Here is a 72089-nt window from a genome sequence, read left to right as displayed (position 1 = left end):
GTCAAATTTAAAGATGAATAGTGCATATTTCTTTTACAAAATGCAAGGTTCCAAGTTCGCTAACCTTTCTGTGATAAGTAACTATAAGTAGACTGTTACCTAGTAGAAAATTAACATATACACACTTAACTCATTTACTCTGTACCAACAAAACAGAGACAGTTTTCATAATTAGTGAGAAAATTCCTTTCTTTTTTTAAAAAGGAGTTTTTTTGTTTTTTTGTTTTTGGCCATGCTGTGAGGCATGTGGGATCTTAGTTCCCTGACCAGGGATTGAACCCGAACCCCCTGCAGTGGAAGTGCGGAGCCTTAACCACTGGACTGCCAGGGAAGGCCTCAAAAAGGAGTATTTTAAAAACAAATAGTGGGAAATGTTTCTACTGTCATATGGTATTGCATAAAATGATGTGTTTGTTACCTAAGAAATGCTTATTTTGGCATGTAAGAACTTTGAAAATTTAAAAAAATCCATTTAAAAATCTTCCAACTTAGTTTCTGTGTGTTTGAATACATTTGTGATTAGTTTGCAACAACTGGAAATTTATTAGGTGAATTTCACCAAAAACTGTAAAATTTTTGGGTGGCATTGAAAAATGAGCATCATGATTTAGTAAGAGCAAACAAATGATGGCACTTCTTCCATTTGGGAAGTACATATGTTTATGAGAAATCTTTTTCACTTATAAAAACCACGTATTTAAAAAAACAGCTTATAAACCTACCTAAGGAGACAAAAGACCTGTATGCAGAAAATTATAAGACACTGATGAAAGAAATTAAAGATGATACAAATAGATGGAGAGATATACCATGTTCTTGGATTGGAAGAATCAACACTGTGAAAATGACTCTACTACCCAAAGCAATCTATAGATTCAATGCAATCCCTATCAAACTACCACTGGCATTTTTCACAGAACTAGAACAAAAAATTTCACTATTTGTATGGAAACACAAAAGACCCCGAATAGCCAAAGCAATCTTGAGAAAGCAAAACGGAGCTGGAGGAATCAGGCTCCCTGACTTCAGACTACACTACAAAGCTACAGTAATCAACACAGTATGGTACTGGCACAAAAACAGAAATATAGATCAATGGAACAGGATAGAAAGCCCAGAGATAAACCCATGCACTTATGGTCACCTTATCTTTGATAAAGGAGACAAGAATATACAGTGGAAAAAAAAAAAAAAAAGAATATACAGTGGAGAAAAGACAACCTCTTCAATAAATGGTGCTGGGAAAACTGGACAGGTACATGTAAAAGTATGAAATTAGAACACTCCCTAACACCATACACAAAAAATAAACTCAAAATGGATTAAAGACCTGAATGTAAGGCCAGACACTATCAAACTCTTAGAGGAAAAAATAGGCAGAACACTCTTATGACATAAATCACAGCAAGATCCTTTTTGACCCACCTCCTAGAGAAATGGAAATAAAAACACAAATAAACAAATGGGACCTAATGGAACTTAAAAGCTTTTGCACAGCAAAGGAAACCATAAACAAGATGAAAAGACAACCCTCAGAATGGGAGAAAAGATTTGCAAATGAAGCAACTGACAAAGGATTCATCTCCAAAATTTATAAGCAGCTCATGCAGCTCAATATCAAAAACATAAACAACCCAATCCAAAAATGGGCAGAAGACCTAAATATACATTTCTCCAAAGAAGATGTACAGATTGCCAACAAACACATGAAAGAATGCTCAACATCATTAATCATTAGAGAAATGCAAATCAAAACTACAATGAGATATCATCTCACACCAGTCAGAATGGCCGTCATCAAAAAATCTACAAACAATAAATGCTGGAGAGGGTGTGGGGAAAAGGGAATCCTCTTGCACTATGATGGGAATATAAATTGATACAGCCCCTATGGAGAACAGTATGGAGGTTCCTTAAAAAACTAAAAATAGAACTACCATACGACCCAGCAATCCCACTACTGGGCATATACCCTGAGAAAACCATAATTCAAAAAGAGTCATGTACCACAAATGTTCATTGCAGCTCTATTTACAATAGCCAGGACATGGAAGCAACCTAAGTATCCATCAACAGATGAATAGATAAAGAAGATGTGGCACATATATACAGTGGACTATTACTCAGCCATAAAAAGAAACGAAATTGAGTTATTTGTAGTGAGGTAGATGGACCTAGAGCCTGTCATACAGAGTGAAGTAAGTCAGAAAGAGAAAAACAAATACCGTATGCTAACACATATATGGAATCTAAGAAAAAAAAAATGGTCATGAAGAACCTAGGGGTAAGATGGGAATAAAGACACAGACCTACTAGAGAATGGACTTGAGGATATGGGGAGGAGGAAGGGTAAGCTGTGACAAAGTGAGAGAGTGGCATGGACATATATACACTACCAAACGTAAAATAGATAGCTAGTGGGAAGCAGCCGCATAGCACAGGGAGATCAGCTGGGTGCTTTCTGACCACCTAGAGGGGTGGGATGGGGAGGGTGGGAGGGAGGGAGATGCAAGAGGGAAGAGATATGGGGACATATGTATATGTATAACCGATTTACTTTGTTATAAAGCAGAAACTAACACACCATTGTAAAGCAATTATACTCCAATAAAGATATTAAAAAAAAAAAATTACAGGGAGAAAAGACAGGAAGGAAATGCATCAAATGTTAACAGTGTTATCTATAATAAATATTTATAAGAATTAAAAAAAGAAATAAATAAAAGAAATAACTTATAAGCAGGCTTTAAAATCCTGTCATCAGGTGTTAAACTAAAATTTGTGAAACAATTGAAGTGTATTATTATATTAATAACTTAATTAATATTATGTTTTTAGTGAGAATCATATTTTATAAAAATACAAATGACCAATAAAATACTTTAAAATATTGTGTGCTTCATTGTCTTATTCTAAAAATTTTTCAATTTTTGTGTTTTAGATGTATATTATTTAGATAATATAGTACATGTATATAATTTAAAAATAAGTGCATATTGGCTATTTGAGGTTCATGCTTGAACATTTTTTACTGTTGCACTGTGCTATCCAAATAGTTTGAGAACCAACATTCTAGAACCTCAAGGATAGTCTGTGGTATCTTCCATGCATATTATTATGTGGAAAATAATGTATTTCTTTTTTTTTTTAACACCTTTATTAGAGTATAATTGCTTTACAATGGTGTGTTAGTTTCTGCTTTATAACAAAGTGAATCAGCTATACATATACATATATCCCCATATCTCCTCCCACTTGCATCTCCCTCCCACCCTCCCTATCCCACCCTTCTAGGTGGTCACAAAGCACCGAGCTGATCTCCCTGTACTATGTGGCTGCTTCCCACTAGCTATCTATTTTACATTTGGTAGTGTATGTATGTCCATGCCACTCTCTCACTTTGTCACAGCTTACCCTTCCTCCTCCCCATGTCCTCAAGTCCATTCTCTAGTAGGTCTGTGTCTTTATTCCCATCTTACCCCTAGGTTCTTCATGACCATTTTTTTTTTCTTAGATTCCATATATGTGTTAGCATACGGTATTTGTTTTTCTGTTTCTGACTTACTTCACTCTGTATGACAAGCTCTAGGTCCATCTGCCTCACTACAAATAACTCAATTTCGTTTCTTTTTATGGCTGAGTAATATTCCATTGTATATATGTGCCACATCTTCTTTATCCATTCATCTTTGGATGGACACTTAGGTTGCTTCCTTGTCTTGGCTTTTGTAAACAGAGCTGCAATGAACGTTGTGGGACATGACTCTTTTTGAATTATGGTTTTCTCAGGATATATGCCCAGTAGTGGGATTGCTGGGTCGTATGGTAGTTCAATCTTTAGTTTTTTAAGGAACTTCCATACTGTTCTCCATAGTGGCTGTATCAATTTACATTCCCACCAACACTGCAAGAGGGTTGACTTTTTGCCACACTCGCACCAGCATTTATTGTAGGCAGATTTTTTGATGATGGCCATTCTGACTGGTGTGAGGTGATACCTCAATGTAGTTTTGATTTGCATTTCTCTAATGATTAGTGATGTTGAGCATCCTTTCATGTGTTTGTTGGCAATCTGTATATCTTCTTTGGAGAAATGTGTATTTAAGTCTTCTGCCCATTTTTGGATTGGGTTGTTTTTTTTTGATATTGAGCTGCATGAGCTGCTTGTAAAGTTTGGAGATGAATCCTTTGTCAGTTGCTTCATTTGCAAATATTTTCTCCCATTCTGAGGGTTGTCTTTTCGTCTTGTTTATGGTTTCCTTTGCTGTGCAAAAGCTTTTAAGTTTCATTAGTTCCCATTTGTTTATTTGTGTTTTTATTTCCATTTCTTTAAGAGGTGGGTCAAAAAGGATCTTGCTGTGATTTATGTCATAGAGTGTTCTGCCTATTTTTTCCTCTCAGAGTTTGATAGTGTCTGGCCTTACATTTAGGTCTTTAATCCACTTTGAGTTTATTTTTGTGTATGGTATTAGGGAGTGTCCTAATTTCATTCTTTTACATGTACCTGTCCAGTTTTCCCAGCACCACTTATTGAAGAGGCTGTCTTTTCTCCACTGTATATTCTTGCCTCCTTTATCAAAGATAAGGTGACCATATGTATGTGGATTTATCTCTGGGCTTTCTATCCTGTTCCATTGATCTATATTTCTCTTTTTGTGCTACTACCATACTGTGTTGATTACTGTAGCTTTGTAGTATACTCTGAAGTCTGGAAGCCTGATTCCTCCAGCTCCATTTTTCTTTCTCAAGATTGCTTTGGCTGTTCGGGGTCTTTTGTGTTTCCATGCAAATTGTGAAATTTTTGTTCTAGTTCTGTGAAAAATGCCAGTGGTAGTTTGATAGGGATTGCATTGAATCTATAGGTTGCTTTGGGTAGTATAGTCATTTTCACAATGTTGATTCTTCTAATCCAAGAACGTGGTATATCTCTCCATCTATTTGTATCATCTTTAATTTCTTTCATCAGTGTCTTATAATTTTCTGCATACAGGTCTTCTGTCTCCTTAGGTAGGTTTATTCCTAGGTATTTTATTCTTTTTGTTGCAGTGGTAAATGGGAGTGTTTCCTTAATTTCTCTTTTAGGTTTTTCATCATTAGTGTATAGGAATGCAAGAGATTTCTGTGCACTAACTTTGTATCCTGCTACTTTACCAAATTCATTGATTAGCTCTAGTAGTTTTCTGGTAGCATCTTTAGGATTCTCTATGTATAGTATCATGTTATCTGCAAACAGTGACAGCTTTACTTCTTCTTTTCTGATTTGGATTCCTTTTATTTGTTTTTCTTCTCTGATTTCTGTGGCTAAAACTTCTAAAACTATGTTGAATAATAGTGGTGAGAGTGGACAACCTTGTCTTCTTCCTCATCTTAGAGGAAATGGTTTGTTTTTTCACCATTGAGAAGAATGTTGGCTGTGGGTTTGTCATATATGGCCTTTATTATGTTGAGATAAGTTCCCTCTATGCCTACTATCTAGAGGGTTTTTATCATAAATGAGTGTTGAATTTTGTCAAAAGCATTTCTGCATCTATTGAGATGATCATATGGTTTTTCTCTTTCACTTTGTTAATATGGTGTATCACATTGATTGATTTGCGTATATTGAAGAATCCTTGCATTCCTGGGATAAACCCCACTTGATCATGGTGTATGTTCCTTTTAATGTGCTGTTGGACTCTGTTGAGGATTTTTGCGTCTGTGTTCATCAGTGATATTGGCCTGTGGTTTTCTTTCTTTGTGACATCTTTGTCTGGTTTTGGTTTCAGGGTGATGGTGGCCTCGTAGAATGAGTTTTGGAGTGTTCCTCCCTCTGCTGTATTTTGGAAGAGTTTGAGAAGGATAGGTGTTAACTCTTCTCTAAATATTTGATAGAATTCACCTGTGAAGCCATCTGGTCCTGGGCTTTTGTTTGTTGGAAGATTTTTAATCACAGTTTCAATTCCAGTGCTTTTGATTGGTCTCTTTATATTTTCTATTTCTTCCTGGTTCAGTCTTGGAAGGTTGTGCTTTTCTAAGAATTTGTCCATTTCTTCCAGGTTGTCCATTTTATTGGCATAGAGGTGCTTGTAGTAATCTCTCATGATCCTTTGTATTTCTGCAGTGTCAGTTGTTACTTCTCCTTTTTCATGTCTAATTCTGTTGACTTGAGCCTTCTCCCTTTTTTTTTTTTTTTTGATGAGTCTCGCTAATGGTTTATCAATTTCGTTTATCTACTCAAAGAACCCCCTTTTAGTTTTATTGATCTTTGCTATCGTTTCCTTCATTTCTTTTTCATTTATTTCTGACCTGATCTTTATGATTTCTTTCCTTCTGCTAACTTTGGGGGTTTTTTGATCTTCTTTCTCTAATTGCTTTAGGTGTAAGGTTAGGTTTTTTATTTGACATATTTCTTGTTTCTTGAGGTAGGATTGTATTGCTATAAATTTCCCTCTTAGAATGGCTTTTGCTGCATCCCATAAGTTTTGGGTCGTCGTGTTTTCATTTTCATTTCTTTCTAGGTATTTTTTGATTTCCTCTTTGATTTCTTCAGTGATCTCTTGATTATTTAGTAGTGTATTGTTTAGCCTCCATGTGTTTGTATTTTTTACAGATTTTTCTCCTGTAATTGATATCTAGTCTCATAGCATTGTGGTTGGAAAAGATACTTGATATGATTTCAGTTTTCTTAAATTTACCAAGGCTTGATTTATGACCCAAGATATGATCTGTCCTGGAGAATGTGCCATGAGCACTTGAGAACAATGTGTATTCTGTTGTATTTGGATGGAATGTCCTATAAATATCAGTTAAGTCCATCTTGTTTAATGTATCATTTAAAGCTTGTGTTTCCTTATTTATTTTCATTTTGGATGATCTGTCCATTGGTGAAAGTGGGGTGTTAAAGTCCCCTACTATGATTGTGTTACTGTCGATTTCCCCTTTTATGGCTGTAAGTATTTGCCTTATGTATTGAGGTGCGCCTATGTTGGGTGCATAAATATTTACAATGGTTATATCTTATTCTTGGATCGATCCCTTGATCATTATGTAGTGTCCTTCTTTGTCTCTTGTAATAGTCTTTATTTTAAAGTCTATTTTGTCTGTTATGAGAATTGCTACTCCAGCTTTCTTTTGATTTCCATTTGCATGGAATATCTTTTTGCATCCCCTCACTTTCAGTCTGTATGTGTCCCGAGGTCTGAAGTGGGTCTCTTGTAGACAGCATATATACATGTCTTGTTTTTGTATCCATTCAGCCAGTCTATGTTTTTTGGTGGGAGCATTTAAACCATTTACATTTAAGGTAATTATCGATATGTATGTTCCTATTACCATTTTCTTAATTGTTTTGGGTTTGTTATTGTAGGTCTTTTCCTTCTCTTGTGTTTCCTCCCTAGAGAAGTTCCTTTAGCATTTGTTGTCAAGCTGGTTTGGTGATGCTGAAATCTCTTAGCTTTTGCTTTTCTGTAAAGGTTTTAATTTTTCCGTGAATCTGAGTGAGATCCTTGCTGGCTAGAGTAATCTTGGTTGTAGGGTTTTCCCTTTCATCACTTTAAATATGCCCTGCCACTCCCTTCTGGCTTGCAGAGTTTCTGTTGAAAGATCAGCTGTTAACCTTATGGGGATTCCCTGGTATGTTTTTTGTTGTTTTTCCCTTGCTGCTTTTAATATTTTTTCTTTGTATTTAATTTTTGATAGTTTGATTAATATGTGTCTTGCCGTGTTTCTCCTTGGATTTATCCTGTATGAGACTCTCTGCGCTTCCTGGACTTGATTGACTATTTCCTTTCCCATATTAGGGAAGTTTTCAACTATAATCTCTTCAGATATTTTCTCAGTCCCTTTCTTTCTCTGTTCTTCTTCTGGGACCCCTATAAATCGAATGTTCGTGTGTTTAATGTTGTCCCAGAGGTCTCTGAGACTGTTCTCAATTCTTTTCATTCTTTTTTCTTTATTGTGCTCTGCGGTAGTTATTTCCACTGTTTTATCTTCCAGGTCACTTATCCGTTTTTCTGCCTCAGTTATTGTGCTATTGATTCCTTCTAGAGAATTTTTAATATCATTTATTGTGTTGTTCATCGTTGTTTGTTTGCTCTTTAGTTCTTCTAGGTCCTTTTTAAACATTTCTTGTATTTTCTCCATTCTATTTCCAAGATTTTAGATCATCTTTACTATCATTACTCTGAATTCTTTTTCAGGTAGATTGCCTATTTCCTCTTCATTTGTTTCATCTGGTGGATTTTTACTTTGCTCCTTCGTCTGCTGTTTGTTTCTCTGTCTTCTTATTTTGCTTAACTTACGTGTTTGGGGGTCTCCTCTTCACAGGCTGCAAGTTCGTAGTTTCCTTTGTTTTTGGTGTCTAGTCCCAGTGGACAAGGTTGGTTCAATGGGTTGTGTAGGCTTCCTTGTGGAGAGGACTAGTGCCTGTGTTCTGGTGGATGAGGCTGGATCTTGTCTTTCTGGTCGGCAGGACAGCATCTGGTGGTGTGTTTTGGGCTGTCTGTGACCTTATTATGATGTTAGGCAGCCTCTCTGCTAATGGGTGTGGTTGCGTTCCTCTCTTGCTAGTTGTTTGGCACAGGGTGTCCAGCCCTGTAGCTTGTTGGTCGTTGAGTGGAGCTGGATCTTAGTGTTGAGTTGGTGATCTCTGGGAGACCTTTTGCCATTTGGTATTACATGGAACCGGGAGGTCTCTGGTGGACGAATGTCCTGAACTGGGCTCTCCCAGTTCAGAGGCACAGGCCTTACACCTGGCCGGAGCACCAAGACCCTGTCAGCCAGATGGCTCAGAAGAAAAGGGAGAAAAAAAGAAAGAAAGAAAGAAAAAAATAAAGTCATTAAAATGAAAAAATAAAAAAAAATTAATTAAAAAGTTAAAAAAGTTAAAAGGTAAGAAAAAAAAGAAAGAAAGAAAGGAAGAAGAGAGCAGCCAATCCAAAAAAGAACAAATTCACCAATGATAACAAGCGCTAAAAACTATACTAAAAAAAACCCAAACAGACAGACAGAACCCTAGGACAAATGGTAAAAGCGAAGCTATACAGGCAAAATCACACAAAGAAGCAGTCACATACACACTCACAAAAAGAGGAAAAGGGAAAAAAAAATCTATACATTAAAAGAAGAAAAATGGAAGAGAGCAACCAAATCAATAAACAAATCTACCAATGGTAATAAACTCTAAATACAAAACTAAGAGAAACATAAAACCAGAAACAAATTAGATGCAGAAAGCAACCCCCAAGTGTACAGTTGCTCCCAAAGTGCACAGCCTGAATTTTTGGATGATTCGTTGTCTATTTAGGTATTCAGAGATGCAGGGTACATCAAGTTGGTTGTGAAGATTTAATCTGCCGTTCCTGAGGCTGCTGGGAGAGCTTTCCCTTTCTCTACTTTGTTCGCAGTGCTCCTGGGGTTCAGCTTTGGATTTGGCCCTGTCTCTGCGTGTAGGTCGCCTGAGGACGTCTCTTCCCCCCACCCCCAGACAGGACGGGGTTAAAGGAGCTGCTGATTAGGTGGCTCTGGCTCACTCAGGCCGGGGGGAGGGAGGGGTACGGAATGCCGGGTGAACCTAAGGCGGCAGAGGCCGGCGTGTTGTTGCAACAGCCTGAGGTGCGCCATGTGTTCTCCCAGGAAGTTGTCCCTGGATCACGGGACCCTGGCAGTGGCGGGCTGCACAGGCTCCTGGGAGGGGAGGTGTGGATAGTGACCTGTGCTTGCTCACAGGCTTCTTGGTGGCTGCAGCCACAGCCTTAGTGTTTCATGACCGTCTCTGGGGTCCGCGCTGATAGCCGCTGCTCGCGCCTGTCTCTGGAGCTTGTTTAGGCGGTGCTCTGAATCCCCTCTCCTTGTGCACCCCGTAACAATGGTCTCTTGCCTCTTAGGCAGTTCCAGACTTTTTCCCAGACTCCCTCCCGGCTAGCTGTGGCGCACTAGCCCCTTCAGGCTGTGTTCACACAGCCAACCCCAGTCCTCTCCCTGGGATCCGACCTCCGAAGCCTGAGCCTCAGCTCCCAGCCCCTGCCCGCCCCGGCGGGTGAGCAGACAAGCCTCTCAGGCTGGTGAGTGCTGGTCGGCACCGATCCTCTGTGCTGGAATCTCTCTGCTTTGCCCTCCGCACCCCTGTTGCTGTGCTCTCCTCTGTGGCTCCAAAGCTTCTCCCTGCCACCCCCCGTGTCCACCAGTGAAGGGGCTTCCTAGTGTGTGGAAACTTTTCCTCCTTCACAGCTCCCTCCCCAAGGTGCAGGTCCCGTCCCTATTCTTTTTTCTGTGTTTTTTCTTTTTTCTTTTGCCCTACCCAGGTACATGGTGAGTTTCTTGTGTTTTGGGAAGTCTGAGTTCTTCTGCCAGCGTTCAGTAGGTGTTCTGTAGGAGTTGTTCCACATGTAGATGTATTTTTGATGTATTTGTGGGGAGGAAGGTGATCTCCACGTGTTACTCCTCCGCCATCCTGAAGGTCTCCCAGTAATGTATTTCTGATTGTTGGTTGACGAAAACTCTACAGAGCAGGAACATATTTTTAGGCCTTTCATATATAAAAGACTGGGGTTCTGAGTTAGATTTATCTTTTGGCAGATCACTTGGATTTGATAATTTTAGCATCTATTCTAAAATAACATAGATATGCATATATGGCACCTTATGAGAATTCTATTTAGCATACACTACAAGGGATAGCACATTTCCAAATGGGTCAGCTACTACTTCTATAGTCTAGAATTGATGTTTTGTTTTCTATCTTGAAAATAGACCAAGTGTCGATGAAAACCTGGCAAAACGGACTTTTTAATTCTATTTTTTTTTCTCTTTTTTTTTAGCCTGATGCTGGGTAGGGGTTTGGGGGGAGGGAAGCATTATCAGGGGAAGCTAAACCTCATCCAGCAGAGTTTTCTGGTCATTTTAACCCTTGGGAAGGGAACCCAGTTTTATTTCCCATTCTTGTACTCCGGGAGAGCAGAAAGGGAGCATTTCAGTATAAGTACTTTTCACCCATGCGTTGCATGACAAGTACATCACTTAACACTGGCACATACTTGTAGGTAAAAGTATACTTCAGTAAGTGTAATGAAACCTTGCTGAACTGTGCTGAAGCAATTTAGACCATTTATTCCACTTCACTACTGAAGAATTTCACTATAAGCAACTTTACAAAGAGGGAGAATATAGAAAAACACACTCTGTGGCAAGCACTTTAGATGGCTTATATAATGTCAAAATGCAAGTCTTCTTTCAATTTATCAGGAATTTTCCCTTGATATTATAGATGTTATTAAATTGAAAACCACAAATGCTAAACTAATTTGGGTAAAATATATGTTATCTTCATAGCAGAAGGTGTAACATAAATTTAAAAAATACCCTTAGAAAATACTTCCCATTCATACTTTATTACTTCTGTGGTTTTCTGTAATGTATTTAAACAGCTGTTGCAGTTTGCCCTATACATATTTTAAAATGTAGTCACCCACACTGTTATTTTATCAACTAGATGGTTTAGATTAGTATTAGTTATTTACAACCTCTTCCTACCTGGTCCTTTTTTAGGCTAAGGAGAGAATCCCAGGAGCATGTTTATTATTTGTTTTGTGGAGGGGCTAATGGGTGAATATATAAATTGGATAAATTTCTTTAAATAAGAAAAGAACAGAGACACTAAAGGGGGATTGGAGTTTGAGGAGAAAAAAGAAGGAGTTTCAGGTGATAGGAAAAGGGAGGATAATCTGAGGGATTTCAAAGAAAGATAAAAGGGATCAGGGGTAGGAGGGAAAGAGTTTTAAAGATTTGTTGTGTCATCTATTATGTAACTCCTTTCTCAGCCACCCCAGAAAACCTCTAGTAAAATTCAGTTGTTGGTCCATGCTTTTGGAGTGTTTATGTTTGTTTACGATTTTGGATGTATGTGTGAGGCTGGCTTTAAAGTGTCAGTGGCTATGAAAAGAGCGGAAACCTTTTAGAATTTTGGGTAAAATAAGCAGTAGTATACTAAGAAGTAGAATACAGTTTGCTTGGGTAGGAAGGAATATTTTATCATTTATTTAGAATCATTTAGAATTTTCTGTGCCGGGTGATAATAAAAAGCAGATTTTTTTTTTCACTCTTATTTTGTTTTTGAATTTGCTACGAACGTGTCTCCTGATTACAGGCATCCAGGCAGACTGCTCCTCCCACCCTCCTACCTTGGTCTGTCGTTAGAAATAAGCAAAAACTCTAATTTAAAATGAGGCAAATGTTGTAGGAATTTCAATCAGTAGCTTACCACTCTTTTTTTTTTTCAGATGTTCTGTACCAACTCAGAGGACGCGTCAGGAACCTAAGTGACCAATACGCTTTGAAGTCCCTGGTGAGTTTGGTCCTAATTTGTAGCCATTCTATTGTACTTGTAGATCGGAGGCAGTTCCCAAAATAGGGAATGTGGAGAACGATGTTCCTGTCTTCCTGATAGCTGAAATTCCTTTGTATGTCGATTTTTTAGCACACGTAAAGGGGTCAGAATAGATTCTTGGGTTTGTTTTTTAGTTTTTGTCCTTTCTTTCTCATTTCCCTCCTGTTTTTCTTTCTCTTATTTTATGTCTACCTGTTCTCTTTCTGGCTCTGTTTTCCATACATAAAATAGTGGATCATCAGTGACCAGTGAAGTTATGAAGGGATATAGTTAGAGCACCCACTGGTAACTTTTCTGGTTTCTTCATCGCTGGTCAAACTCAAGTTTAATGAGTTTCAATTACCAGTTTTCTTTTGTTGGGGCAATCAAAAGGAAGAGCCAGGGAAAAAGAACATGAGGGAAAATGAGTAAGCAAAGATACTACCATGGAGATAATGAGGGTAAGACCATAAAAGTTACATTAGTCATTTGTTTCCAATCCACTGCCCTCTCTTTCACCATGTCTGTACTTGCAGAATATTTATAATTTATTATAAATTATAATTTATAAATGTATTTATTTATTATAAATTTATAATTTATTATAATATTTAGAAATCTTAGTTGCTTGCTTTTTTTGATGTAAACTTAGATTTCCTCTCACAGTAAATAACTGTGTTGAATTGTTAAAGTTGGAGTTTTGTTGCTAGTTGTGTTGCTTCAGCTATATTGTAAGGAGGCGAAAAAAGCTGGTGACAGCAAACACAGATTCCTCTCATGGTCTCTTAGGTCACTTGTGCCTTGTTTCCTTTTCTCCTTCTACTTTCACTTACTGCTGAAGGGTTCTGGTCATTTGTGGTGTACCCTTGCTCTTCTGATAGGATCTCACTGAACTCCACCTATGGGTGGTGTCCTGTGGGTGTGGGTGGTAGCCTGAAGCTTGTGCCTGGGCTGCCAAGACATGGAACAGTCACCTTCCGTCTTAATGCCAAACTTTCGCAGTGTTATTTTTGACCATGTGTAAACAACTGAACTATAGCTAAAACAGGGGTCATCAAACTTTTTCTGTAAAGGGCCAGATAGTAAATATTTTAGGCTTGCAGGTATCTAGTGGGAAAAAAAATGTGCAACCTAAAAGTTGAGAATTATGTTTTATTCAGTGGACATACTGAGGACTTAAGCCTGGGAGACAGCCTCTCAGCTAGTTCTGAGGGACTGTTCCGAAGAGGTAAGGGAGGAGCCAGGATATACAGGAGTTTTTGCAAAAACAAAACAAAGCAAGACAAAACAGGTAGTCAGAACATCAAAAGATTGCTGTTAATCTTTTGAAAAAAATTTGAAGAAAAACAGACACCACAAGATAGTGAATTTAGCATTTTTCTATGCCTGGGAAGATGCAAGAGTCTGGGCTCATTGAAATCCTTCCTTTGATATGTACCTTAACTATTTAGGACCTGTATCCTGCTTTTATTTACCCTGAATCCCCTCAGGGTGCACGGTTGGGGGTGGCTGCAGTGGCTGAGGGCTTGATGGCTGCAACATCCTTTGTTTACTGATATGGCAGGTGACATTCTTCCTCAACACAGGCAATATAGTCTCTGTCTATTTAACTTTGCTGTTGCAGTGCAAAAGAAGCCATAGATAATGATAAACAAATGGGTGTGGCTACATTCCAATAAAATTTAATTATGGACACTGAAGTTTGAGTTTCCCAAACTTTTACATGTCATGAAATATATTCTTCCTTTGATTTTTTTCAACCATTTACAAATGTAAAAACCATTCTTAATTTGTAGGCTGTACCAAAACAGGGAGCAGGCTAGATTTGGCCTGCAGACTGTAATTTGCTGGATGTGAACTAGAACATTATTCTTTGCCATGTTATTCTGCACCACAAATTTAGTGGTTTAAAACAAAAACTGTTTATTTATTTAGCTTGACATTTGTTGGTCGGCAATTTGGATGGGCTCCACTGGGTGGTTCTTGACTAGTTTCATGTATGTGTCTGTGGTCAGCTGTTGGTCATATAGTTGGCTCTGTTTCTAGGGGTTACTGGCTACTGGCTGGGGTAATCAAGGCGATTGAAGGTCATGTATCTTTCATCAGCTAGCAGGCTAGCCTATGCTTGTTCACATGGTGGTTCTAAGAGAAGCCAAAATAGCCAAGCCCCTATGTCTGAGTACTTTTCGAGGTTCTGTGCTGTCCATTTTGCTACTGTCTCATTGGCTAAAACAAGTCACATGGCCAAGTCCAGCGTGTGGGAGAGGACTAACTAACTAAGGTATGGATACAGGCAAGTGTGAACAGTTAGAGTCTTACTGCCATAACCTACCATAGAAGGCCCCTGTCATGATGATTTATATCCCTTCCATAGGCAAAATACATCTCCTCCCTCCTAAAACCCCCTAAATTTCATCTAGTCACAACATCAGGCTCAAAGTCCAGGATCTCTTGATATATAATGATGTCCGAAGTAAGTTTTTGGATGCAGCTCTTCTTTATCTCGTTGCACTACAAAGATAAGTTACAACATACAGTGTTAAGTTAAGAACATGATAACTACAATAGGGAGAACCATTTGAAAGGGGAAGAGGGGGGGACATATAGCAGCCACTGGTCCATAGAAATTCTGAAATCCTGCCAGGCGTGTGCTGCCAGATCCCGCCAGATCCCCTGTACTCCAGGATCAGGAAATTTTCCCTGATTAGGCTGAGCCTCAGCTTCCTGGGAGTGTTTCTCTGGTCTGTTGTTTTTTTTACAGCTCTCTGGGAGTGGTACCCTCGTCCGTTGTTCTTCACAGTTCTTTACTCTGACCTCTGAGATGTCATACCTTATTTATAAAAAATGGATTGTGTGTGCAGCTGAATATCGTCCTCAGCCTTCTTCATTCTTATGGAGTTTGAGGGGCCCAGATGCTCTTTTTAGTTTGAGCTGACGTGGTCTCTTTCAACCCAGGATTGCTGTGCTTTTATCAGTGTAATTGACTTCAACATTTTGAGAGCTTCCTATGAATCTGATTCAGGTCTAGAAGCCACATTCACAATTCTTATAGATACAGTTTTCGTTCTTACTTGGGTGTGTCAAGCTGCTGGGGAAGCACCCTGAAGAATTTTGAAAGTCATTGTTGTTTTTTTTTTTGATCTGAGAGTATCTACTATAAATGTCCTTAAAAATTTTAGAGTTCTTAACAAAGGACTTACAGTCACACTTTGATTTGATCTTTATCCTGAAGCTATTTATTACTCTGACAATTTTTTACTGACTGGGGAGATTGAAGATAAAGAACAGTTAACTCTTTGCCCAGCATGTCCTGGCCCCTCTATAGTCTCCCTAAGTTCTGCTTCCAAAAAGAATTTTCTTGAGCTCATCTCTCCTGTCCAGTACCTTACCATAGGCAGCTAAAAGAAGCCAATTGACAAGTTTAGCTTTTTGTGAGGTGATCTCCCTAGCCAAATCCAGAAGTTTATGAGCTACTACGGGCAAAGTTTTTATTAATTATTTCACAACTACGTAACTTAGGTCACTGTTTTTCTAGCCTGCTATAGCGGTTTCCTTATCACTTTCATAGCCTCTGCTAACTGCGCTCACCACTTTTCCAGTCGGCATAGTTTCTTTGCAGCTTTTCCAGCCTCCACTAGCCACCTATTCCAAAGCTAATGACACATGTTTTGGGCTTTTGTTACAGAAGCACCGTACTTCTTTGTACTAATTTCTTTATGAGTTCTTGTTGCAGCAAAACAAAGCATTCCAAAACTTAGTGGCTTAAAACAATCATTTGTGTCACTCAAGTGTTCACTCACTTAGTGGCTTAAAACCATCATTTGTGACACGTGTACTGGAAAATCTGAGCGGGCTCAGCAGGGCAGAACTTGGCTGGTCTTGGTTGGACTCACTCATACATCTGCAGTCATTGACAGTTAGAGAAGAGGCTTGACTTCAGGTGTTGGCTGGCTGCTGAGGGGCAACAGGGAGACTGGGCCACGTGTCTCTCATTATCAAGCTGGCTAGCCTGGGCTTGTTCAAGCGGTGGTGATGGCAGCGGTTCCAAGATCAGCCAGAGAGGGCCAGCCCCAATGTGCAAGCAATTTTTAAGTCTCTGCTGTGTCACATTTACTGCTGTCACATTGGTTAAAGCAAATCACATGGCCAAGTCCAGACCAAAGTGAGTGTGGAATTACCCGAGGGCTTACACTGAAGGAAGGGATGAGTACAGAAAGGTGTGAACAAATTCGGGGCTATTATGGCAACAATCTGCTAGTCTTATGCGAAACAGAACAGACTACAATCTGACACGTAGAAAGCCTGCCAAGTTTCTATGCTAGCAAAAGAGCTGCCAACGTGCTAAAAGGTCACTAAGTTTGCTGAAATCGCAAGTTTTGGGTGACTAGTTATGCAGCTCGTTGATACAGACGTGGAAAATTCAAGTTATGGCTCCAAATTTGGTAAATGATACTTGCTGAATATCAGGACTATATAGATTTCTCTGCTTTTGGAGCTTGAGCTATCAAAAATGCAAGGGGATAGAAAGAAAAATGCTTCTGAGGGTAGACAGCGTGAAAAATAACAAAAATTAATACTCTCTAACATTTACAGGGTGTTGGTCACGTGCCAGATACTGTGCTAGTAGCTTTCATGGATTATGTCATTATCTCTTTTAACAACAGAAAAATTAACATTGAGAATTTGAAAAGAACTTTTTTTTTTTTTTTTAGATCTAGGGAGCATGACCTCCTCTCAGTATAATGAGAAAGCTTTTACATTATGGTGCTAAGGATTAGGGGATCTCTTTTCAAACATCACTGGTTGGAGGTTGGAGTTTATAGAAAAGTGTAGGGGTCTACACTTTACTTTGGGGTCTACTGGTCATTTGTTCCATTTCCTAATTGCATGAGTATTACTGTTTGGGGCAGTTTCCATCTTTATAATGAATCCAGCTGAAACTGAAGTCCTTTCCTTTTGCCTTTATCAAGTAAAACATTCTAGTATAATAATTGGCTCTTGGGAAGAGAGCATATTGCGATTCTCTTTGCATATTTCTCATCCATTCTTTATTGACCCCAAAATGCGAAAGAAGAAAATAAGAGAGATTTTCCCGGAATGAAATATTTGCTTTTCATGATTAACATAATTTATAAGGATTCACAGAAAAGTTAGCAAAGAAGTGACAAGGAGTTAGACTTGAGTAGAAGAGTAAAGAAGTAGAATTATTAAAGGTGTTTTTCTTCAGAAACTTAGGTCAAAGTGAAGATTAGGATGGAGGAAGCGGACCAGGAATATATCAACGGATCAAGAATATAGCAATATATCAACGGCTTCCCTTTAAATGGATAGAAACTGACATACACACACGCAATTGGAATTGAGAGATGGATGGGTGGGGGTAAAAGAAGATTCTGTAAAGACATAAAACTGATAACCAAACTTTATTTTTGTATTTAAAAAGCAGTACTTTCTCCATGAGAGAAAAAGTTTTTTAAAAAAAAAATTAGGCTGAGTTATAAGCAAGAAAAAAAATTTGAAAAGTGTCTCAAGTGTTCAAGTTTGTGACTCTAAAGTACAATCTATAACTGGCTAACTATGGCAAAAGTAAAAGAAATTTCAGCAGTTAAGAAGGTACCTTACTTTAGACTCATAGACATATATACCAGACTGAACAAATGGAAAATTCTTAAACCCTTGCAGAAAAACAAGCACGTTGACAATATAGTTCAATGTTGAAGGAAGGTAATAAGTCCACTCGATTGTGGAATGCTTAATTTTTTTAAACCTTGATTTCCTCCTTTTTTTTTTTTAAAGAATATTGATGCTTTTGTCATTGTGATATGACTTGCGAAATTCTTATTAGTTTTACTTTTTAATTTTGAAAAATTTCAAACCTTCAGAAAAATTATAGAAACTTTACTGAATTCTAGAATACCCGTGTACATTTCACCTAGATTTATCAATATTTTCTCACATTTTATCTCTTTATGAATATGCATAATTATCATCTATCTATATGTATCTACCTAATCATGCTGAATTATTTGAGAGTAAGTTGAAGATGTCATGACTCTTCACCCCTAAATACTTGAAGCATATATGTCCTTACAGCCTCATGTATTCATTTCATTTAATACAGCTTAATTATAAAATTCAGGAAATTTAACATTAATACAGCACAAATTACCTAATATACAGTCCATATTCAGATTTTTCCAATAGTTCTAATAGAACTATTTTTAGAGAAAAACAAACAAATAGAACAAAATACCCTTTTTCCCTTCTCGGCATCAATCCAGAATTACATATTGCGCTTAGTTATTGTGTCTCTTTAGTCTCTTTTAATCTGGACCAGCCCATCAACCCTTTTGTTTTTTTCATGACATTTTGAAAATAACAGGCCAGTTATTTTGTATAACATCCCTGAATTTGTGTTTGATTGTTTCCTCATGATTAGATTCAAGTTGTGCATTCCTGTCAGGTGTACTGTCTACATGGTGTTGTCCTTCTCAAGGATATGACCTCATGTCACACAATGTCAGTTTATCTCATTATTGGTGATGCTAACTTTACTACTTTCATTAGGAGGTGTCTGCAACTGTCTCTACTTAAAGATGCCATTCCCTTTGCTAACTAACATGTAAACCAAGAGGAGATACTTAGGTCCTATTCCCCAACTAACTTTTGCCCAGAGGCTGTAACGTTTACTGATAATTTTTGCTTAAATCAGTTATTACTATGTTAGTTACCAAATATTTTATTTTTACCAATTTTGATCAAGCAGAAATTTTTACCAGTGATTTTTTTAAAAAAAGAGTGTGAAACAGGTTATCATAGGGATTAATACGTCTGTAGACAACCAGAAGGGCCCAGTATTACTACAAGTAATTAATCTGGAAAGGCAAAAAAAAAGAATAACTCCATTGAAGAACGAAGCTATTGCAACAAATACTCTGAATTTTTCGTTAAGCAGCAGAATGGTAGTAAGCTAGGTCTATGAAGTATAATGCGTGCATCAACCATTTCCCCCTGCATAATCTTAAACTGCTTTGCATTTATTCACAATCATGCACAGTAATAATCAGGAAAATGTTTGGACTATACAAAAAAAAAGAGCTTGGCACCAAGTATAATAGAACAGAAATATGAAAACAAGGGAACCAGGTAAGGCATTTAAGATTGGAAGATGTTTACATAAAATTTCTAAAGCGATTGATAAATGATACTACTTATATTACTAGTTTTTCTTTCTCTATTTCTGGCTAATTTTATTAATAAACTGTAGCTTTAGATTAGTCTCAGTTGCATCTAGTGAATTCAAAAAAGAATGACTCTGCAATCAAGTATCATGTCTTGCTGAATAAAATGTGTATTTTGTGCAACCTGAGACTGAAGGCTTTCTCAGCTTCTTGGAGTTTTAAATTAGACAGCCCCCACTTCTTGCAGACACAGTTGCTTATTTGTCAGTTTGAGTTTGATTTATCTCAAGCAGGAGCTAAAACTGTATTAAAATCTTCTGTTAAGCATGTAAAATTCCACCTATATACAGTCAGTAAGCTAAACATCTCTAATAAAAGACAGCTGTGTTCTCATTGGAAGCAAAAATAAGATAGTAAGAGATTTGTTTCTGTGAAGGAGGATATGAAAAGTATTAGAAACCAAGTGTCTTCTCTTTATAAAGTGGCGCTGATATAGAAGGCAGTAAAAATATTTTTCATGATTTTTTTAAAGTACACATAAAATAACCAGTGAATCCGTGTATTCAGCTGTTGATCAGTTTAGTGATGGGCTGAAAAATTAGTGAATTAATGAGTGTCCTCTGCTTTATTCATTATTTCACTATATTTTTTTCCTTTCTGATTGCATCTCTGTGAGAATAAGCCCAGAATATAAAGTTATATAACATTGATGGTTTTATAATTATTGTTTCCATATAATTTCAGAGATTATTTTTGGCTTCTTGACATTTTTGTTTTGCTCATTTATTTGTACATGTTAAAATTTAAAAATTCTATTAGATAAATTAAAAATGTTATGAGTATGGATTTTTAGCCTTAAAAATATGCAACCAAAGAGAATGGCCCATTCACCCTAGAGTTGATTAGCTATCTGATTAAGTATCTTGTAAATTTTTGTCCATATGTATAGCATAATGTACATGAAAGGAAACAAAGGTTAAAACTGATGACTTCATGTTAAGAAACTTAAGCCGAAATTAAGGCAATGTGGTTTGATTACAGCTTAGTCTTTAGAATTCTGTTTTGGTTCACCTGATTATGGTGGTGTACTGAAATTCTAGGATTCATTCATTTATTCATCTTGAACATTTATTTAGTGCTGACACATAGAAATTGTTTAATAAACAGTCATTATAATGCTTTTAATGCATTATACACATCGCACACATCCACACGTGCATTTTGCTGACATGGATTCCTCACAGATTGCATATATTATAAAAACAAAATTTAAATTTCAATATGGTTTTATGTTTATTTCATACATTTAATAAATATTTGAGGGCCGTCCATCAGCCAGGCACTGTACCAGTCTCCAGCAATACATCTCTGGGTAAGATATATGGACCCTCAGCCTTCAGGGAGCTTATATTTCTGTAGGAAAGACAGAAAAGAAATAAGTACACAGGTAAACAACATAATTAAATATTTTCATGAACCATGAAGGAAAAGTGCCCAGAGTAACTGGTCTTGGCAATTAAGTGTGTGCCTATGTGTGTGTGCATGCCCCTGTGTGTTTGTGTGTATGTATATGTATGGATGTGTTCTGTGTGTGCATGTGTATGTAGTTGACCCCTGAACAATGAGGAGGTTAGGGGCACTGACCTCTGCCACAGTCAGAAATCTGCATATAACTTTTGACTACCCCAGATCTTAACTACTAATAGCCTACTGTTGACCAGAAGCCTTACCTGTAACATAAACTGTTAACACACATTTTGTATGTTACATGTATTATATACTGTATTCTTATAATAAAGTATGCTAGGGAAAATAAAATGTTATTACAAAAATCATAAAAGAATACATTTATAGTACTGTACTGTATTTATTGATAACAATAAGTTTATATCATCTGTTTAAGAAGATGAATATTCTGTCATTACCTATGTCAATGCTGTCTTATAAGATAAAAAACACTGTAGATGTTATACATATTACTAATACTAGACATCAAAAAATGGTAATGTAAAAAAGAAATTCATACTTATTTACAGGTATAGCGTTATTCACGCATTGATAACGAAGAAGCAGCAATATGATTGCTAGTATAATCGATACAACTTCTTCACAGTAGCCTAGCCTATACATTAATGAATGAATTGAATACAGTTTTTATGGGATACATTATTACCATGTTCATAGTACATTTTTGGAAACATTGTTACATTTTTCAAAAAACCACTTACCTGTGATGATAGGCTGACATGCAGTTTCTCTGATTAGAAGAGAGAGAGGCATACTGTATGGTAATGTAATTCTTTGAAAGTTATAAAACAGTGTTAGAAAACTAACATGTTAATTTTATATTAAACATCACTCACCTTATGCCTATGTCAAGTTAGGCTATCCACTTCAATACAAGTCTTGCACATGATGTTCTACATGATGAATACTTAGGCAATGATGATGATGGCACAAAAATGTCTCATACAGTTCTTGCTGTACAGTTACTAGATTTTCACACGAAGACACACACGTACCTAACAGATACATTTATTAACTGTATGGCATGATAATTATTTACTCTTCATGAAGTGGAAGTGGATCATTTTAAATGTTTTCATCCTCATCATCTTCATGTTGAGTAGGCTGAGGAGGAGGAGAGAGAGGAGGGGCTGGTCTTGCTGTCTCAGGGGTGGCAGAGGCAGAAGAGGTGGAGGAGGTGGAAGGGGAGGAAGGAGAGGCAGGTACACTTGGTGTAACTTTATAGAAATACACTGTAATTTCTGCCTGACTTTTTTGCTTTTTCATTTCTCTAAAAATGTTTCTATATGGTACCAGTCCTTCTTCTACCATTTGCTTTAGTTTCAGTGCCTGTATCATGGAAGGGTCCATGTCATAAAAAGAAGTCAAAAGCAGTCTTGGATAATTGGAACTCTTCCAATTATTGTCTAACATCAGTCTTTTTCTGGCACTGCTTCTTCTACGACTTCTTCTTCATCCTCTGATATTGGTTCAGAAGCACTCATCTCCATCAAGTCATCTTCTGTTAATTCTTCTGGTGTGTTGTCTATAAGCTGTTGAATTTCTTCAAGATCCATACCTTGAAATCCTTGAAACAGGTTATGGCCACCTGTTTTGCCATAACCACAATCTCTTTCATGATTTCCTTGATAGGCTCTGTTGTAAATCTTGTGCTGTCATGCATAACCTCTGAACACAGTTTTCTCAAGCAGGAATTTATTATTTTGGGCTTGATGGCTTTCATAGCTCTTTCTATTAACAAAGATGGCATCTTCAATGGTGTAATCCTTCCAGCCTTTTACGATGTTCTCTCTATCAGGGTTTTCTGCCACAGCATTGAAAAGCCTTTCCCTAGAATACCATGTGTAATGAGTCTTAAAACTCCTTATGACCCCCTGATCTACAGGCTGAAATAAAGATGTGTTTGGGGGCAAGTAGACCACTTTGATGCCTTTGGTGTTGAACTCATGGGGTTCTGGGTGACCCAGGGCATTGTCCAATATCAAAAGAACTTGAAAAGGCAATCCCTTACTGGTAAGATAGTTCCTGTCTTTAGGGACAAAGCATCAATGCAACCAATCCAGAAAAAGGGTTCGCACTGTCCAGGCTTTGTTGTACAACCAGAAGTCTGGCAGCTGGTGTTTATCTTTTCCCTTCAAGGCTCGGAGATTAGTAGCTTTACAGATAAAGGTAGACCTGATCACAAACGTGACTGCATTTACACAAAATAGTAGAGTTAGCCTATCCCTTATGCCTTAAATCCTGGTGCTTGCTTCTCTTCGTTACTAATAAATGTCCTTTGTGGCATTTTTTTTCCAGAATAGGGCACTTTGGTCTGCATTAAAAACCTGTTCAGGCAGATAGCCTTTCTCCTCAGTGATTTTCTTAATGGCATCTGGAAACTCGTCTACTGCCTCTTGGTCTGCAGAAGCTGCTTATCCTGTTATCTTGACATTTTTTAAGCCAAACCTCTTTATAAAACTATCAAACCATCCTTTGTTGGCATTAAATTCTCCAGCTTTAGATCCTTCACCTTCATTTTGCTTTAAGTCGTCATATAATGATTTTGCTTTTCTAGAAACATATTAGTGTATATAGGTATGCCTTTCTTATAGCAATCCTGCACCTGCATGTCTGCATTTTCAGTACAAGATTAGAAGGTATTTTTGCCAAAAGTGCAAGGTTTTTCATGGCTGCTGGCATAGCTGCAGTGATGGCTTCACAAGTTTCCTTTTTTTTTTTTTTTTTTTTTTTTAAAAAAAAAAGGGCTTCCCTGGTGGCTCAGTGGTTAAGAATCCGCCTGCCAATGCAGGGGACACAGGTGCGAGCCCTGGTCCGGGAAGATCCCACATGCCACGGAGCAACTAAGCCCGTGCACCACAACTTCTGAGCCTGCGCTCCAGAGCCCACGAGCCACAACTCCTGAAGCCCGGGTGCCTAGAGCCCGTGCTCTGCAACAAGAGAAGCCACTGCAATGAGAAGCCCGCTCACCGCAACTAGAGAAAGCCTGTGCACAGCAACAAAGACCCAATGCAGCCAAAAATAAATAAATAACATAAATAAATTTTTAAAAAACACAAAAACAACAGTGGTCCTTACACTGGATTCATTTATCTTGAAATGGCAGGCAGCCGCAGCTGCCGAGCTCACTCTACAGTACATATCAAGCAACTCAACTCTTTCTTGTAACATCATGACTTCCCTGCTTCTTGGGAGTACTTCCAGCATCACTAGTGGTGTGTCATATGGGTCCCATGGTGTTATCCAGGGCTTATGGTATTGGACTAAATAAAAAACAAGCAAGAACCATGAGAGATCACTTTTTACTGTGATCGCTTTTTACTTTTTACTGTGGTAGGCAATTTACTGGAGAGACAAACTGCTCAGATGGAGAGGATTAGTGTCACATGGCATTTTAAGTGGATTTTTAATAATGATTTTAATAATGACTTTATGTTTGTTTACATTTCTCTCAACTGCATATGGCGCCATGTACGGTCTGTAAGTGTTTGTGTGCGTAAGTTTGATAAATTTTAGCTTTTTATAATAGATTTGTATATGTTTTATGTTAGTAAATGATAGACTAGTATCTATCTGTATATTTTATACATTCATGACATACCTTTTTCTTAATTTTTTGATATTTCTAGGCCATGTGCTTTGTCTGTGAGTTTTTTCAAATTGTCACAAATCTCCAAACGTTTTTCTAATATATTTATTAAAAAAATTTGTGTGTAAGTAGACTCGTGAAATTCAAACCTGTGTTGTTCAGGGGTCATCTGTTATTTACGTATGTGATACTGTGGATTGGGTAGTCAGAGAAGTCCTCTCTGGAGGGCATCATATAGACCTGAAGAATGAGAAGAAATCAGTCACGTAAAAGGGTGTGGAATGTTGTTCCAGAGGCAATCTTTAGGATTTAATATGATTTTATGATAGTTTTATGATTTTTAAGTTTGGAAATAATCAAATAACTCGTCTAGTCCTCCTGAGGCCCCAGAAGTTCAAGTTACTTACCCAGTGTTGCACTAGCCAAGACTGGAATGCAGAGGTGGCTGCTACTCTGTAAAACAGAGTCAATTAAATACGTAAAGACATAAAAGCAGAAAATTATCATGTGCGGTATTAAGGGAATGGAGTCGGAAGCTTAGAAAAAGCAGATCTCGTGCATCTTCACATTTTCCATTTCATCTAAACTCAGTGAAGAGTTTAAAATTGAATATAGGTAAGTTGGCTAAAAAACTATAATTCTGAGTCATCAGCAGCATATCTGAAAGGAACAACACAGACAAGCCTGGCAGCTCCTATTTTTCAGATTAGAAATTAACTGCTATGTTGTCAGGATGAAATGGTATGTTTTATTATTGAAAAGGCAGCTCTGTTAGCTTCTTTGGGCCACAAGGGCCCATTTATTTAATTACTTCTTCCAGGACACTAAGTGGATCCCTAGTGACCAGGCCAAATTATAGCACCTTAAAAGGTGAGCAACACATTCACTTTGATGGATAGTAGGTTTTCTTTACTTTCCTTCCATTTATTCATTTTTTTTTCACTAAATATATAAATAATGGAGGAATCCAGTTCCTTTTCACCTCTGTTGAAAATAGCTTAGGGCCAGAGCATTTTTGATTCACTGTTAATAAAGTAATACGATATAGAAATGAAAAGTAAGACAAATTTTCTAAATGAGGAACACAAGACTTGCTTTAGATTCCTTTAAAAAAATTCTTCAACAGACTTTATTTTTTTAAAAATAAATTTATTTATTTATTTATTTTTGGCTGCGTTCAGCCTTCCTTGCTGCGCACACGCTTTGTCTAATTGCGGCGAGCGGAGGCTACTCTTTGTTGCGGTGTGCGGACTTATTGTAATGGCTTCTCTTGTTGTGGAGCACGGGCTGTAGGTGCGTGGGCTTCAGTAGTTGCGGCACGTGGGCTCAGTAATTGTGGCTCGTGGGCTCTAGAGCACAGGCTCAGTAGTTGTGGCACACAGGCTCAGTAGTTGTGGCACATGAGCTTAGTTGCTCCCTGGCATATGGGATCTTCCTGGACCAGGGCTTGAACCCGTGTACCCTGCGTTGGCAGGCGGACTCCCAACCACTGTGCCACCAGGGAAGTCCCCCAGACTTTATTTTATAGAGCAGTTTTAGGTTCATGGCAAAATCGAGAGGAAGGTACAGAGATTTCCCATATACCCCCTCCACAACCTCCCCCCAGCCTCTCCTACTATGAACACCGCCCCCCCCCACCACCAGCCCCAGAGTAGTTCATTTGTTGAAATTGATGAACCAACATTGACACATCATTATTACTCTAAGTCCATACTTTACATTATGGTTCATTCTTGGTGTTGTACATTCTATGGGTTTTGGCAAATGTATAATGACATGTACCCACCATTATCATATACTGAATAGTTTCTTTCACTGCCCTAAAAATCCTCTGCACTCTGCCTGTTCATCCCTCCCTCCTCCATAATCTTTGACAGCTACTGATCTTTTTACTGTCTCCATGATTTTGCTTTATCCAGAATGTCATGTAGTTGGGATTGTACAGTAGGTAGTCTTTTCAGATTGGCTTTATTTACTTAGCAATATACATTTAAGGTTCCTCCATCTCTTTTCATGCCTTTGATAGATCATTTCTTTTTAGTGCTGAATTATATTCCATTGTCTTGGTGTAAGATTCCTTTTTTAGAGCTCTAAATTTAACAGAGATTTTGAATGAGAAAATTTAAAATCAGAGAAGGAAAAATAAGTTATAATTATATTTAAAAATTATTTTACAACAAAGCATGAAAACATAGATGGATTCTTATAATTAAGCATGCAAGAACATAAATATAAGTATTGTTTTATAGAATGTCTTCCCTCTGTTAACAAAGTTGAGATTTTAATGCTAAAATCTCAATAGAGTCAATAGGAAAAAATAAAAATTAAGACATCTAATAATGTAAATGTAGGTCATGGGTAAATATCATAGTAGAACAAAATCTGTATCTTAAAGATATTTAATTGGACCAGCAGATAGCCAGCCTTTCAAGCAAATTTTCTTTCAGATTCTTTGAGTGTGGGTCATATTTAAGCTTTGCTAGCCTAGCATTGAGCATCTCTTACTAATGGGTTATGACTTTATCCTTTAATTTTTAATTCTTAGTTTCACATGCTATAAAGGGACAATTCTAACCCTTTTAAATGAATTTTCATTGGTACTCAATTTAGTTGTTTGGGATAAAAATATACAGTATCTCACAGCTTCTTTCTCAAGATAAATTAAATCTTTTCAAACATTACTAATTTTCAGAACCTTCCTATACGGTAGGTGGGAGATATTTATCACAATTCCTATTGGATGAATTGAAAAGCGTATGCACAAGCTGTGAGTCAAGCTCTTCGAGATTAATTCATAAATCAGTAGGGATAAGTGAGAACAGAAATTCTATGTTTTGTGTGTATTTTTAAAATTTTTATTGGTGTATAGTTGATTTACAATGTTGTGTTAGTTTCTGCGGTACAGCAAAGTGAATTAGTTATACATATACATATATCCAAGAAATTCTATGTTTTGATTCTTGGGATCTGGTGTTTTGCCTTCTAAACTTTGCCTTGTTGATGCTAGCTATGTAGCAAATTGGCATGATTTGTATTTCATTAAATCATAATATATGACAACCTAGGAAGCCCTTTAAATTCTATTTGATTTTCTTTCTACTAGCACTGCTCCCCAATGGTGGAATGGAGGTGATTCAGTATGTTGCTGCTTATGATGGAGAGGTCTGATTTTAGAGACAGGAGCTCAGGCTGAAATCATGGCTTTGAAACTTATTAAGAGTGTGCTCTTGGGAAAGTACTTAAACTGTCTAAAGATGTAAAAAACAAAGTGAGAAAGAGAGATATATCTACATAATATAATACCTACATCATAGAGTTCTTACGGAGATAAAACCAAATATTGATTATAAAGTACCTGTAGAGTACAGTGCCTAACACACTGAAAATGCCCAGTGAAGATCAATTCTTATTAAAACCAGAAGGTAGAAACTTCTTGTTGTTATTTTATAGATCATAGGTTCCTCCAGCAATAGTGATTTAAATTTTAGCTTTAATTATTTAAATAAATATATTACTGTTATTTTTGGACTCAAATAAAAAAATTCCTTATCTTGCTTTCTCTATAGCGCAGATTTGTGAGGTTTCATCTTTGTGGAGAAGAAAAAAAACCCTCCCACAAACCCCTCTGTGCTTCTAATACTATATCCAAGGAATGTAAGCTTTTGTATTGGAGAAAGTGTCTTTGTTTTCTCACTATCATGGTGCAATTAACATTTTAACTATTGAGTATTTGTATAAACATTGAAGTTTTTTTTTAAATAAATTTATTTATTTATTTTTAGCTGCATTGGGTCTTCGTTGCTGCGTGCAGGCTTTCTCTAGTTGTGGCGAACGGGGGCTACTCTTCATTGTGGTGCTTGGGCTTCTCATTGTGGTGGCTTCTCTCGTTGGGAGCACTGGCTCTAGGCACGTGGGCTTCAGTATTTGCGGCACACGAATTCAGTAGCTGTGGCTCACAGGCTCTACAGTGCAGGTTCAGTAGTTGTGGTGCACGGGTTTAGTTGCTCCGCAGCATGTGGGATCTTCCTGGACCAGGGCTTGAACCTGTGCCCCTGCATTGGCGGGAGGATTCTTAACCACTGCACCACCAGGGAAGTCCCCTAAACATCCAAATTTTAGAACATTATATGTTATGACTTGATGCTTATTTGGCGTCAAATAAAAATCAAAATTATGATTCAAGTGACATGGGCTACAACTTATATTATTTTAAATTTATTTATTTACTTATTTATTTATGGCTTTGTTGGGTCTTCATTGCTGCACATGGGCTTTCTCTGGTTGTGGCCAGTGGGGGCTACTCTTTGTTGTGGTGCGTGTGCTTCTCATTGAGGTGGCTTCTCTTGTTGCAGAGCACAGGCTCTAGTCATGCGGGCTTCAGTAGTTGTGGCATGTGGGCTCAGTAGTTGTGGCACAGGGGCTCTAGAGCACAGACTCAGTAGTTGTGGTGCATAGGCTTAGTTGCTCTGCGTCATGTGGGATCTTCTCGGACCAGGGTTCGAACCCGTGTCCCCTGCATTGGCAGGCGGATTCTTAACCACTGCGCCACCAGGGAAGTCCCTTTATTTTTTTAAATATTGGAGTCAAGCAGAAAGCCCTCATCTAAGTGATAAAATTAACACATTAATTTTAACACCATATTGGTGGGATTTTTTGTTTTGTTGGGGAAAAAAAGCACATCCATCCCTGTGCCCCCAAACATATTTATGTCCTACTTATAATATATTAACCTAAAGTCAGGATTTATTCACACCTTCCACTGACTATTATTTACTACAAACTCAGTGAATATTTGTTGAGTTGGTTTAATACCATTCTTTTGTAAATGGATGACCTTATTTTATGGATATTAGTCTTTACTTCCCTGTTCAAATCATTGTATGGGCTCTAGGAAGACCCTTCACTCTTTGTTTCTTTAAAATACAGATTATTTGTTTATGCTTATTTCACTTAGCATAATATCCCTAGATGCATCCATGATGTCACAAATGACAAGATTTCACTTTTCTTAAGGCTGAGTAATATTCCATTATATATATATATATATATATATATATATACACACCACATCTTCTCTATCCATTCACCTGTCAGTGGGCACTTACATTGCTTCCATATCCTGGCTATTGTAAATAATGCTACAGTGAATATTGGCATGCATATATCTTTTTGAATTAGTGCTTTTGTTTTCTTTAGGTAAGTATTTAGAAGTGAAATTGCTGTATCATATGGCAGTTCTATTTTTAATTTTTTGAGGAACTTCCATACTGTTTCCCATAGTGGCTGTACCAATTTACAATCCCACCAACAGTGCACAAAGGTTCTTTTTTCTCCACATCCTTTCCAACACTTGTTATTTGTTGTCTTTTTGATGATAACCATTCTGACAGGTGTGAGGTGATATCTCTTTGTGGTTTTGATTTGCATTTCCAGGATGAGTAGTGATGTTGAGCATCTTTTCATGTGTCTGTTGGCCATGTGTATGTCTTCTTTGAAAAAAGTCTATTCAGGTTCTCTGCCCATTTTTTTAATCGTATTGTTTGTTTTATTGATGTTGAGTTGTATGAGTTATTTGTATTTTTTGGATATTAACCCCTTATCAGATATATCGTTTGTGAATATCTTTTGCCATTCTGTAGGCAGCCTTTTCATTTTGTTGATAGTTTTCTTCATCAGGCAAAGCTTTTTAGTTTGATGTAGTCCCATTTGTTTATGTTTGCTTCTGTTTCCCTTCCCTGAGGAGACAGATGTAAAAAAATATTGCTAAGGCTGATGTGAAAGAGCATACTGCCCATGTTTTTTTCTAGGAGTTTTATGTTTTCAGGTCTTATGTGTAAGTCTTTTAATCCATTTTGAGTTTATTTTTGTATATAGTGTGAGAAGGTAGTCCAGTTTGATTGTTTTGCATGTAGCTATCCAGTTTTCCCAAAGCCACTTATTAAAGAGGCTGTCTTTTCCCCACTGTATATTATTGCTTCCTTTGTCATAGATTAAATGACCATATAAGTGGGGTTAATTTCTGGACTCTATTCTGTTCCATTGATCTATGTGTCTGTTTTTGTGCCAGTACCATACTGTTTTGATTACTGTAGCTTTGTAGTATAGTTGGAAATCAGGGCACATGATATCTCTAGCTTTGTTCTTCTTTCTCAAGATTGTTTGGACTATTCAGGGTCTTTGTGTTTCCATACAAATTTTAGAATTATATGTTATGTTTATGTGAAAAATGCAATTGGTAGTTTGATAGGGATTGCTTTGAATCTGTAGATTGCCTTCAATAATATGGCCATTTAAACAATATTATTTTTTCCAGTTCATGAGCACTGTATATTTGTGTCACCTTCAATCTTTCATCAATGTCTTATAGTTTTCAGAGTACAAGACTTTTACTTCTTCGGTTAGATTTATTCCTAGGTATTTTATTCTTTTTGATCCAAATGTAAATAGAATTGTTTTCTTAATTTTTCTTTCTGATAATTTGTTATTAGTGTATAGAAATGAATCAGATTTCTATATATTAATTTTGTATCCTGCAACTTTAATGAATTCATTTATTAGTTCTAATCATTTTTTGGTAGCATCTTTAGGATTTTCTATATATAGTATAATGTCATCTGCAAATAATGGCAGTTTTACTTCTTCCTTTCCAACTTGGATTCCTTTTATTTCTTTTCCTTGTCTGATTGCTGTGGCTAGGACTTCCAGTACTATGTTCAATAAAAGTGGCAAGAATAGGCATTTTTGTCTTGTTCATAGAGGAAATGCTTTAAGCTTTTCACCACTGAGTATGAATGTTGGCTGTGGGTTTGTCATATTTGGCGCTTATTATGTTGAGGTATGGTCCCCCTATACCTACTTTATTGAGAATTTTTAATTATAAATGAATGTTGAATTTTGTCAAAAGCTTTTTCTGCATCTACTGAGATGAGCATATGGTTTTTATTCTTCAGTTTCTTAATGTGATGTATCACATTGATTGATTTGTGGATATTGAACTGTCCTTGCATCCCTGAGATAAATCCCACTTGATCATGGTATATGATCCTTTTAATATATTGTTGAACTTGATTTGCTAACATTTTGTTGAGGATTTTGCCATCTATGTTCATCAGTGATATTGACCTGTAATATTCTTTTCTTTTTTTGTGTGTGATGTCTTTGCTGGTTTTGGTATCAAGATGTTGCTGGCCTCATAGAATGAGTTCAGAAACATTATTTCCTCTTCAATTTTTGGATGGTTTGGGAAGGATAGGTATTAACTCTTCTTTAAATGTTTGTAGAATTCACCTACCAAAGCTATCTGGTCCTGGACTTTTTCTGTTGGGAATTTTTTTAAAAAAATTACTGATTCAATTTCATTACTAGTAATCGGTCTGTTCATATTTTCTATTTCTTTCTGATTCAGTCTTGGGAGATTTTATGCTTCTAGGAATTTACCCCTTTCTTCTACATTGCCCAAATTGTTGGTGTGTAATGTTTCATAGTAATCTCCTGTGATTTTTTGTATTTCTATTGTGTTGATTGTAACTTCTCCCTTTTCACATCTGATTTCATTTATTTGGGCCCTCTCTCTTTTTTTCTTGATGACTCTGGCTAAAGCTTTATCAATTTTGTTTATCTTTTCAAAGAACCAGTTCTTAGTTTCATTGATTTATTCTATTATTCTTTTAGTCTCTATTTCATTTATTTCTTTTATAATCTTTATTACGTGTTTACTTCTACTAACTTTGCATTTTGTTTATTCTTCTTTTCCTAGTTTAGGTGTAAGGTTAGGTTGTTTATTTGAGATTTTTCTTGTTTCCTGAGATAGGCTTGTATTGCTATTAAATTCCCTCTTAGAACTGCTTTTATTGCATCCCATAGATTTTGGATTGCTGTGTTTCCATTTTCATTTGTTTCCCACTTTGTAAAAATTTCTTTTAAATTTCTTCAGTGACCCATTGGTTGTTTAGTAACATATTGTTTACACTCCACTTGTTTGGGATTTTGCAAGGTTTTTTTTTTTTTTCCAGTTGATTTCTGGTCTCATACCATTGTGGTCAGGAAAGATGCTTGATATGATTTCAATCTTCTTAAATCTGTTGAGTCTCATTTTGTGGCCTAGCATATGCTCTATCCTGGAGACCATTCCATGTGCCTCAAGTGCCCTAATTTTTAATCCAAACCTTTTCCACTATGGCCTACTGATCCCCAAATAACCAAATTCTTATATCAACATTACAAAAGGAAAAAACTTGTTAAACACAAAGCAAAGTGATTCCTAAGGTTATGTCTAATCTGGGGTACCTTATTAAAAATGTCTCTTGAACACATGCAATGCAATTTGTTGACACTGATGCCAATTTTCAGATTTTTGAAAATAGTAGTCACATCACACTGATGGTCAGGAGTATTTTCTCATAAAATAGAGGATTGTATATGTGTGTGACCCCATCTGTACCTTTACTGTGCCTCCCTGCTCCCCATCCTGTTCACTCTTGTACCTCTTGGCTCATTAATTTTCTCCTTTTGTTCAGAGGGAAAGAAATTCTGCTATGATGAATCTTGGCCCCTTACTCTTAATCTCACCCTCGACTGGTATCAGAGATGTTATGAACTCTCAAAATAAAACCTCACATCTGAAAACTCCACATAATCTAATGTCAAGTCAATTGACTTGGTGGAAGTGTCTTAGCATTATGTATGGATCATCATGTGTAAAGAAAATCACCTCATAATATTCTTCATCCAGCTATTGTCTTTAAAATTTAGGAAATTGACCAGCCATCAGATATATTTAGCAAACAAATACATTTAAGTTATAGGAAGGAAATTGAAATGGTGGCTTTGTTTTATTTAGCAATGCACTCTTAGTTGAATTTAGTCATAGTATGTGACTACTACATGTGCAGTTTTTTTTCATTGCTTGAATATTTATTTTTTTAAAGTATAGTTGATTTACAATATTAGTTTCAGGTGTACAATACAGTGATTCAGTATTTTTATAGATTATATTCCATATAAAGTTGTTATAAAATAATGGTTATATTTCCCTGTGCTGTACAATATATCCTTGTTGCTTATCTATTTTATGCATAGTAGTTTGTATCTCTTAATACCATACCCCTATCTTGCCTCTCCCCACTACATGTGAAGTTTTAAAGAAAGGAAGGCATCACTCACTTCCTAATTGGACCTGGTGGGAAGATCTTCCCATTTGTACCCAAGTACCTGGAGGGTGTATCTTGGGACATACAATAGACAGTTGGGGAGATGTGCTTGAAGGTTAACTTCAACTTTGAGTTTCTTTCTCTTGTTGTTTCTGTCCAGGGCAAGGGTTATTTGAAAGAAGTAAAGCCAATACACCAATAAACATGCTCATGAATATGTTATTAATTAATATTTTATAATATAGCATGGCAAGTCTAAACTTCAGATTAGTGCAAATCTTTACACATCTCAGCATGTTTAGCATATTTTATGCAAATAGTTGTTAAGAATAAAAATTCTAATTTCAAATGAAGAAAATTCATGACATGCACCTTGTGTTGTGGTTTAATCACTGTATACCCAGGAAGGTATCGACAGTTGTCCCGTGGAAGCTATTAAAGTTGCTGTCCAAGGTTAAATGAAATTGCAGTTTATCAGAACAGCATTGAGAAAATAAGGGAATCTGTTCATGGCTCTTGATTAATGCCAAGCGTGATCAACACAAGGGGGTTCATTAAGCCATACATCATGTGGGTAATTTAACATGTCATTGTGCTGGCTGTCTGCTTTGACGATGCACAGCCCTGAGTTTCAAAGTTGTATCTCTGACTCACTGAGTTCTACACAGAAGCATCCCTCATACTTCTTTTGCTGCACATTTTCTATTATGCATACTTAATTTTTTAGACACGTTAAACATTTCATATAAATTATTTAATATGTTTTGGGACAAAAATATATTTTGTTTTTGTAATGGGTTCCCCTCACACTATATATGGTAAAACTTATTAGGAAATTCTTCACCTTTTGAATTTTTCTTTTCCCTTAATCATACATATGTCTTAAAATCTGATGTGACTTGGAAGAAGCTATTGAAATTATTAACTCAATCCGTGATAATTAATTTTTAGTACTCTTATTTGTGTGCTATAGTTAATACCACTTTCACAGTACAAATTTACAAGAAATGTTTTCTCATCATTCTCTTCTCAGTGGTTTTCTCATTATTCTTTGCTTATTATATAGCACCCATTATTAAAATTTGATTAGGTTTGGGCAAATATTACTGCCAAACTATGACATGAGGTACATTATTAGTAATTTTGTTATGTATTAGAATGTGATTTAAAACATAATTGTCGGACTTCCCTGGTGGCGCAGTGGTTAAGAATCCGCCTGCCAACGCAGGGGACACGGGTTCGAGCCCTGGTCCGGGAAGATCCCACATGCCGCGGAGCAACTAAGCCCGTGTGCCACAACTGCTGAGCCTGCGCTCTAGAGACAGCGAGCCACAACTACTTGAGCTCACGTGTCACAACTATTGAAGCCTGTGCACCTAGAGCCTGTGCTTGCAACAGGAGAGGCCACCTCAATGAGAAGCCCACGCACCACAACGAAGAGTAGTCCCTGCTCAGCAACGAAGACCCAACGCAGTCAAAAATAAATAAATTTAAAAAAAAACAAAAAACAAAACAAACAAACAAACAAAAACCCATAATTGTCATTGCAAATATTTCCGTGTCATTTTAGGAAATATACCAAGCATGGTAAATGATGGAATGCTTTGTGTTTATATGTTTCAGAGATTTTTTCAATGATCTTAATTTTTCTAGGCATGATCAGTCCTTTATTTAAAAGTATAAGAGCTATAATTTTGCCTTCTGGTTTTATTTAATTTTTTTCAAAATTAAATTTGCTAATTTTATTAGTACTGAATATAATTTGATAGCTTATAAAAGAAGTAAAGTATTTCCATGTAAAAGACTGAAAAACCTGTGATTTATCATTTCACGTTATTTATTTGTTATCTAATATGTGGAATTCAATACAATCATGCTTCATCACTCTCACTTCAAAGTAGACTCTCCTGGTCACCAAAGATTTATGGGGTACAGTGAATTAGAGGCCAAGATCTCAGCCATAACATCAGTATCTGTTTCAGGGAAGGACATGGCAAGGGAAATATGACCATGGTTGGAAGCAATCTTAATATTAAAATTTTTGGCTACTGGAATTTAGTGAATGGGTTCCACGTTGTGCTTCTTTTAGAATCCTGTGAGTGCATATGCAAATTAGTAATCTGGACAGAGACCTAAAACTTCCTAAAATATCCCAGTATGACAGTTGTATACTGATGACCATGGTTTGGAATTTCCCTATGTTTCGATTTGTATGTCTAATATCTTATAAATTGGAAGCTTTATGGGTTCTTTAAAAAATGATCTCCCATATGATATTGTAATGCTTTTAAGGATCCAAAAACAAACAAACAAAAAACAGGTAAATTATTTATAAGATCTAAACATACATCTGAAAGAAACTATCATCACTGATGTGCAAAATATTGAGCTATGTTTGTGTGGGGTGATAACCTTGTTGACATCTACCATTCTTGGAAGGAGATTAGAATGCCATTTAAGAGCTGATGAGACCAGAGGCCAGCTTTTAAAGGCACACCTGAATAATGGAATGCTATTTCCATTTCAGTCTCTCTTTTTTTTTTTTTTCCCTGTTGGGCTGTGAATGCACTATCTATAATACCCTCAAAATAAACTATTTGATTATTTATAATTGGGTGTTTGAAAATGTATTTTAATTAGGTCCAAGACCAAATTAGAATGGTGTCTAGTGAATACCAAACATTTTCAAAGGCAACACAACATAAAGTGTTTTTTTTTTCTGATATGTAAAGTGGGGAGGATGATTTCACTTGTCAGCTCTCAGTCACAGCTCCCAGCCATTTACTGTAACTATATGATGGGTTCCTCCTGAAAAATGCTGCAAAAGTCATTCACATACTCAAGGTCTTTTTCTTGAATACTGTTTTAAAAAAAGGTACTGTAGTGTTTTCTGCCACCATTAATTACCAAGGGTTTATTTACAAGACAATAATTAATTATACCTCTGGGAAGCTCAAGAGTCAACATGAATCAAAGCAGGCTTGGTAAGGAACATGGAAGTCTCACATAATTAAGCAGGGCACTGGAGACCAATTGTTTATAGAATGATTTTGCTAGAGCTAATTGACACTAATTATTTAATCTGATTTTCTTCTTCCTAGTTATTCTTCTACAGAGTCAGTGCTTTCTGCTAATGATGCACAGGGAACTATCAAGGTGCGCTATGCCTGCATTCAGTGTAGCCTCCGGTGTAGGAAATCGATAATGCTTAGATCATTTCCTAACGTGCTACAGAGTATTATATAAGACAAATCACAGAAGAAGTCAACAAATCATCAATGGTAAAATACATACCAGGCAATCACTTGTATTGATGGCTGTTACCTTTTTCTCATATAAGACTGATCCAGTTTTCACTCAGGTTTAAGTTTAAATCATTTAAAATTTAAAAATAGGTATAAGCAATGAACTCATAGTTTCCACACAATTTTTTTAATGTGTAAGATGAGGTGAGGACTGTGGTGTGATTGAAAAGAAAAACAAAGTTTATGTAGCTGTTTAAGTACAAAGAAATGTTCCAGTTGAGCGTATAGTGAAACTTAGGGAACAAATCATCTGCAAACATGCCACATTTTACGCAGGATCTATGCTGATGGGTAGATGAAAGCTGGATACCTACGGTAGCTGACTAAAAAGCATACGATGTGGATTGTGTTTTATGGTACCAGTGTCTCTGTGGTTTCTGCTTATGGATTGCTCCCTCCTCTGAATATCAGTGTTTGATGACAGTGTTCATAGTTAAGATAATCAAAGATGGGGATTAATTTACTGGTTGCATATTTTGATTGATTCACTTCTTAACCCTCCACCATATTCAGGCTGTTGTATTTTGTATAAGATTCAGGTTCTAAGTATCCTTCTGGCTAAAAAGTTAGGAAAAATGGAATCTCTAACACCTTTGTAGTACTGTGAAGAATAATAGGTTTATCTTTGGATCCCTGTCACCCACTTCATCCTGTGTATCCCCCTCCTCACCTTTCTGGTGATGTCCTAAGCTCGTCTGTACTAGTCTCTTTGCCAGATCATTCTGTCCTCCCCCTTTATTTTCTTTCTCTGCCATTAAAAGTTACATGTTCTGTAATTTATCCCTCAGTCTCTCATTCTTTGTTTTCCACAGTGACAGTCAGTTAAGGAGTCCATGATTGATTTTAAAGTGCTCATTTTCCCACATCATTGCCTGTTCTGGATTTTATCAATATTTTGTTCACCATAGAGTGCCCTGGAGAACTTAGTGTAGTGGGAGGATTTAGATGTGAATAGACATATTCTGGGATATTGTAAGAAATGTAAATGGCAGATTGCAAAGATCAAAGTATGAGGACATTTACCCAACCTGGGGATCAGTTAAAGCATCCTAAAAAGAGTAGTTAGTCTCATTGGTTACATCAGAGAATTCAATGAGCATGATTGAAATCCATCCCTGAGTTAAGTACCTCACTAAGCCAAAGAGACTTTAAAGGCAGTTCTCTTTTAGAAGATACTGTGAGATATAATAATCATCCTTATTTAATGCTGGGCTCACTTCTAAATGCTTTACATGCCTAAATCAATTAATCTTCCCAACAGTCATATGAGGAACACAATTTTATGTATTTAGTTATCCTCATCTTACAGATAAGAAAGCTGAGGCATTGAGGTTATATAACTTGTACAAGATCATATAACTGTTCAACAGCGGAGTTGGAATTCAAGCTGAAGTGGTCTGGCCCCAAAGCTGAGCTCTTAACTGTGGTGTCTGAAGAGGACTGGCTGATATTTTTATGCCCATGTCTTTGGTCAGTATGGTTCTCAATCCTGGATTCTCATTAGAATCACTTGATATGGGAGGGGGACAGAGGTTGGATTTTAAAAGAAAACATTAATGTCTGAGGGGTGGGGTCCAGGCAAGGACACTTTTCAAAGTGTCCCCACCTCTCCCACCCCGCTACCCGCCCTCAGTGATTCTAACGTGCAGCCAAGGTTAACAAGTCCTGCTCCAGGCCCTGGGGTGGGAGCTGTTCTCCACCTGCCTCCTGTCTATGCCCATCACCCACAGTTTCTCAAGGCTGTAAAAGCGTGTCACTAATCCTCTGGCAGGAAGCAGTTCCTCAGGTGCCGATTCTCAGTGTCCATGAGTCAAACTCTACAGACCCCAGGTCTCTGTGTTTGTGAATAGATCAAAATTGTGGTAACAGTTGGCCTAGGACAGACCCAGACAGAAGGCTTCCTGGATGTCCAGCCTGATTCACCAGTGGTGTAATTTTAACAACCTAGTGACCCTGGGATCCCTGGGCCCTACTCCCTTTCATACCCAGTCATTCTCCAATATATCCCAACCATTTAATATACTTTGCACATGTCTATGAAGAAACCTTAGGGCAAGACCTTTCTAGGTAGGTAAATTTAAGTAAACCCTCATAACTCGATTTATTAATTTTAGAGGACTCTTTAAAAAACAAAACCACAAGCTATTATCACAACCAACGTAATTTTAAAGATTCCTTATTAATATGATTATCAAATTGTATCAAAAATGTCTTTTTAGAGCTAGTTTGTTAGAATCAGGATCCAAATAAGGTCTTTGCATTACATTTGGTCTAAGTGACTCTGATATATAGTAGCCCTCTCCCCCTTATCAGGCTATTTATTTGTTGAAAAACTTGGGGGCCATTTCTCCTATAGAATAACCTATGCTTTGAATTTGGCTGATTGTATTCTCCTGTCGTTTAGCACGCTTTCTATTCACTGTGTTTCCTGTAAATTGTTGATAAGATCTAGACCCTTGATTGCATGTGGATTCTGATTTTTTGCAAGAATACTTCATAAATATGTTTATTTCCTACTGCAGCACAGCAGGATGCGCATAATACCTGGTTGTCCTGCTTTTAGTGGATGATGAGATTGATCAGTGAGTTCAAATGTTGCCAGTCTGAAACCTCCATTATAAAGTTCCCCATCAACCTTTTGCCTAATGGCTTTTAGCCACTGAAGATGGTTGCAGTATCAGTTATTTCATCAGGGGTTGCAAATGGTGATATTCCAGTTAAACCATTCCTTCTTCATTTATTAGCCACGTTTCTTCTTTATATAAAGGAGAACTTTTGCTCATCAACTGTTTAATTAATCTGAAATCAATTTGTACAGAAAATGCAGTAAAATTTTTGATTTTTTTGCCCATCAGTTTTCAGATTAGTGAATTTGGTGTCCTGGCAACTTTTAAAAGAAACTCAGGGCTTTGTTTTGTTTTGTTTTTCGGCGCCGTTATAAACTTAACAGCTTTCAATGCATTGCAGTCATATTCTTCTTGGTACTTACATTATCCCATTTCCGAATGGAAGAACCCCTTGAAGTTGATTGTTATGCCCATTTGATGTGACTCTAGTAAACCTTGATAGCATACTTGCTATCAGGTATCCTAGGTACATTCTGTTTAGTTTCTCCTGTATCTCTGGAATTAGCAGTGGTTTCTTTTTAGTGAGAAATGGTATTAAAGGTCATATTCTGGGCCCTAGGAGTGCTCATTGCTACTGGGTTGTCAATGGTTTAAAATTTTTTTATTTGGCAGTTATGATATGTTTTTAAGAAAGAGAAATAAATTATGAAGGTGTACTGATATTTCCAATTCAAATATAAAATTGCAGCTTATTTTACTTAATCCTTTTGATTTTATATTTGTTTCTCTTTTCTCTTAACTGAAAATCTGGTTTTCTAATTAACATTAACATAATCTATAATCATTTAATTTGCTTTATCCTTCTCTCTCCACTTGTATGTGTATTTATATGTGTGTGTGTGTGTATATATATATATATATACACACACACATATATACATATATATCTACATATATAGTAATTTTACTAACAGCTCTTAGTAAGGAACTCTTAAACTGAATGCATTTTAATATTTCATTGTGGTTCTTTTTGCCTTTTTGATCTCTACTACCAGACTGTACAAATACTTTGTTTTAAAGTGATTTTTTTTAATGAAGTTTTTTTTTTGATGTGGACCATTTTTAAAGTCTTTATTTGTTACAATATTGCTTCTGTTTTATGTTTTGGTTTTTTGGCCACGAGGCATGTGGGCTCTTAGCTCCCTGACCAGGGATTGAACCTGCACCCCCTGCATTGGAAGGTGAGGTCTTAACCACTGGACCACCAGGGAAGTACCTAAAGTGATTTTAAATAATTAATATGGCTACTCCACCATATTAATAAATGGCTAGATTCACTTTCAGTATGTTTTCAATTTTAAAGGATTCCCTTTTTTAAAAATTTTATTTTAAATTATATAAAACAGTTACACAGTTCCTGAGTCAAAACCATAAGATAATTCAGAGAGATTTAACTCCTGTCTTTGTTCCCTTCTTTCTCTTCCCATGTAGGTACCTTTTAAATTTGTTTTTTGGGTTATCCTTTCACCGTTTCTTTAGTAAATACACACATACATATGTGTGCATACACACACGCACACAACACACACACTCACAACACAGAATGCCCCTGTCTCCATCTTACATAAAGATAACCTGTAATACACATACACTTCTGTCTCTTGCTTATTCCACCTAAGGATACGTCCCGGGGCTCACTCATTCCTCTGCAGTGTTTACAGGTCTTCCTCATCACGTTTCATAGATGTGTGGTATGGGTGGCTACATCAGGCTAAGTCTCCTAGTTTTTTTGGTTCCAGCATGATCTCTCACATTCAGTTCTTTTAGCCTCTGAAGAAGCCCAGCCTTTCTGGTTCACCTCCCCACTTCTTGTCCAAATTGCCTTCCACCACAATATACAAAGCTTCAACATTTGCCCTTGCTTGGAGCAGGCATTCCATAAATGTTGAGTGCAACAGTGAAGTTTCTTTCATTTCACTCAGAGGGTCCCTGAAGTAAAGACTCACCTTTCCTTCCTTGAGCTGCCCCTTATTTGAAAGCCTGGATGACCTTACAATAATCTTATCTTTTCCTGCTCTCAGTCTTGCCTCTTTCTGAATCCAGCTTCTCTCTGAGCTCCCTTTCTCAACAGGCTAATGGATCTGATCCCCCTTCCCCCTACTCCTGGGTGGTAACAGATTTCAGAGTATGGAGATTTTTCTATCTTGAATATTTCCCCACTTCTCTAGAATCACCCCTCTCAGGAACTCATCCCTTCTCAGTTACAACATGAGGCTATTTTTTTAAAAATTGTTATTTATTTATACTCTAGTTCATTTCAGAGGAGATTCTAGGCACTTAACTGTGACTATATTAAAGTTATTTAGTGACTGGCCAGAATATTGGATGAGGGTTTTAAATTATGGACACACAAACTCACACATATACACCAGACAAATTTATCAGAAGCGCTTTGATATTGAAATAGTTGCTAAAATACTAGGTGTGTAATAAGTAAATTAAAAAGTCATGTTCAATAGTATAGATAATCGCAGGGTATAGCTTCTAAACTTTTACATATATCTTTAGAGGAATGTGATTCCTAAAGTTAATCAGAAGCTCCTGCAGTCTGTGTTCGCCTTATCATAGTTACTCGTCCATCTGAGTTTGGGAATTTGAATTGTCTCAAAAGCTAAACTTTAACTAAATTCTTCAGTGGACTTATAAAAGACATTCTTGAGGGTAATTTAAATTTATTTTTTCAAAGGAAGCTGCTTTTATGCTGGATATGGAGACATGAAAGTTGACAGTACATTTGCTTTATTTTCCTGTGAGTAAGGAAATTTAACAAGACACCGATATAAGAATAATTGCTCATATTTTCTCCCTCCCAAGTTTTTTATTCTGAATATAAATGTAATACAGGCTCAGATTATAAAATATAGAGTATACATACATGTAGTAAGAAGAAAATAAAATCTTTATTTTCTTAAACAACTGTGATTAGTGCTATTAATATTTTGATATATTTCTTTCCAGGATTTTTCTAAATATAAAACAGAAATTTATATAATTTAAAATGTAGTTGAAATTGTATTATGTATAGTCTTTTATATCCTGCTTTCTTCACTTGTCATTATACTTAAACATGTTTAAGTCATATCATGAAAAATTCTTTATAATATAATTTTAATACTTTCATAGCATTCCATCATACAGAAATTACAAAATTTGTGCAACAATTCCTCTGTTGTCTAACAGTTATGCTCTTTACAGTTTTTAAAAGTATAAACCACTGTTTATATTTTGGATAATTTTCTCAGGCTGTACTTCCGAAAGTGAAATTACTAAGGACCAATTGGCTCAGTGTTTGGTCTGTTACCCCCACTCTTATCAAGATGGTCAAGTCATTCAGGAAATGTAGGAGATATAACTTTTGTCTTAATTTCAATCATGACACGTAGGATGCCCGTCAAGAACAGTTGTCATTAGTTAAGAACATCTCTCAACATGAGTAGATTTGTGTCCTGGCAGGTCTCAGGTGGTTCAGCACAGAGTAATGCAAGGATGCTGAATAGAAGACAGGATTCCTGGGTTCTAGTCTCAGCTTTTCCATCATCATCTTGTATGACATCAGCAACATTAACATCTGTGTGCCTTAGTTTCCTAGCCTATAAAGTGAGGGAATCTATAAAATTATATTTATTAAGATTCCTTCTGATCCCCAAATCCTCTGTTTGAATATTTGGAAGATTTTATGTTTGGAAATTGGACAAAGGCTACTGTCTAAAGATGTGGCTGATTGGATTTCTGCTATCAGCAGCCCATCAGAACCATCCTTTATTTGCAAATGAGGAGAGCACAGCTTTACTTGTTCTTAGGCTCAGTCCTAGCTGTGCTAGTTCATACAGCTTGTACTTGAGGAAGTACTGAGTTACCTGGCAGTCTTCTTTAAGTCCACCTCCCATCCTCTGGCAAACTCTTCCAGCTCTCTGTATCACAGTCTTCAAGAAAAGTTCTAGAGAAAATTATCTGGAAGCTTCTGTGCATTAATAACCCAAACCTTCCATCTACCAATACAGGGAAACATGCAGCTTTCCACTAAGGCCCACTCATCAGTCACTTTTCCATTCTGTGACAAATGATATCTAATAGATAAAGCCAAAACTGATCAAGAAGTTCAAAACGTCTCTGGGAGCATGAGGTAGAGGAATATAGAATTAATTTGCCATTGATCTTCAGCCTAAAGTAAAGATTTACAGAGTGGCAATTGTAGCCAAGTTATCATGTAGCTATGACATTAGAGAACTGCTAACGACATCTCTTCTAAGAACAAGAGCAGTACTTACCAGCCATCTACTCTCACCCTCTAATGGAAAGGGACAACCCTCTGAGAAAGATCTCAGAGCAAAGTTTGTTTTACCACAGTGGTGGTTCTCAAATTTTAGCATGTATCAGAACCATGTGTGTGTGTGTTTTAATTTTATTGAAGTATACTTGATCTACAATGTTGTGTTAATTTCTTCTGTACAGCAAAGTGATTCAGTTATACATATATATATATATATACACAGAACCATGTGTTAAAAGGCAGATTACTGGACCCTCTCCCCAGTGTTTCTGATTCAGTGGGTCTAAGATGGAGCACAAGAATTTGCGTTTCTTTCTAATTCCCAGATATGCTGATAACACTGGTCCAAAGACCAGACTTTGAGAATCACTGGCCTACTGGATTTGAAGCACTCTTCACTGTAATCACACTGATGCCTTCCATTTGAATGAAAGGTGAGCTAGCAACAGGATGTTAAGTAGCTTTTATAAGGAGAGGTGAAGGGTGGTGATTACAGGTAGGGCTGGCAATAGATATTCTACAGAGACTAACCCAGGGAGCGGCAAAGTAACGCAATAGAGAATGTGGAAGTTAAAGCTAATAGCTGAAGGTGGTCCTTGTGGAAATTGGCTGTCAGAGATGTAGTAGCTAAGCCTAGAGAAGAAGCCACCCGGATAAGAGGCTAAATCGGCAGCAGCAATAGGCTCTTTACAGGATAATAATCTGGAGGTGAGTTATTACATTAAACTAGCCAACTATCAGCTCTTATCAATTCACACCTTTCTCAACTAGTAATGCTCCCTCTAGCTTTCTCTAATAGGAATAACAGTGATAGATTACTAATAGAATGGGCTATTGTGGAATATTGGCTGGCAGGAAACATCTCCTTTTCTTGCATTTTTTTTCCCGCATAAGAGTTTTTCACATTTAAATGATCTGCATCCTGAAGTACCTGCCACTTAGAAAAGAAGTTCGATATACCGCAGCATGCAAGGATATGAACAGGAGGAACTCTGCTTTATAGTTTTTGTCTTCTAGAAGCACTCCCTTTTGTTCAAGTTGCAGCCAGAGAATCAATGGGGAGCAAACCAGAATCAATTTTAATTGATTGTTCAGGTTTTTTAATAATCGACATTCTTCCCTAATGCTTGACAGAATAACAACTAGAGTCTGATGCCCTGTAATTTTAACTCCCATTCTAAATGCATATTACTGTCCAGCAACTATTGCACCTACAAACAGCACACTGCCCGATGGTATGTCAGAGGAAATAGGGGTGCAGAATAAAGGAGAAATGGAAAATTGTGCTTATATGTGTTTATTTACACGCATGCACACAAACATGTGGGCTCCAGCTGCCATGGTTGTGGCCAAGTTGTCCATTTTTGGTAATAAAATAGCATGTAGGGAAAAGACTTTTGCAAATATTAAATTGATATGCTTTAATTTCCTCCTTATTTCATGTTTGCAAACTTCTACCTCCAAGATTATGTCATGAGGTTAATTGTTCCAAACAGGAGAGAACAGGATTAGCAATAATCTTGAAACCAGTTTTGGATACTAAAGGACATTGGAAATCTCTTTAGCAAATGTGACCGACAGCATTGTTGCTTATCCAATAGCTATCTCCCCACCCCCCCTTTCTAATCTTCCTAACAGAATCCAACCATTGTGCCAGCTTCAAGGGATGAATTTTGAGTGTTTAAGTAAATTATAGTTATCCAAAATGACTGAAAAGTGCCCAAAAGAGACTCTATAAACCAATGGTTCTCCATCTTGCTGATGTACAGAAGCCTGGGATCTACCCCCGTAAATACTGATTTAATTGGTGAAGCATGAGACAGAGCACTGGTGTTTATAATAGCTCAACAGCAGCTATGGATGAGAATCACTGGCTTAAATTTTTGGAATCACCAAATTTTAAAACAAATTGGACTATGTATTTAGTTCCCCATCGCACTTCCTACTATAAGAGTATTTAAAGACTAAATAATGAAACCTGTACCTCTGAGTTATAATATGAGAAAACATGTGGACCTTCCTAAATAATACCCATTTTGAGCCCTGTCATGGATATTTTCCATATGCTCTCATTAAATTCTTATGATACTACAGCAAAGGGTAATGAATATCCCCAGTTTTATAGATGCGAATATTGAGGCTAGGCAGGGATGTAGCTAGCGGAGTCAAACCCAGATTTCTTGGGCTCCAAAGTTCATAATCTTTCATCTCTACTGAACTGCTTTTCAAAAGCTTTCTCTTTTCATTTGCTTCCCAATACCTGATTCTTATTCCCTGTTGATACAGAGCAAAGCCAAGACAGTAACTTTGGATTTCTGTCTCTCCAGTCTAAAGCTCCAGCTCCTAAATTTAAGACTCAATCCAGTCATGACCCAGCCTTACTGGTCTACTTTTTGGAATCAAAACTGTATCAATCAGCCTAAATCCTCAAGCCCCGTTGTACTGAAGGTACAATAATATAGTACCTTCAGCTCCTAGGAGCTTTCCAGTGCCTTCAGTCCTAGAGGAACAACAGAGATTCCCATGAGCTTCTTGATAAGCATTTTCAGATGCTGCTTTTTGCTTCTGGAAACATTTGTTATGAATCAACAGGAATTAAATTCAATAGCACATTTTGTCTCAATCCACTTTGGGATATTAATGATCAGGATTGGCTGTCTACATTCAGCAGTCTGACCGGATAAAAATCAGATTTCAATTTTAATGAACTGTAATTGTTAATGCATCTTGCAAGAGAGCCCGTGTTGTTCCAGGGCAAATTTGGTTCAATGTCTGAATTTCTTCTCTTAACCACCAGTGGCCAAAAACCACTAAGCCATTTGTTGCTAGTGTTTTGCTTAGCTGTCAACCAAATATTTTTTACCCGTGATAAGTGTATACTTCTTGGGAAAAAAATTCAAGCCAATATTAACTGACATGATTTATTTTTTTCTGATATTTCTCTTACTTCACTCATGTTTCAGTCCATTGCTTCTAAGCTGTTGAATTCTATTAAGCAGGCCTATTTTCCAAATCATCAGAGTAGTTGTGAAAAATATTAGTTAACTTTCTGAATAGTATAGTACCTCAATTCATGTTGGTTTGCACTCACTGAACATGCCGTTTTTTTATTGTGTAAATATGACAGAGGTATATTGATCTCTTCTCTTAAGTGCTTAATCAAACTCTGTTAATACTGCTAGCCATAAAGTATCTATCAGAAAGGCATAGCTTTGAAATGTTTGCATCTGTGAATTAAATGAAATAATTTATCAGGAGACTTTTTTCTGGGCCTACTGAGAGTTGATCCTAGATTTTTCATGCTGTGTTATTAACTTCCATGTTGGCTTTGTCTAATTCTATGTAAAGTATGCTGATTTATTAGAAGGCTCACTTTGCTGTGAACTATAATTGGATACTCTTGAAAGAATGAGTTTCATTGATTTAGTCAATGACCACAAATATTACTGAAGTAAGCCTCTTAACAGTGTAGGGATGTATTTTGGCCATGATCAATGTTTCTGAATCTTCCCTTGTATTTTTTTGTTTTGTTTTGTTTTGTTTTATTTAGTGCTATCTGCATTGATTTAAATCTACAGCAGTGTTAAGTGCTAAATTTATCTTGACACAAAGTTTCATTACTTTCCTGGAGATGCAAACTTTTCTTTGTTTATTATAGATTAAAAATATTCCCTGACAGTCTTTGAAAATAATCTATTTGTACTTATGTCAATATGTGTCAGCAATAGACGATAAGTAAAGTGAAAAATTAAAGACATTGCCCTTAAAATAATTGAATTAAGTTTATTCTTTTTTAAAACCATTGCAATTATCTACCTTTGTGCCTCCTAAAGGAATTTTGAACTTTCTGAAAACAAAAGGTAAAGTTCAACAGGTTTGAATCTTTTCTGTATACCTGTGAGTGAGTAGACATTGACAAGTGATGTGCTAAAGGATGAATAATGAGCGTGATCTTGACTCACAGTCCCTAAGAACCAGCTTTTATCAAAAAAGTGTGCTGGCTCTGCAAGCAACTTTCTATTCTACTTAACAACATTAAGCCCAAAGAAAAAAATCAGGAACTAGACCTAAAGTACATGTGGGTTGTGTATCAGTCTTCTGAATTATACATCATGGAAAAATGTAAAATATAAAGCTTAGTAGCATTTTATTAGAATTATAAGACAAAGAGGGAAAAAGTCCCCACAGCATATGTATGCATGGTATACCTTCTGGTTAGAGTAGAAGTTACTTGACAGTGTTTGATTTTTATATCCTTCATTTTATTTATTTATTTTTTGAGTTTTTTAAAATTGAAGTACAGTTGATTGATTTACAGTGTTGTGCCAATCTCTGCTGTACAGTAAAGTGACTCAGACACATACAGACAGTTCTTAAAAAATAATTTTTTTTTTTAATGGTAAAACTGCTAAATTTCCAAATCTCTTTTCTTTTTTTTTTTAAAATTTTTTTTTATTTATTATTTATTTATTATGTTTATTTTTGGCTGTGTTGGGTCTTCGTTTCTGTCTGAGGGCTTTCTCCAGTTGCGGCGAGTGGGAGCCACTCCTCATCGCGGTGCGCGGGCCTCTCACTATCGCGGCCTCTCTTGTTGCGGAGCACAGGCTCCAGACGCTCAGGCTCAGCAGTTGTGGCTCACGGGCCCAGTCGCTCTGCGGCATGTGGGATCTTCCCAGACCAGGGCTCGAACCCGTGTCCCCTGCATTGGCAGGCAGATTCTCAACCACTGCGCCACCAGGGAAGCCCTAAAAAATAAATTTATTTATTTATTTTTGGCTGTGTTGGGTCTTCGTTGCTGCATGCGGGCTTTCTCTAGTTGCGGCGAGCGGGGGCTACTCTTCGTTGCGGTGCACGGGCTTCTTATTGTGGTGGCTTTTCTTGTTGCGGAGCACAGGCTCTAGGCACGAGGGCTTCAGTAGTTGTGCCACACGGGCTCAGTAGTTGTGGCTTGTGGGCTCTAGAGTGCAGGCTCAGTAGTTGTGGCCTGTGGGCTCAGTAGTTGTAGCTCGCGGGCTCTAGAGTGCAGGCTCAGTAGTTGTGGCGCCTGGGCTTAGTTGCTCCGCGGCATGTGGGATCTTCCCGGACCAGGGCTCGAACCCGTGTCCCCTGCATTGGCAGGCGGATTCTTAACCACTGCGCCACCAGGGAGGCCTATTTGGTTTTCTTTCAAAAAATAATGTAAGCAGGCTCTACATGCACATAGTATAAAATTCAAAAGGTAGCAAAGAGATTTGAGGTAAAAGTAAAGCTCCCCTCTACCATCTAGTAGCTAAGCTACCTAATCCCTCCCTGCAGGCCACTAGTTACCTGTTGTTTGTATATACCACCAGAGACACTTTCAATGAACCATAAGTGTGTATCTGTATGTGTGGATGTATACACAAACAGTAGCACATTGCAGAGTGTTTCTACCTTGATTTTCTCCTTTAACAATGCATTTTAGAGAGTTTTCCATATTGTTACACCCAGAGTTGTCTCATACTTTACAAAACTGCATAATAATCCATTCTATGGATGTACCACAATTTATTTAACCAGACCTCTGTTGATGGACATTTAGGTCATTTCCAATCCCTTGCTATATTGAATAATATTATAATGACTGTCCTTTTACATGCATTATTTCTTACATGTGCAAGTATATCTGTAGGTTATACTCATGAGTGGAATTGTTGGGTCAAAGGGCATATTTAACCAAAATTTTGGGAAGCATTGCCAGGGTGATATTTGAATGTTTAACAATTTACTACAGCACAGGCGCCAATCAATCAGGATGGATGCCAGCCATAGACAACCGGTAAAGGCTGGATATCAGATGTGAACACTGTCAAATTGCCCTCCAAAGACATACTAATTGATTGGTCTGCTTTAAATCATCTTTATGAGAATAGATACCATGCTCTTCCATTATTATTTCCATTTACAGAATTTGCTAAATCTCAATGGTTTTTGTATGAACATTATTGCCAATAAAACGTTACCTGGAGACACTGGTGGATTGGAGTGGTACAGGTGCTATATTCAGACTGCATATTAAATGTAGTATATAACAAAGCCAAGTTCAGAATTGTCTATCAATGTTTACACCATGCAGAGCTGCCCATGTGACTGAGTAGGTGACTAGAGCAGAGGGCTTATCTGCCTCTCTCATTAGAAGGTAAGCTTCATTGGAGCAGGAAGTTGTTTTTTATTTCCCACAACAATATCTTCAACACCTAGAAAAATGCCTGGTGGTAGTTGGAGCTCAAATCCAACTGATCCCTACTGATTAAATAAATTAATATTGAACTGAGTATCAGGAAGATAGAGAATCTTCCCTACAAGGACAGTGAAAAGTTGTGAATATTCACATAGTAACAGTTATTTTTCTCGTTATACCTATTTTCTGATTCCTAAGGTTTGGAGATTGGTCACTTATTAAAGGTGTATCCTGAAGTCAAAATTATTGAAGGTACATAGGTTTTACCTTCAAAATTATTGAAGGTAAAACCTAGATTTCACCAGTAGGTCTTTTAATTCAGCTCCTTGAGGAAGAGTGTCTGTGTCTGAATATTCTTAGACCATGATTATTGCTAAAGTTTGCACATTTTATAATGTGGTAATTGTATTTAGCTAGCTGATGTCTTTTGTTTTGGAGGGCTAGGGTGTAGATACTTGCGAATGTAGAATTTAACACCTGAAGTAGTAATTATGTGTACTTGGAAATTACAGGGTAGGCATTGGCAATTGGAATGGAAAAGGCAGGTTATAGAAAATAATATGCAATATATATAGATTTATGTGTTGAGTGCTGTGGGGACACATAGCAAAAAATGCTTGCTATACCTTAAAACAAAGTTGCTAACTTTCTTAATTCTCTCCCACCTCCCTTCCACCTCCAATTCATGAGGAACAAAGAGGCAAAGTCACGTGACGAGATGATGATTCCAAAACACTACAATATTAGCATGGAATTCAATGCTGTCTCATAAATTTAGGTTGTCTTGGAAAAGCATGGTTAGAAATATGGTGTCACATATAATATAATGTCTTCCCAACAAACTGAATTATTTGGACTTCTTCAGCTTTTCTCCCATGTAACTATAATGCACAGGGACTTGAGATGACTTAAAAAAAAAAAAAAAAAAAAGCCCAGAATTTCAGATGAGCAAGAACTAGCTAAATGTAGTAGTAAGAGTATAGATACCTTTAAAGAGCATGAATACTATGCAGTTTTCTGGAAAGGCTCTCACCATAAGCTCCATGAGGACTGGGTTTATTTGGTTCACCATCAGATTTCAGCACCTAGCACCTGGCACATGGTAGGTAGTCAACAAATCTTTGTTAAATGAATAGGAAGAATATTCTTTGTGAGGCTAAAAGAGGGGATTCTCAGCAAAAGCAGCAAGTGGTCAGCATTTGTTAAAGTGTTAAACTTCATGAAGCAAAGGGGTTGAGTGTTGGGTTATTAAATAATGCCCATGATATCAAGCCTGGATCCCATTAAGCCCCAGGCTAAGGGGTGAACAGTTAATTTCATAGCTGTACTAAATAGTTATATCACATATCAGTCAAGGTGATATATTCCTCTAAATCCCTTGGAAAGCACCCAAGGGCAGAGGCCAGAAATCATTATAAGCTTGATTTGGAAAACTGCTAATAAAGTGGGTCATGGAACTTTTTTTCAATGCCAAGAAAATAATGTAATAATGGGACTGTGTCTTTCCCCTTTTCCTTTGAAAATGCTTTTAGTATTAGGATCTATTCAATCAAAGGATTTAGGAATATTCCAACCATAAATGTTTCTGTGTTTTACATTTAGTAGTTATTAAAGTGGATACCTGATGAGTTGTATTATCAGATTAAAATCTCTGTGAATCAAAGGGGAGAGAGAGGAGTTTATTGGGATGTGTAAAGATCTTTATATTAGGAAAACTCACAATTAAAGTTTTGTTTGAGGGAAGTAAATGGGAAGATTTTCTGTGTGAGAGTTGAACGCAGATATATAATGGAAAAACGTTTAATAGATAAGGTTTTAGAATTTTACAAAGAGCTTTCTGTTATAATATGCAATTAAGCATATTGAGAAAGCTATTGAAAATAAAGCATAGCTCTACATTGTTAAAAAATGAGGCCTGGAAGCAGTATTCACAATTAACAGCAGGTTAGTTCATCATCCCTTGATTTACAGTGATTTAACAATGTAGCATGGCACACATTTTTCAAAAATCCAATTGCTAATCTATTTAAGGCCGAAATGAATTGGAACACTATTAGAACTTCATTTTGGTGTTCTGACCTAAAATGGAAATGCATGTACGAGTGCTCTCAAGTTTGCATTACTTCTGGGTATTACATCATGTTTCTCAGACTGTTTTTCATCATGACTGTGCCGCATTGCTTTATGCCCTTTTATTCCTGGAAAAGGGAGTTCCACCTTGAATCAGGGAATCAGATTTTCACCTCCTTAGCAGGAGAGATGTCAGTCAAAAGGTGATTTAGCAGTTTCCAAGGATTCTCGGACTTTTGCAGAATGCGTTGAGGAAAGTATTGCATTCCCCACACGGAATTTTCCTGGAGATCATGTAGTGAAGCTGCAGCCTCGTTAACTGGTGAATGAGGCTGGTTGACTGGGATCTCCTTGGAGTACTGCATCCAAATTTGACTCCATAGCCCCAACCTACGGTTACTGGTTTGTGTGATGTTAAATTGTGACAAGTAAAGGGAGATAAAGACTGAACAGCTGGCCCCCAAATGCCTTCTTAGATATTTTTTTGATGGCGCCCATACATGTTCCTTTGATAAGCAGAAAGAACTATGTAAGCACATCTTATCGATCTCTCCTCACAGCTGCTGTGCAGATGTAACCTGCTTTAAGACAATCCAGTTTATGAAAATCCACATTTAACCTACTCTTTACAAAGGAATAATCCCTTGAGCGTCTGTGCGGAATTTAATAATCTGAAGAACCTATATCCATTTGCTTAGTTCTGAAGGGTTTTCTACATTTTAAAATGTCTAGGCGTACTCTGAAGCGCATGGAGTGAGGTATGTTTCAGTTCGTTTAAGCTGAGTGCTTGCAACCACAAGCAAATGTGTGGCTTTTCCACACAACTGTGGAAATCCAGCACTTCTTGTCAGATGGTGTTGGTAATTTTGGGGGTAGTTGTGTGGCTTTTCCACACAACTGTGGAAATCCAGCACTTCTTGTCAGATGGTGTTGGTAATTTTGGGGGTAGGGGAGGGGAATGGCAGTTGTGCAGATTTGAGAATGAGCTAGAAACAGATTCCCTGGGTTGGGTCGTGAACCAGAAGGGATTCCACAGCCCTTTCTGCTATGTAACAAGACCAATAGTAGTACTTCCTAAGTGGGATAAGACAACTCTTAAGAGGCCTGGAAGCTGAAAAGGCAACTTCTCTGTGGGTCATTTTACTTTTCACTTTGTGGGAATCAGTGAAGCACATTCATGAAACTCAGAGGCAAGGACACCAAGTACGGAGGTACATGATTAAAGAGCTACAACTTCATGAGGGAGAGCAAGGGCAAGGTTAGGGCCACAAGAGTCCATAGGCCTTGAAAGTAGAGCCAAGTCAGCTTGCCCAGGCTTTTCCTGGAAACACAGCAAGACCCAAAGGTGGAAACTTCAAACTTTTCAGAGGCAAGAGTGGATCATGGTTTTGTGGGGACTGAAGCTTATATTGATACAATTTTAGAAATACAAGGTGAGATGTAACATAGGGCCTCTAAAGTGGTCTTTGCTAAAGAAAGGCCCTGAAGCTTATGATATGATTTATAGCATAATGTATGATTTATCCATCTTTGTATAAAACAAAGTACACATCACTCTTGATAAATAATAATAATATATTGAGCTCTTGCTATGTGCCAAGCATTATGTTAAAACCTTATTATATTAGTTTCCTAGGACTGCTGTGACCAAGTACCACAACTGGATGGCTTAAAACGACAATTTTTTTTTTTTTTACAGTTTAGAGAATGGAAGTCCAAAATCAAGTTATTGCCAGGGCCTAGTTCCCTCCAAAGCCAGCTTCTGGTATCTCCAGGCATTTTAGTTTGTGGCAACATAACTCCAGTCTCTGCTTCTGTCTTTACACGGCTGTCTTCCCTCTGCATCTTTTCTTCTTATAAGGACACCAGTCAAATTGGATTAAAACCCACCCTAATTCAGTATGACCTCATCTTAAAATTTTATTGTATTTGCAATGACCCTATTTTTCTAAATTAGGTCACATTCACAGTTTTTAGGAGTTAGAACATCAACCTATTTTGGGGGGAAACAAAGTCCAACCCATAGCACTTACAAATGACCCCTTTAATGCTCACAGTAATCCTGGGAACAAGTTACTATTATCATCCCCATTTTACAGTGGAAGCAATTGAGACTCAGAGAAGTGGCATTACTTGCCTGAGGTCACTGAGCTAATCTAGCACGGGTTTCCATAATTCCAGCCAAAGCCGACTCCTCCTGTTGCCACACAGTTAATTCTGATGGAAGTGAGTTAATCCATGTTCTTCTGCCTGTAGCTATAATTACAGCTAGAGCTTTATTTAATAGGAATCAAGAAAAGGGGCTTCCATCACCCATTTCTTTTTTTTTTTTTTTTTAATTTTACACTTTATTTTTTAATTTTATTTATTTATTTATGGCTGTGTTGGGTCTTCGTTTCTGTGCGTGGGCTTTCTCTAGTTGCAGCGAGTGAGGGCCACTCTTCATCGCGGTGCGCGGGCCTCTCACTGTCGCAGCCTCTCTTGTTGCGGAGCGCAGGCTCCAGACGCGCAGGCTCAGTAGTTGTGGCTCACGGGCCCAGTTGCTCCGCGGCATGTGGGATCTTTCCAGACCAGGGCTCGAACCCGTGTCCCCTGCATTGGCAGGCAGATTCTCAACCACTGCGCCACCAGGGAAGCCCCATCACCCATTTCTTAATTCTCCTTCAAGATGTTCTGGAACTGCTTTAAGGACATCATCCTTTAAACTTTATTTGGTAATGAGTGACACTTAGAGGGTCCATTCTAGAGTGTTGGGCGGGGGGAGTCACATTCTGGTGGTTCTAATCGTCTTTTTAATTCCCTGCTTAAAACTGCCCAAAATTTCCTGGTTCTGAGTTCTTACACACACACTTTTTTTTTTTTAATATATATAACTGGAATCAAAGCAACACAGCTAGAATGTTTTTAGATGTTCAGTGGTCATGTGGTGCTACCATGTATTTTTGAAAGTAGTGAAGGAATTGCTTTTTTTTCTCTCATGATTTACCCAGGTCATGGAAAATAGAGATGGCTTGATGAGTTCAAAGAGAATTAAAATATTATTCATAGTCAGAAATTTTCCAGCTGTTTGGAGAATCCCACAGCTTTATTTCCTGGGCAATAGAAGAACTCCTGGCCAGAGAAATGGTCAAGTATATGGTGAAAGGGAGAATGGAGCTCCCAAATATCACAACTTATTTAACCTTGCTACACCCCGGTTTCTCATTCATAAAATGTAGAAATGAGTAAAGATTCTTAAGAATCTTTCCAGGTCAAATTATTACTCTAAAAAGCTTTCATACAATGTTGAAATTTTTAAAAATGTGGGCTACAATTAGCCATAAAATCAAGTAAACAATTTAGACTAAACACCCACCATTATTCTATTTTGCTAATCGTTCATTTTTTGGTGGTAGAAATTTTTGCTTAATAATATGTGTTAAATGTCAATCAGTGTTGAATGGATATGTAGAGTTTCTATGGCTGTGTGTCCTTTTTTTGCTTTGAAACACATAGTATACATTATCTGTTGAAGTATCTCAGATCTAGAAACTCTAATGTAACTGGGATGGGGATTCCCTAACAGCTGGTCCCACCTAGTACCTGGGGTGTAGGCTGAAACGCCACACTACCCCAACTTCTCCTGTAGGGTACTTGCTAATTGTATTCTGGGCAGTTAGGATGGGCTCAGCAAAGTCTCAGGGGAGGGATGCAAGTCCTTCTGTTAGACAATGCTGATGTAGGTGGGCAGCTGGAAAAGCAGGCCCTCACCCCACAGTGGTGAAAACTTCTAAAGAGGACAATTACTACTCCCCAATTATGGCCTGAAGAAATGCAGGCATCTACGTGACACTGAGAGTGCTTATCTGTGCCTCTATAGTAATAGTAGTTAGTTCCGTGCAGCTCTCCCAGGTAGGCTGTCTCTTAATAATATCCCTTCTCCTCCAATCCCCCAAAATTATGCTCTACCTTCCAGTTTCTCTCCAGGTCAGGCTGGAGAAGCATGACTTATTAATAACAAACACACAATCAAAACCACAAAATAAGAGTCCGTTAAGGTAGTGCTCTGGACCACACAATTCATATGTTGAAACCCTAATCCCTAATGTGATGGTATTTGCAGATGGGCCTGTGGGAGGTGATTAGGTCTCTTGAGGGTGAAGCCCTTGTGATGGGATTAGTGCTCTTACAAAAGAGATGTGAGAGAGCTTACTACCTCTCTCTGCTTTTCACCATGTGTGTTTACAGGGAGAAGGTGGCAATTCAGGAAAAGTGTCCTCACCAAGAATCAAATTTGTCAGAACCTTCATCTTGGACTTTCTAGCCTCCAGAACGATGAGAAATTAATTAGTTTGTTGTTTAAGCCACCCAGTCTATCGTATTTTGTAATGGACTAAGACAGATGGGTATTATCTCCCTTATACTGTATAAGTAAATGAACAGATGTAAAACTCAATCTTTTAACCTCTGTAAACTAACGTCAGTAATTTATACTTTGACTCTTTCCTGCTGCATAGGCCCTAAGAGGTACTGAAGTGAGATATAAAGGATCTTGTTATTTTGTTTATCTTTTTAAAATATTTTCATAAAATTAATTAATTAATTAATTAATTAATTTTGGCCGCGTCAGGTCTTAGTTGCGGCATGTGGGATCTTTTGTTGTGGCACACGGGCTCTTCGTTGTGGTGCGTGGGCTTCTCTCTAGTTGTGGTGCATGGGCTTCTCTCTAGTTGTGGTGTGCAGGCTCCAGAGTACGTGGGCTCTGTAGTTGCGGTACGTGGGCTCTCTCGTTGTGGCGTGGGCTCAGTAGTTGCAGCACATGGGCTTAGTTGCCCCATGGCATGTGGGATCTTATTTCCCCGACCAGGGATTGAACCTGTGTCCCCTGCATTGAAAGGCAGATTCTTAACCACCTGGACCACCAGGGAAGTCCTTGTTTACTTTGATAATTGATATTTTATTGGTTATTTTGAGAATCAGTGCGTAGACATTTCAATTTACACACAATTTTAAACATATACACTGAAAATCTAAAAAGCTCTGTAGTTTTGATTCTTTGCTAAACTGTTATTCCAGTGACTTCCCAGATCAAAATTTGGAGGCTAATTTTCCTTAAGAGGATACCAAGTATCAATATCTTCCTGTATTGATAAGCTGTTACATTATAAGTCCCACTGACTCACAATATAATATCAACTATGCTACACACCCCAAATTTCAATCTTTCATCACACATTAACAAAGTTATTAGGCAAACTGGACTACTACTACTACCATTATGTGACAGAGGACACATAATTCTGATAAGGAAAGCCAAGGTCAAGGAGTGTTTTTCTTTAGGGAACAATTCTACTACATGGGAATAGAATTAATTTAAAATGTTCAGGACATATTAAACGTACAACTGTGACTACAAATTGCCATTTGGTATGCTCTGTATTATAGGGTATAAAGTGCCCCCCCTCGTTCTATGGAATGTTAGGCTGACACTGAAGACCGTCAAAGCTTTGCATAATTCAGTACTTCACTATTCTCTGGTTGTACCAAGAAATAAACAATGAGCAAATATTTCACTTCTTAAAAAAAGCGTTTACACTTAAAAAATGGGATGAGATGGGATTCTCTCTTTTTTAAAAGTGTGTCTGTTAAAAAACTCCCACTTAGAAAATAGTTGACTAAAAATATTTCTCTGGGTTGTACAAAAAGGGAAATAGGAACCACGGGTAAGATCTGGCATATGATATCAGTCGTACTTAGCTCCTTTCTCTTCGTCATCAGAGGCTGGACTCTCCTCATTTTTAATTTCTCCATTTTCTGCAAGTTAATCTTTAGTTTCTTGTTTACACACTTAAGCTTGTTTTCCGTTTTTCCTCCTCTTCCCTTTTGTTGTTGTCTGAAGATTTAACCTTCCCTGTTGCCATTTTAGGTTTTGTTTCCACTCTTGCAGAAGTAGGTTTAGCTGACCTAAACCTTGTGACCTTCTCTTGGGCTCCTCCTTCACCTCCCCTTGGCTGAGCTGGCCTTCCTATTGGGCACCCCCCTCCCCCGTTGTTTGATGATGCCCATTCATTCATTCATTTGTCTAGGCAACAAATATTTTTTGATGTGAATCACAATTCTAGGTAAACAATGAGGAGGAGCAAACCATTTCTTGCCCTCATGGGGCTTACAGTCTTGTTTGTTAAAAACAAGGCAATTTGTCAGTGTATGCTGAAAGTAGAATTATAATTCATATTTTCCAGTATTTATTTGTACATTTAGCATTCACTAGGTTTTAAAGGTATATCGTATATTTTTTTGCTCTCTATTTCATCGTCTGTATTTGTGACATTGGTATTTGTTTTAGATTATTGGATCCTCGAGAATAGTGATTTTTCTTTTTCTATCTCTGGTGGAGGCCTGCTTATAACAAATGTATCTTAATCAGCACTTGTTAATGATTTTGTCGTTTAGACTCACACAATTTTAGCCTTGGAAGACGCCTTAGAGATCATCTAATTTAATCTTCCTATTGTATAGGTGAGACAAAGGAGGCTTAAGGTGATAGAATTTTTTCAAATAAAGTACTGGAAAGGTCTGTGATCATTAATATTGTTGCCAGGTTCACATAGCTTATTTGTTCAAAACTATAACTAGTATCTAGTTTTTCTGGATTTGAATTTAAGATGTGTTATTTCCTAGCTGCACAATTTTCGCCAATTTCTTAATTTCTCTGAGCCTCAGTTTTGTCACAGGTGAATTGGAGATAAAAATAATGCATTCCTCTGAGGATTTTTATGAGGATTAAATAAAATATGATATGTAAAGTTCTTGGCATACAATAATTCAAAACAGACAGCCTCTGATTATATGGATGACCTATTTTTAATATGGCTGCCAAATATTGGCGACAGAAGACTTGGGGAGGTGAACAAGGATCTGAGGCGGGCTCAGCATATTCTCCAGCTCTCTCTAAGAGACAGCTGGAAATAGTCTTCCATCTTCAAACTAAGCAAGTTCACCTGATTGTTGTGAGCTGCAGGGAGGTGGCAGAGTCTAACCCGGATACTACAAGAACTCAAGTGACTAGCTTGAGTACTAAAAAGAAATATGTCACCTTTTTTTGTTCCCCAAGAAGGTGAGTTGGATCACACTGATTACAGGATGATTTCTCCTTAAGCCTGCCATCAGTGGCTCATTCTAGCATCTTTCACCACATGGCAGAGATCATATTCCCATCCTCTAGCAGGTCAAAAATAAGTGTAAGAAGTATCATTTAAAGCTATGAAAAGATAATATTATCAATTCTTTCTTTTCACTGAGAGTTTTCATTATCTTATACCTTAATCTCTGCAATTATTTGCTTTCTTTGAAGTAAACAGTATCTAGGGAAGAGAAACATGGAAGCCTTTATGTTTAATAGTACCTGATTACCCAGGCCTTTATTTGGTAGAGGGGATTTGGCTGTGAAGAATAAGAGAGTGGAATATACTTGTCAAATGAAATAGTAATTTTTATTCCATTATCTTTTTCTATACTGATTACCTAATCAATGGCTATTTCTGAGAAGGGAAATATTTTAAAAATATATATGAGGTGAAATATGACTGAATAATAGGGTATATTCATTCAATGGAATCAAAAATTACCTGAGACTTACCTGCAATGGAATACTAAACAACCTATTAACATGTGAACATTGTTAAATTAAAATTTTGAGTGAAAATTTTTAATTGGATTGTTATTAATATAAAATAAAATGCTGCTATACTCTAATTTAGGAAAAATATGTTTAAAAAACGTGTGGAAGAGGTGCTCATCAACTTCAGGATAGTGGTTCCCTCTGGGGATGAAGGGAATTGCATTGAGGAAAGAAACAAAGGATGCTTCAACATACATTTTTTACTTAAAAAAAAAATACAATAAAAAGTATCTTAAAATACAGTTGGAAGTAATACCCTTAGAATAAAAAAAATGGAGGTGTTTAGACTAGACTAATGGTCATTTTCTATGTTATTCAGATTAGTATTATTTTATAGAACTTCCTGCAATGATAGAAATGTTCTATCTCTGTGATGTACAATCAGGTAGCCACTAACCACATATGGCTACTGAGAATTTGAGATGTGGCTAGTGTGACTGAGAAGCAGAATTTTGAGTTTTGTATAACTTTAATTAATCTCAGTCTTAAATTAATTTAAATTTTAATGTGGCCAGTAGCTACCATATTGGACAGCACAGATTTAGACCATAAACCTTCCATTTAACTTCACTTTGTGAAGACCCTATCTCACTGTTCTTTTTATGCTAATGTGAGTGTGAATATTTGAAGAAAACTCAATAATCTCTTGTTAATAGCAAGTATGGCAAAGGGCAACTGAAAGTTATTGGGGTATTGGGGGAAGTTAGAAAAAGAAACCTTCCTGACTGTGTTTACATTTGTAAAGTGTAATGAGGAGAAAGGTCACTCTAAGGTTCCATTGGGTGTCTATAGAAAAGAAAGCATCAAAGCCCTCCAGGTACCCATGGGGGGTACTTCAGATTTGGTAACAGAGTTGATAACTGAAGACTTAATTTCCCTAGTGACTCAACTGATACAGGAGGTTTTATCTTTTTCAGAAAATTAAGAGTAAATTGGCTGGCTCAATAGACTCACTGACTCCAGTTAGATAAGTATTTGCCCTGTTTATTAAGTTGTTTATGTAGTGTAATAATACAAGTGATTTAATAAAGATAAGACTTCAGATAAATGTCAGCACACTTCCCACTCTGCAGCTGGTCCATTTCAGGCAGTTAAAATAAATTAAAAGATAAAATGCCACTCACAAAAAAATTGATCATTGTCCGAGGGAAACATTTAAAATGGAAAGAAATCTTCCACTTTCAGTGCACAAAGAAATATGCATATGTGTAGGAAATGAACCTCTCAAAATCTAGAGATTCTTCACCCCGAAGGAAAGGGACAGGAAGCTATGTTTTGTAGTTGTTTGCCATAATGAGATATAATTAAAATGTACTTACAGTTTGTAGACAAGTATTAATGACTAGTGTTATTTATAGCACAAATAATGGAGATCTTTGAATTAGATAAAATAAATGCTATTAATTCTGTTATTTATCTATCTTTATATACATCAAGGTGAAAGCTTACTAGGGTATAAAATGTAGATAATGTCACTGGAATTTAAATAACATAAAGGGGATGTGAATTTTATGCAACCTTCACTGTTGACATTGCTTTGAAAAAAAATTTATGCTTTTAACTGTAGTTTCTCTAGGAGATAATCTGATATTTGAAAAATATAGTAAAAAGGGTGATAAGAAAGAAAGAGGATATATCTTTTATAGTGGTCAAATCATTATTTCTGTTGTCTTCCAGATAAGGATGGATGAGATTCCTTTCCTCTGTTCTCTCAAAGTACCCAGGACAAATCTCCACCATTTCTGTATGCCCTTACCTATATTTTCCATCCAAGGCCTATATCACAATTCTGTGCATATAGTACTGGTTCAAAAGAGTATTTAAAGCACGGTTTAGTTTAGAAATGGTGGCCCAGTAGGCCCATGGTGAGCGCTTGCTGAGTTCTGAGCCAGTGACCTTTCTTACAAGACACCACGGTGGCTGTCACACAACAGGAAATGTTGGATTGGAGCATGAAACCTGAGGCTGATGACATCAGTTCTTGGTTTGATCAGGAAAAAAGTATTTACCAAAGTTCTAGATTACTCCTTCTTTCTTCTTCAAAATTGTATGGAATGTTTACTATTTCTAGTATTGCACTCAGTGTTTTTCAAATGCTTGACACACAGAGACATCAGACATTTGCCATTTCAAATACCGGGGATGAGATGTCCACCTGCCCTGTGAACTGAGAAGCTGGCCTTTGTAACCGGGTGTGGTAGATTGTTTAATGGCCACAAATACCTCCAATTTCTGTACCAGGCCCCTTTTCAATATGACTTTGCTGTTCCTTCCATGCAGAAATGGAGTCTTTCTCTATACCTTGAATCTGGGCTGATCATGAGATTTGTTTGACCAATAGAATGTGCCAGAAACAACATGTGTGAATTCTAGGGGCTAGGACTCTAGAGGATTTGCAGTTTCTGCCTTTGCATTCCTGGAATGCCCCCCTGAGACCTCCATGTGAAGCAACTTTTGCTTGCTGGAGGACGAGAAGCCATTTGGTGAACTGAGGCTTCCCAGGTCACATATAGAACCAAGTATCAGACATGCGAGTACAGTCACCTTGGATCTTCCAGCCTCTCTGATCTTTCACCTGATGCAGCCACATGGGTAAGCCCAGGCACAGCCAGCAGAGGAATTGTTTTAATCCATTAAGTCTTGTGGTAGTTAGTTGTGCAGCAAAGGGTAACTGAGACAATGAGGAAACAGCTTCTCAAGTGAGATTGTTGAGATAGCATTTAAAAAGATAAAGAACAGGGCTGCATTATTAATTTCCAGGTCCTTTAGGGAAAGGATCTGAATTCCCTGGTATAGAGAGTGACATGAGTCACTTAGTAGTGGATGACAGCTATTTTCATTAGTACAGTACATAAATGTAAAAAGCAAATTACAAGATTCATGTCCATACCTTATTACTAACTTGTCCATTTTGTTCATGCAAATATATTTTGTCCAACATCTTTTTTAGTGGTAGAAATTAAAATTATTTTCTTTGGCAGTTATGAGAATTAAATCACTTGATGACTGACAATAATAGTGATTGGTATTTCCAGAGATTCTATACATAGGAATGACCCATCTCAATTTCCCGACTTATACAGGTGCTGTTCACTTGTGTATTTGTTAACCACAGGAAAGTAAGTGTGCTTGAAATGCTTGAAATACATTGATACGTACCCACACTTCTTGTCATTTTTCTGTAGTTGTTTTGTTCTAGTGGTGGTGTTTTCAGATTGCTTTGGGTCTCTAAATGTAAGAATTTAAGATTTTTTAGAAGCAAAAAAAATTTTTTTTTAAGTTTCTTAAGTAGAAAAGATTTTTTTTTAAGTGGAGGAAAGAAGAGGAAGTAGTAGCAAAAACTACTCCTTAGTGCATCTTGCTATGGGAGTGCAACCTAAAGAAAGGCAGAAAGTTGACTGGTGGACCTTAAGTAAACAGTTTAAAAACATACTCATATTAATCAATATTTCTTCAAACACCATAACAGTACAAAATTTCAACCACAAGAGTAGGTATCTTTTCACCAAGTTATAGGCAACTGAAAATGCTTCTCGATAAAACATTTTCCACTCTCAGCTCAGAGAAATAATAATCTTATAAAAATACAGTGTTCGGAAGGTTGGAAGAAAGAGCAGAAGATTGCAAAACTCGGCAGAAGAAGTCTAGAAGCTGTTAGAAAGTTCAAAAAGTCAATAAATGAAGCTAAATAGTAGTCTTCTAAAATCATGTTTCAGGTAAGATAAATAAGATCCTTTTCACCTTAAATTCTCATTTGACAGTATCCCAGCACATGTCTTAGCTATTAATATACTTGGGTAGCCTCAGGGAGACTTTCAAAAAGTGGTTCTTAATATACTGATATTCTTGTCTCCAGACTCATGAGTCATTTGGACACAAGCATTGAATTTAAGAGGTATTCACTTCCTCACCGTTGAGGAGCTGGTAGAAGAAACATAATTATTATATTGAAGATTCAATAAACATTCTTTCCTTTTCAAGGTAGATTCTCACAACACCATTCTAAAATCTTTTGTGCCTAGATCTTCTGTGAGGAAGGAATAAACCTGTCTTCAGTTTGTCCCTAGACCTGTGGCTCTGGTCATCCCTCCTCAACTAAAAAGGCTGTGTGGTAAAATATGGAATAACCAGAGGTGCTCTGCCTTCAGAAAAGATAAGAAATTCTGTTCACTAGGAAATGGGCTCTGTTAATCTTTTTTCTTGTCAAGATTTCTGTGGCCTTGGGGCTATTTTAATGGGTATTCGTTGCTTGGAGAATTCTGCACTCACTCTTTAAAAGATGGACGTGGGGGAGTTGAATTTTTACAAATTGCTGAGATATTCCTCAGTCTTGGTTTAGTTTTGGAAGATTAGCTGAGATTGGGACAGGAAATTGAAGGATATCTTATTTCTCTTCAAAAGGGGCGTACCGGTGTGTGTACGCCTGTGCGGGCAGCTGTACACACACTCATGTGCATGTACATGGTGAGCTTTAGAGAACTGGTTCTTCTGTAGTAAGCATCACATAATTTGTTGAGCTTATACGCATTACATGTCCACTGTGTGTAAGGCACTGTGCTGAGAGTGGCCAAGGAAGCTCAGTCTGAGCCCTCAAGGATCTCACAGTGTAGCAGATTTATGTTGTCTGTTCTTGCCTTTTACATCAAGCTAGCTGTATCCTAAAAATAGTACTCCTTATCTGAATGTACATATAGGTTTGAACAGTCACTAACTATAGAAGTGGCTTGGTAACATGGAAATGCCACATCTGTGACCAGTTCATAGACAGTTGGTACCTAACTTCCTTCAGCACAAAAGGATAAGTTAGTGTACAAACCAATATTTAATGAGTGAACAAAGAGAATAAAATATCCTATTAAACTAGCATGTAATTTCTGCCTCTTATATATAAATGATTTTTCATTTATGTGAGAGTAGGTAAGAGGAAATTTGTTTTAATCTTTTGAAGCAGTGTTAGGTCTCCAATATTGCCATTGGGGAAGAAAAATTGGCACACAACTGTGGCATTTTAATTAGTTTTTTACTTCCTATTGTAATGACTTCTGTTATGTGTCCGTGGATTTTATGCTGGGTGGTTAAGTGATTCAAGAAACACTTTTGTGGTGGTATAATAGTTTTGTTTAAACTGTAGTACACATAATATACTATATTGCCTGGACAGCGCCAGGCAATGTCCAGTTTAATGAAATATACTTTATGGGTGAAAGAATTCATGTAATATCCTAAGGTGCCTTAGTCAAATTTATGATAGCCAATTCATAGGCAGGCACAATATTACCCAATTAGAAACCTTGGCTTTATGAATCAATTGTGTTATGTATTTTAAATTTCAGCGTCTCTAGTGGTCAGTCATCTTTCCACACTGAGTACTCAAATGCAGTTTCAAAATGAAGGAGCCAGAATCATTGAACAGCATAGCTACTTGGCCAGTTGTTTTATGATGCTGGTTATTGAGTATGTTAATATGTCTCTGTTGATGGCAGTCATGTATTTCTAACAATGCTTTCATCAAATTAAATATTATAGAAGCTAGCTGATTTGTGTGAAATATTTTTAGGTAATAATTATCAGATATGTAAAGCAAAGAAAAGTAAAATACTTCAATTGTTTTATTAATATCTCCTTGTGGGGTTTCCCAAGTATCTATTGTATTTGGTGAAGAAAATGACACTTTTGTTTAATAGAAAGTGAGCCGGGACCACATGTCATTCAGCTCCCGTTAATTGTACAAATTCATTTAAAAAAAAAAAAAAAAGATAAAAGTTCATGTAGAAAGAAGATGCAACAGAGACCTAGAACAGCTGTCATTTCATGAACAGCCATATTATCCACAGAGTTTACCTTATGATCAATTTATCTATTGAACAAGTTATTTTAGAACTCAATTCCTTATTGAGTGGCTTTGTAATTGAGTGTTTTCTCTTTCTCTTTCTCACTTCATCTTTATAGCTTTCTTAGAATTAAAACCAAATAAATACAACCTAACTTGACTTAGGTGATTCTGCTTCACTTTATGACTTTTATAATAGAACTGTTTTGTACAATTGTGGGTATCTTATTTTTAAAAATATCTACTATACTTTTGAATGTAAGAGGCTTTTAAAGTCTAAAGACCCTTCTGTCAAAGTTTAATTTTAAGAGGGTCTACTTAAGGTGGGCTGAATATTCAGATAAATTTTCTCAGTACAGAACTTTTAAGAATGCTTGGATAAAATTTTTTCAATAATTTAAATACATTACTGAATTGAATGGAAAGTAAGGAGAATTCTTGGAGGCCAGAAACAAGGAGAAAGTGAGAATGGGGAGAGTTAAGCGAACATTGAAACCCTAAAGCTTGGACTACATCTGCAGGTAGACAGGAAGTAAAGTCTGAGGCTGGAATAGTGTGAGAGTTTGTATGGAGATTGATGAAGAAGGGGCACCGAAAAGATGCTCGGAGATTGACCTGGAACTGCTTCCCCACAGAGGGGGAGAGCGTGCAGATACTTGCCCATATTGACACTGGCTCTGGGTAAAGAGTTTAAAAAGGAAGTCTCCTCTGAGGATTGGTTCTCAAAGCCTATTCTCCCAAGAGTTTGGTCCAGGATTCATTCTACCATACTGCTATGTGGAAAAAACAAAAACGAAAACTCAGACTGATACTGTACATTATAGGTATCCAGGCTGAGATGGTCTGTGGCTCCTGGAAGAGGCGAATACAGACACACTTTGGAGCAACACAGTTGAAATGTAGAGGCTGTGAAGTGATAAGCTTTGAAGATGGAAGAAGGGAACATGAGTCAAGGAACGCAGGCAGCCTTTAGATGGAAAAGTCAAGGAAATGAATTCTCTCTTGGAGCCTCCAGAAAGAAATGTAGCACTACTAACACCTTGAGTTTAGCCCCCTAAAACTCATTTCAGGCTTTAAATTTCCAGACCTGTAAGCTATTTACAGTTAAGATTACAAGTTATTGTTAAGTTATTGTTATTGTTAAAAGTTACTGTTAAGATAAACAACTTGTTTTGTTTGAAGCCACTAGGTTTTTGGTAATTTATTGCAACATAATAGGAAACTACTACATGGTGATTAGATGAACTGGCTTCAGGAGAAAGTGTTTTAAGTAAAGATCTGATACCAGTTAGAACCACCAGAAGACCAGGAAGGGAATTTGTAGTTGGATTGAGAGACTGAAATATCTGTTTAGAACGTCACATTTATAAGGTACCACTGATTTCTCTAACTCATTTGGAGGCCAAATGTTTAAAATTTTGTGCATACAAAACACAAAGCTTGAATTTTAGGACTCTGCCCATGTATATACACATTTAGGCTGACAAACCCAGATTTACAACCTAGAATTTGCTGCCTAATAACTATGTGATATTTTTTCTGAAAATCAAAGTGTTCTAAATTGTTGACCAGAACTTTGATCTTAATACTTCAGTGTTTAAAAGAACTTCCCAAAGCAAGTATAGGAAGGGCTAATTGAGGAAACTGAGCCCCAAATTATGGTTTTCTATCTGATTTCTAAAGTACATACCAAGAGACAGACAAAACAAAATGAAAAAATTAATAAAAGGGAAAGAGTTGAAATATAAGGACTCACATTTCAGTCTCTGACCTGAGATACTGTAACGCAGTTATTTTTAGTGTGTTTGTACCCTTAATCAGCCACTTTGCTGTAAGATATAAGACCTCGGACAATACCAAGACATTTTTCTGGCAATTTTTACACGTCAGTGCCAAAATGTATGTGAGACTGTTTCGACTATCCGTTGTTCAGGTGAAAGTCACAATTCATGAGCCTGTCTGCTGGCTACACACATCCTAAATTAAGATTCTCAATGGTGAAGTGTGGTGAGTAAAAGTAAATATCTCTCCCAATCAATGCAATCCCATAATGTGATCTTGTGTGAAGAGTATTTCCACTTACCAGAAGACCATGTAGTATCAGTTGCTCATAGTGTTTTCTAAGTATTTATTATTTGTGTAGGTTTTGATTTTGGAATATATGAAATTCCCTGTGTGTTAGGGAGTTGAAGGTATCTCAAGACAAAAATATTCTGTAGAAAATTTGGGTGAAAATAAAAGGCTAGTTTCGAAAATCATTATTTCAAATCCCAGACTTTGGGTTTTCCTATAGAGTCTCTTTCTGGTTTATCTTTAGATCCCCAGAGAGTGTTTAAAACAGTGTCTGAACCTTAGTAAGCATTCAGTATTTCCTCTATATATGCAGTCACTATGCCCACAGTCACTTGTTTTAATTCTGATTCCTCTTTAATATTCATGAGTAACTAACTTTCGGGAGTTGCCAAGATATTTCCTTAAGAACTCCCAGGAAAACAAGAGTGGGAATATAAATGGGAGAAGAGCAGGACATTTCTCACTCCTTGGCCTCTTCACACTTGATTTCTGTGTCACACTGGGGATGGGTAGGGGGGGATGTTCCTTGGACCACCTAATGAGTATGCATGAGACCACTGCAAGAACAGTGCTTATGTGACTTAATAGCTGGCCAGGTATGAGCTGAAGTACTAATGCAGCTACAGTTTGAGAAATATGGACAATCATTTCATCCAAGACTATAAACAATTCTGAAATACTACAAAAGAACTTTTAATGTGAGGTAGTATGTTCTCACTGAAACTTCTTAGGGTTCTAGCAAGCAGTGTTCAGCACCATCAGCATTTTAATCTTTTTTTTTTAAATTAATTAATTTATTTATTTTTGACTGTGTTGGGTCTTCGTTTCTGTGCGAGGGCTTTCTCTAGTTGCGGCAGGCGGGGGCCACTCTTCATCGTGGTGCCCGGGCCTCTCACCATCGCGGCCTCTCTTGTTGCGGAGCACAGACTCCAGATGCGCAGGCTCAGTAGTTGTGGCTCACGGGCCTAGTTGCTCCGCGGCATGTGGGATCTTCCCAGACCAGGGCTCGAACCCGTGTCCCCTGCATTGGCAGGCAGATTCTCAACCACTGCGCCACCAGGGAAGCCCAGCATTTTAATCTTCTGTACCAAAGTAACATTCTTTCTCAGCCTAAAAATATAATCCAGACCACAGAGCCTACCTTTCCTTCTATGGGTGTCTTAATATTTAGATGAGCATAATATTAATGTGTAAAAGTAAGGCAATTTCAGGAAAGCCTGAAAAGTGAGATTGAAGCTGAAAGTGCTATTATTATCTTCTTAATATTAAAAAAAACTCCTTACAAGGGACTTGTAATGAAAAAAGCTGTAACCACATCATAACAGACCACCTTCTAGCTACACAATTCAATGTGATCTGCATATCCATGAAACTAAAACTGAGCCATAAGAAAATAGCCAGAAACTTAGTCAAATTAATGAGTATTGTTTTTCTACATCCAATAACAAAAATGTGCCTGCCACATATCAATATTTATCACACACAGTCTCCTTAATCATCAACAAATTTTCAAGATGATCGAGAATGTAGTTAGACTGTTAGCTCTTACGCAGTTCTACAATGGCTGTGTGCCTGAGCCAGGAACAGGAGTGGGGAATGTGTGTACATGTAGGTGTTGATGGGAGAGGGACATGGTTTGCTTTTATATTAGTGATGTGTGTTTATTGAGAAATAGCTGTATAATATAGTACGACTTTTCCCAGCTTCCCCTTGTTGCACTAGACTCTGGGCATTTTATAAGAAAATGTTCATTTAACACATAGATACGTGAGTCTTATAGTCTGTATAAGTTTGTATAATTATGATATAGTTGGACATGACTATGAGAGATCCCCTAACCTTCATATGAATGACTAACTCATAAAGATTACCTTAAAATTTTTTTTAATTAAAAAAATTAAGAAATAGACACCTGGCGATCTTTGTGTTAGGGTAACACTTATTCTATTGTTTTATTGTCCTATTGGCCAAGTCAGAGTTTCCTTATGTCTAGCAGAAATGACTATAAGGTTCATTTTAGACTGATATTTTTTCTCATTTGAACTGGCCAAAATTATCCTCAAAAACTGTAGATACTTGAAAATAGACTTCAAGTCACCCTGGAGCCTCTTTTTGAATATGTTTTCACCTTTCCTTGTCAGGCTCCTTTTCCGTCCCTTTAGCTAGTCAGCTTTCTCTTTGAGTACAGTTGGGTTCTGTACAGTTTTTTTTAGTGTGCTGTTCAAAACAGGATACTTTTCTCCCTCTGACTAATGGGGAGGAGAGAAGAAGAATTATGTTTCAGCCTTGCCTACTCTACTCCTATTGATTTGTGCTGGTATCATATTGACTTTTAACACAATAGCTCTGAATTGGTGATTCATATTCGGCTTCTGGCCATCCACCCACTCTCTTTCTGTTTTATTTGTTCTTATTTGCTTTTCCCCATCATGTCTTTGTGGTGCCTGATAATTTTTCCAGGGTATATTACTCTGTTCTTGCCGTATTAAATATTTTTTAGCTGTTCTTAATAGTCAAGTGTTAATTTCGTCTAACAGCAAAATAGGGGCATGCTTTATAAAACACTGATCTGAACACATGGCTAATTTTGCATAGCTTTTTTTTTTCAAAAGCACATAATGTCTGTTCACCTGTGTATGCAACATATCACCTTTCATAGTATGTTATGTACAGTAGATGCTGAATAAATATTTATTGATAGTTAATGCCCACAGACCATTGTACACAGTAACCATTTCAAGAGTTTGCAGGAAACACTGATTTTTTAAAAAGCATGCTTTGGCCTGTTTTTCTTTCCTGTTTACATTTTAACAATAAGGATGAAAAACTACAAACCAGAGGGCTTCTGTTGTTCTCAGTGAATAACTGAGATGGTGTTTGGTAGCATGCTCACAAGGTTTGTGGAAATTAACTTCACACCAGGAACTCTGTATTGAAATAGATTGTTTAAGAATAATTCTTCTCTTTGAGAAGGGTGAGAGATTAATCTGCAGAAATGTTCATGCTAGAGCTGTGCCTGTGTTGAAATTTGTCAGGGGGAAGATAAATGGGCCCTCCTTGAAAAGTAAATTGCACCATGGCTAATCCCTTGGGAAAGCTGGAGAATTGTTATGGTAGCAAAAGCAACCTCGAAAAAGGAGGCACCATCCCTGTTTACTTAGGAAGGAGGAAGATGGGGAGAAGACATGGGTGTAAAATGAGATGAAAGTGTACTTGACTTTAAAAATATATTTATTCAAATATATACATGGGATGTAATTGTATCTGTATTTTGATTCTTTGGGGAATCATTTGCATACTTTAAATTGAGAGTCGTACTTAGGGCTGATATTAAAAACATTTAACAGCAATGCATCTAGGCACTGACCATTCAGAATGGATGTCAGGGGAGGTACCTGAGCCAGGTCTTGGTGACCTTACCCAGTTGCCAAGTGTTAACCCTTTAGTTGCTGACTCAGAAGAAATTTGGGGGAGGTTGGAAGACCACTTAGGAGGCTCAGAGTAGTGCGCATTTTCTAACATGTATGGAAGATACTAATATTTTAGTAAACAGTACGGCTCTTCTGGGTATATGATCTAAAATATCAGCCCGCATTCTAATAGAAAATTATCTAGTAATTTTACTGAAAAAAGAATGTAAATTTTCTCAAAAAGATGGCATATATTGAAGGAAAACTCATGAAATGTCTGTGAAATTTGAAATGTGCATGAAATTTGAATATCAGATAAATAACAAATTTTTTTAATGTAAGTATATCCCAAGAAATATTTGGGACAAACTTATACTAAAACATTATTTATTGTTTATCTGATATTCAAATTTTAACTAAGAGCCTTGTATTTTATCTGGCAAACCTAAACAGAATGCATTTAGCAGGAAATGTATCAGTATCCTATTGAAAATGTAAATGAAAGAGAACAGAAAGGAGCCCAGCACATTGAGATCACCTGAACATACTTGACAAAGAGCTGCTCTGGAATTCCCGTGATATGGCAAGAAATATATTAAATGCAGAATTATAGAACTACAGATACAAAGGTTGCACATAATAAAATGCTTTTGAAATTATACTGAGATTAGGTGGTACTTGCATTTAAAAGAGTTGTCTTTCCCAACTAGGAAAAGCTAATTCAGTCATCATCAAATAGCATTAATCAAGTGCCTGTCTGCATGGGACCCTGCAAGGTGTTTTAGAAAGTGAGAAAACAGACATGGCGGATAGCCTTTGTCAGCCTGTAGTCTAGGCATCTACACTGAAATGCAATCAT

This window comes from Eschrichtius robustus, chromosome 8, assembly GCF_028021215.1.
Source record: "Eschrichtius robustus isolate mEscRob2 chromosome 8, mEscRob2.pri, whole genome shotgun sequence".
Lineage (NCBI taxonomy): Eukaryota > Metazoa > Chordata > Mammalia > Artiodactyla > Eschrichtiidae > Eschrichtius > Eschrichtius robustus.
The sequence above is the reverse complement of the archived record's forward strand: the minus strand, read 5'-3'. Positions refer to the sequence as shown.